We start from the raw sequence: 72,089 nt of genomic DNA, 5'->3' as shown, positions 1-72,089 counted from the left end.
GAAATATAGTTACTGAGGGAATGATAACCTTGTATTATCCTGACTTATTTCAGCATGCCAAGTCCCACAGGATTGCTAGTGCACAGGCTTTCCTATATATAGTGACAAGGAATGTGCCCTGTTGCTTTTTATTGGCCAAGCCTTACGCTTAGATTCATCTTGTGGGACAGCAAAAGAAGCCAGAAGATTCAGTTTCGGGAATTCAGATTGCAAGCACTCCATAAAATATTTCTACTTTAGATTTGGACATATCATGGTTGTTTTACAAGATTGGTTTTAAATATCAACGTTCTCAATACATTTTGACTGGTCAATACAACTAAAGAACAGATTCTTGCTGTCAGATGTACCAAACCTCTCATAGTAGATGCTGAAGGACAGAAATTAGTTCAATTCTCCTTGCTCAGCTGGAGAAAAGCTAGTAATAATTACAATAATAACTGTTATTATCAGACTGTGTGGTCTCCTACTGTTTAAGCTGCCTTGCTAACTGCAATTGCTTCAGCAAACAGGTTCTGGCCTCCAGGTCAGGTGGAGCAGATGTGTCCTTCAGAGCAGGCAGCACTGTCCACATGGGTATCATTTACCTCTTGATAAAGACCATGCAACTCCTCTGGGCCCCTTTGATACCCTTGTATCTCTAAGGCACAATTATTGTTTTGGTTCTAGAGTTCTCTACCAGTTGAAGCATCTGTAAGAATATGAGGGCTGTGCTGACACTTACCAAAGGGGAGAATTTTACAGTATGAAACTAAGGCTAGCTATTGCTTCTGTGAGAATTTTACTGGGATAGCCTTGAGGCAGGAGAAAAAAACAGGGAGTCAATTCTAGCACACATTTCCAGCACAAATTTTTCTGTGCTGACTTGTAGGAGATGTCTCTAGGGAAATGTATCCTCAGCAGAGCTCATTCAATTTTGAATGGGACTAATTGGAGTGAGAAATTGAGGTGAGCAAGCAGTTGGACAGTGTGGCATGTCAACGGAGGAGGTGCGAGAGGTGGATGATGATGTTACTGGTGCCTGTAGCCAAGGCTAAAAAGGGCCTGTGCTTGGTGTCAGAGAAGGAAGCTGTTCCTTCTACTTATGCCTTCTCCTCATGAATCCCAGGGGCCACCCTGATGGAAAGCATTTTGGCAGAAAAAGCATTTGTGTGTTCTAGTGTACTGCTCAAAAACTTCCCTGGAAGAATTTAATAATAACAATAAATATACATATATATATACATATATATCCTTAATTTTTTTTTTTTACATGCTGTACAGCAACCTGTATGTATCTGTATGAATAAACTGTATGAATCCAGTGCTGACTGTTCAATGGTAACTCAACTGCCTAACAATGGATGAATAATGCAGTGAAGAAGAGGTTTCTTTCATCTACCTTTCCTCTGTGTGCTAGAAAAGCTCTCATGTCTACTGGTTATTAACTGGCATATTCTTGCTAAAATCTCCTGTGCCTCACAGTATACCAAAAAATAGATTTGCCGCCCCAAAACAAAATAATCCCTTCCCTGTACTAACCATCCAAAGCCAAAATACTGTGGAAAATAGGTCTCTGCTCTTTCAGACAAGTGAATGTACAAGATCCTGTGACTTCCAGACAAAACCAGAAACTGGAATTTAAAGTAGCTTTCCCTAGCTTTTGTTTTTCTCTCTTATTTCACACACAATTGTTTAACTTGTAATGCATTAGCTTCAATTAATTTGGACTTTTTCTTCACTTTGTAGGCATGAACATAAGCAGCTCTGACACATCCTTGGTAAAGGTATAGTTTCACAGAAGTGAAATCATCTAATCAAGTCACTATTAGAGTGGCTTCGGTTTTTACTTGAAATGGCTGCAAAATTATTTGAATGAAAGCCTTACAGAAAACAATGACTTTTTTTTGATTGTTTTCTCAAGAAATACCACAGAATTGTCTTGCCCCATAATGTCGCCTTTTCTAGTGTAGCATGGAGAGGAAAGGCAGTCATTTGGGCTCATGGACTCCAGAAGCAGCTGCTGCCCTGTGCTGCACTGTTCCCTGCAGCGGGTGCAAGAGCAGCCTGGCTTTCCATGGCTAACATAAATATGCGTTCTTGGGAAAAGCTTGAAAAGGTGAGCACCTCATAGGGGACGGTGCTTGTGCTGTGCCACAATGGCACAGCAAGTGGAACAGAAAATGCCACTAGGCAGCATCGTTGGCTGACACAAATTGCCTTAATGTCAGGAACACCAGCCTTTATTTTAGACTGTCAAAAATCATCCATCAGAGCAATACAAAACAAACCATGGAAAAACAAGCCCATACACAGTCTGTGGGAAGCAAGAAAAACTTCTTTGTCGCAGAATTAGTCTTTGCATATGGATTTCTCATTTTTATGGGTAAAATACTTTCCCCTCATAGATATAACAGTCATAGTTACCAGCCAGGATATTTGCTTACTGGTGGAAGAATCAATATTGCCTGATGTATTTAAAATTCCCCTCCAAATATAAGTAAATGTAAGAAAAAGTGATAAGAATTTGAACACTCGAACCTTTAAAGAACTAAAATCAAGTTGTGCCTGACAAACTGATGTTACTTATTACAATTCTTCCATTCTTCCAAAACTTCAGTGTTCCTAAATGTAGCTGTTGTATAGCTTAGTTATGAAGTAAGAATAACAAGCTAGTAGCTTGTTTTACCCTGGATTTCATATGCTAGCTTCAATCATGATACAGTATCTTACTGAGTAAAAGCAAACCTACCACCAAGTCGAAACCTTTGTTTCCTTTGTTGTTCTCATCATTCAGATATTCTGGTTTTGATTTGCCAAAACATTTCTGAACCAAAGCTTTGAAACGCAGTGCAACATGAAACTTGGAAAACATTTTTTCTTCCAATCTCTAAAAATCTTTGCTGACAGTTGAGTCAAAAATCTCTATCCAAAGATCTGCAAATGCTGGGAGGTATTACCTGTAATCCTCACATTTTGGACCCGTCTCTAGTTGTACTAAAAATAGGAGAGCTGGGTGGCTTGACATACAGTGTCAGACTATGTAAACTACTCTGAAATTGCTTGGGATGATTCATTCTCCTACTCTTATCTCACTTCTCAAAACCAGGATTTATGAAATTTTATTTAAAGTCAAACCCATGCCATTTTTCATCAAGAGGCACTTGCCCTACATTATTTCCAATCACCTTGTGTCCAGTACAGTCCACTAATACTGAGAAGGTCCTTTGTGTGTTGTTGCTGTTCTCTTCCAGAATTTGCTTCCGCTTTGCCCTGATTTTCTACAACTATTGAAAAACTTCAGTCAGTACAGGATGAAAAGCTCTCAGTTTGCAAGATGATTTATTTTTTCTTGAGCAGGCCAAGAAGCAAGGAGCAGACATGAGTACTAGTCTCTGTTTCTCTCTGTTTCTCTGTCCCAGAGAATTGGCTTCCAGTTGGAAACATGCCTTTGTAAGGGCATCATGTCTGGGGAAAAAAATAGTTTGGAGGATCTGGAGGGTTAATCTCTAATTGCATGAAGCCATGAGTCCAGTACTCCTATCCTGACTCTTGTGAAGGGCATCCTGCTGGACCTGAGACACCCTGCAGGGCATAGGACGGGACAGGATGGAGGCACTTACTGGCATTTACTTAGATGGAACAAAAAATCCCACTATCAGGACAGCAATGATTTTAGCAAGGCAATATTATGAAGCAAGGCCACAACCTTGTGGCTGCAGACAAAAGACAAAGCTGTACCCTAACCTCTATAGGTCCTTTGAGAATCATATGCTGGCCCTGCATACAATGCATTCTTACCTCAAGTCCTCTCAGCCAACCTTTGTCTCATCCCTGGTGTCTTGGTTTGAAAGACAGGTAACTGCTAGGAAGGGGCAGGACCTCCCTAGAGATGGAGAATTCAAATCCCCTCCCTCCAAATTATTCTAGTTTAGAAAATTAAAGGGGCTTTCAGGCAGAGGTATGGGGATAGGAATAACAGTTCTTTACTAGTATATATGACAAAACGACAAACAAACAACAACTACAGCATCAATAATAAACAGAACCAAGAACCTTGAGGGCTTTCACAGAAAGCCGGAGGCAGTTTGATCTCGGCGCCCCTGCAGGACTCCAAGAGGCTGAACTGGAAGGAAGGAAAGTCCCGGGCTGGTGGATGAGATGAGGAGCTCTGCGCTGGCAGCTGGAGCAGCAGGGGTGTCCTGGCAGGGCTGGGCAGTGCAGGGCTACAGAGTAGCAGGGGAACCTCAAAGCTCCGAAGAAGCAGCGGCGGTGGGGGGAGGCTGGAGAAAGCGAGCTCAGGATTCCTGGGTACACAGCAGATGAGGGTAGATTTCCCAGGACGAGGCAGAGTGATGGCTGTGAACTCTTCCTGCAGCAAGGGGCAGCTTGACTGTCTTCTTCGATGCTGAGAGCAAGAGAGAGTAACTGCCCCCTCAGCTCTTTTACCTTTCCCAAAGCTCGTTATCTCTCTCCTCTGAGGGAAACTCCCAGAGACTCAAAAACAATAGGTGTAGCCTTGTGCTGCCATGTCTTTCAACTACTCCCTTTGTCCTGGCTAAGTACTGTCGTTAAAGTTTCTTAGCAACTTATGGGAAAAAATTCTGTAAGTGAAAAAGAGGCAAATCTAACCCCCAACACCTGGTTATTTCTTTGTGCCAGCTGAGACTGGGGCTGAGCCTTGGGACTCATGGGTAGTCTCTGGGCTGAGAGTGCAAAATGGGTACAGGAAGCAGGGAGGAAAGGGAAAGCAGTTTAATCAACCTGGCAAACCAAACAGTTTCTCCCTTTGACCAGCCCAGTTAGGAGCTGGGTTGTTTGCCTGTTCAAGGAAGGTAATCTAATTTTCTCTTTACTTATGCTGTCCTGAATCGGGGTTACCAACACTGGGGTGCATGAGGGGGATGTAACAAGTCCTAAGGGAGGAGAATTGAAATTCCATCTTCTCTTTGTTTAAAACAAGTGAAAGCTGTTAGCATAGAATAAATAATAACAATGTATAACTATTAAAACAATGCTATTTAAAGCAGCTTTGGACAAGTCATGACATTATCCTTGCTCTCTGCTTTTGACATCTCATTTTGCATGCAAGTCACTTAAACAGGATGGGGGGCACCAACTGTAGACAGCTTCAAAGATTTTGAGAAAACAAGGAAATTTATTGGGAAGTTTTTACCACTGCAAGTGTGTCGCAAATCACCTTACAAAATACAAAGGAACAAGCCTGCATGAAAACTGCCCCAGGCTCTATGAATGTAGAGCATCTTGCAGAGTAGGTCCTGCTCTGGTGAGACTCTGCTCCATGGCAATCCAAGATGCCCTTGCATGGCTTGAATTAAATAGGTGGACAAAGAGGACGATTAAAATCTGATGGTTTGTATCAGAGGTCAGAAAATTCAAATTCAGGAGTGGCCCTTAAATGTTGAGGATCTTGTTTGTTTGTTGTTGGGTTTCGGTGGTTTCTTTTATAATCACTGAAGAAATGCTAAAGATTTAACTGTAGAGAAAAAAATATTTGTATTGATGTCTGTGCCTCTGCAGTATTCCTCCTTCTGAAAAGAAAGATAATGGTTTAGAGCAGAGGAAGAACAAACAACTGAGTACAAGGAAATTTCCATAGTACATTTTTAGCAATATTGCCAACTGGCTTTGAAGATTTAGACCCTATCGCTTATCCATTTTTTGGAAATAACTTCTGAGAAGGCCAAAGACAAATTTCAGCTCATTACAGTAATTGCAGCTATAGTCAGTCCAAGCAATCCTCAAACGTTTATCTGTCAGCACCATCCACTTAGTCCCTGACACAGTGGCCGGCTGGAAAACTACTGCAGCTGAACAACATACTATATGCAGATCACTTTGATTTCTTCAAATACCTTGCTGCAATGCAGAGGCAGTTTCTCTACAGTTCCTACAGTTTTTTTGTGTACTCATGAGAACAATCACTATGGAGTCCCAAGCAAAACCATTCCCAGGGACGAACAGCCTCCTGTGCTGGCTTAGAGAGGGAAAGGTTTGCTTTTATTCTTTTATTGCTTTTTTAGATTTATTTGTACCTGAGTGGAAGCCTGACTTGCTAGGCAGAATCAGGGGGCTGCCAGAACAGAGGTGATCGATGCTATTAAAAAGTAACATAATATAATGAGCCTGAGCCTACACCTTTAAATTAGTGGCGATTTTGCCTGTGACTTCCAAGAAAAGAGTGGCCAATTTACTCAGTATTTATAAGCCCAGGAGAGTGTTGAGAATGAGGTCCAGCACAGTAAGAGGCACAGTCTGCAATAAACCAAGTGCTGCATCCATGGCAACTCACAACACAGTTAATAATTTTTCAACATAAAAAGAAAGATATTTATCAGGGCCACCAAAGGAGAAGCAATTTACAAAATTGACTGAAGTGAAGGCATTTCACATCTGCTGTGTTTTTCATGGCTTTGGTCTTTTGTTGGAACCTCACTTGATCACTGGGATGCTCAGGGAGTGAGGATAGCCCCCGGCAAGGATTTTGCCATCGCTGGGCAGCTGGTGGAGTGAAGTAACCTATAAGAGATCACTCCCCTTCTCTTCTCTACAGACAGACATCCCTCTGCTGGGGTGCAGTTGTGTTGGGCACTCCTCGAATACACAGTGATTCTTTTGTGGACCAGTGCACATTGGGCTTTGAAAATCCTGCCCACTTCAAAAGATAGAGCAGAACAAATAATTAGGGTCTGAATTTTATAGATATGAAACTAAATCTGGCAGATACTAAATGCTTTCCCCACGGTGCTGGGCAGAGTTAGGAAAAGCTCTTGACATACCTCAAGTGTCAAGCCAAAGCCCTCAGACCTAAATACCATCTTTCCTTCAAAAAATCAATTGTAATAGTTGTATTTAACACAGCATTTCCCATACCAGGGGGATAAAATATCCCTGGCTGCTATGTTGGTCGTGCTGTTCCATACTGTGTGCAAAACACTCCACGTTTTATGTACTAGTGTCCATAGTTTCCCAGTACCATTCAGCTTTCCTCACTCTGCTGGTGAATGGCAGCAAAATTGCTCTCATCCCTGAAAGTAGGCTGTCTCCATAGTGTTCCTACTGAGCAGTTGTACTGTAGCTTCTTTCCAAGCTGGGGTGGTTTATTTCTCTTCCAAATTGCTACTGTTGGATTGTGTCACCAGTGGAACTCGAATGAAAACATCAAGTCCCTACCATATGCTGTTGTATTTGTTATTTTATGAAACCTTGCTGGATCTGGATAAGCCAATCAAGGTTAAACATCCTTTTATTAAGAAGTTCTGTTAAAGACATTGGCACATCTCTTTCTCTTCACACTGTTGACTTTTGTGGGCTGTGTTGGTTGGCTCTAAAACTGAGGTACCACCACAGCAACTCCTTTGAAGCAAAAACAATCACCTTAATTCCATCCCTGATGTTGGACAAATCACAATACTAAAGGCTACAATGAACTATACAAAGAAAGCCCCTTTTGTTTCCCTCAAGAATCATATATAGAAAGAGAACTGAGAGTGTTCAATTTCTGCTGGAGAGATGGTTATGTACAACCTGGCTGTCTCCTTGCAAATGAACTGCTTTCCACAGAAACACAATAATCTGGTAGTAGCCTTGCACTGGTATGTCTCTGTGGGCATTAATTCTGCAGTGTGAGTGCAAAGAGCCATGAGCAATGCCCAGCAGACCTGCATTGGAAAAATACCCATAGGCTCTGATGCCTCAAGGTTTGGACACAAACCTAGATGGAATGGCCCAAGGGAGGTGAAAATATTAACCAAATCTAGGTAAGGTATTTCCAGAATATGAGAAGTTCAGGAAAGAGGTTCAATAAAATAACATGCTGCACAGTGCTGGCAATATTTTCTTCACTAGAACCATCACAAAAATCAGAAAGCTGTACCTTCATTTCTTTGCAGCTTGAAGTGTTTTCCACAGACAGAAAAACACCACTGCAGTCAGACTGCCTAGAGGCAAGGATAGGTGAAGCCATATCTTCTTCTTGCTAAAGTTAATATATGTATATAAGACAGAGAAATATGCCCACTAGGGATCCACACCTGAAGGCCAACATAACTAGTGGAGTTTTAGCAAAAAAATATGCTCTTCAGAGTGCTTCTCAAGTTATTTAGCATGAAAAGAGTCTTATTCAAGGAGTTTCACTCAAATGAAGAGGCATCTAATTAAAAAAAATCTATAACACATAAACACTCAAAGCCATATTTATTAGCAGATAACAGCTTTACCTTATCACCACAATTTCTCTGAACGTGGGAGTTTGAAAACAGAAGAGTGAATTGACATGAAAATGGTCTTTGGTGACAAGAAAGAGGCAGTAATGTGACACAAAGAACATCCTTAGGACCAATTTGCTTCCCTGTATATCATGATTTAGGGGAATGAATAGGCGTTAATGTGAATAATTTTTCTGACAAGGCAAAATGTGGAGTTGCCAGTCCAGCCTAAATGATGTTCAGAATCATGCAGCTATATTAAGAGGGAAGGCAAATGAATGGTTTATGCATATAAATTCAGTGTAAGGAAATCTAAGGTAATGAGGCTAGGCAGAATAAAAAAGGAGACAGGAGAGAAGGGAAAAGGAAATGTGCTCTCTCTGGCCATATGCTTAGGGCACTGAGCAGGGAGACAACCAGATGGTGTGGCTCAGACTTTAAAGTATAGTTCTCTGATTTTTAACCGATACATTAATGCACACTGGATATATAAGACATTTTAGAAGACATTGGGAACTTTTTTCCATGACAAGGACAGAAATTATTTTATCTTTATCTTTTTCTGAATCTGCATGTTTCTCGCTTGCTAAAGGTTGTCCATCTATGGATATGTTATGAACCTCAATCCAGAGACAGATTTTTGCCTTATCAAGGCCTCTTTTAAAAGATTAAACTATTACTCCTTCTGATCTTTGGAAAAAGGAGGGGGAAAAAAATACCCAAAACACTGAAGCGGGAATTGTCTGTTCTGGTACTTATTCAGAAAGCCCTTTGATATGGAAATCACTGGCATTAACTCCTGTAGCCTGTAGCTGGTAACTCAGATAATGTGTGCAAATGCCCGGACCTGTTGCCCACTGCCATCAAGGACTAAGAGGCTTCTTGTTCCTCTTCAGATCCCTCCTCTCCCTCTTCTCTCTGGCAGTAGCTGAGCCTGCCCACCTGCACAAGGACTGCACCTGTACAGGACCCGGTGAAGCGCTGCTGCCCGTTCTCCTAGGAAGGACTCCTGTGCAGGCACCTCTACAGAGAGCAGGTGGATGCCTAACCCATAGGCCGTCAGCATATCTGCTTAGACACCCCACAATAAATAGAAATGCCACATTACCAGCAGGTGACCTGCCAGCAGGCTCATTTGCTGACTAATCTGCTGTCCCCAGGGACACCTTGGTTTGTCTGCCATCACTAATGCTCCAAGATGGAGCAAAAGGAGCTGTGGCAAGCCTGCCACTGCTTACATAGGTACCTGGGAAAGGGCTTCCCAAAGCCCTCTTGGGGTTGACAAGCAGCACCTCCCAGCAAGGTTGAGCACAATGTCCTACTGCTGCATCATTGCAGTGGTTGCAGGCCCTGCTCTGGACCTTTGTTTGTTCTGAGTATTTATTTTTTCTTCCAGAGGATGGCTTGTACACTCCTGTTTGGTGTTCCATCCCTTGTGACTGATCTTGTTACGTAAAGCCACAGTCAGATCCTATTCTTCCCTTTCAGACCAGTGGGGCTAGGCAGACCCAAACTACTTTGGTTTTGAGTATTAGGCCTTCATTTTTCTTGTTTTGTCTTACTGCCCCCATACCACATATACACTCTATTTATTTTTTCTCTGGGACCTGAATATTTTGGGGTCAAGGAGAAATGTGTTTGATTTATTAGGACAAGGTTGATAAATATGTCTAACATGAAGAATGTATAAAAAAATGGTGTCCACCATCCAGGGAAAACTAAGAAAAGGACAAAGATATATATGGCACATCCCTCGAGTGCTATCCTCACCTTCACCTATTTTCAACTTAGAGGATTTCCTGAGCCTAATGCAGTTTGCCTATTTGGTCACCTTCAAGAGATTTATCTTCCAACTACTTATTCAGGCTTTCAGATATGCGTCCACCTGAACTTTTTTGCATCCACATCACTCAGTCCTTTGTGGGATGCAGAATATCAAGGCTGTTATTTGGTTAGGCAGTGTTGTGCTGGGGAACAGGTTATGCAAGCATATGAGCTACGCATTAACTTGCCTCGGGTGATGACTTTCAATGCATTGGAAGATTTTTAAACCAGTCCAGAGCAACAGCAACTGCCTCAGAGTCAGAGTCTGCAACAGTGAAGAAAGGGTCTCCAAGAGAATGTAAATGCTCAGATGTACCTCTGCATGCAGGAAAGGTTGCCCTGTTTTGCAGTGTGCCCAGTTATTGCTGTACCTTTTCTTCACCTCCTCCAGGCACTTGCTGGATGGACTGTGAGTATTCAACACTATTGTGTTTCAAAGTTATAAACCCCCACACCCCTTAAATAGCTTTTCCTGGTTCAGAGAGAAAGAGCTACAGAAATTATGAAGGATTTCTCAAGCAAGTCAGTCTAAACCAAAATGACCACATAGTTCCTCAAGATACTGCGGTCAGATTTCAGCAACCATCTTTTCTCCACATGAGCAGGGAAGAAATGGAGAGGAGACAAAACCTTTAGAGTGGAAATAAAAACATCAGTGATGCCAAACCCCCAGAGCATGCTGGACACACAGGTGATGCTGCAGAGCCCTCCAAACAAAGCTGCTTCTGACACCAGAGGAAGCAGGCTTATACCAGAGGGAGCTCACCTGAAAATCCCGTCTGGCATTAAAGTGATAATATAAAAAATGACAGCTCTCCATGCTGCAGTCAACTAAGCATTCCTGGAAGATCCAGTAAATTAAGACAGATGCAAGAAAACTTGGATTAACTGCAACAAGACCGCTCTAAGCCACCAACTTGATGGGTCTGATGGAGGAATCTACTGTCCTGTTCTGAGGTTTCCCCTCTGCTCTGTAGAGGATGAGGAGGGACATGTGGCTCAGCTGCATCGAAAACAGTGCCTTTCATCACCTCAAAGTATGAAAAGCTGCATGAGAATACTATTGCATACAATCAAAACTTGGACACTTTTCTCCTGCAATTAGGGGGGAGAGGAGTGAAGAGCTGACATGGAAGTTAATTAACTTCCTTTTCAAATGTAATGATTTAATCTAGTTCCACCAGAGGCAAGGATAATGGCCAGATAAACCCAGCTGGGGGAAACCATAGACAGAAATCTGTAGCAAACCCAGCATAACAATTCCACAATCAAACTTCACTGAACACAGTATGCCTGGGGCATATAAACTGAGTAGCAACTAAAAAAGCAAAATTTAGGATGTGCAAAGGAAGCAAGCAGATAAGCAGTGATATTGACTCCCTTTTTAAGTTTTGCACAGTCTGTGTTTGGTAATGGTTGTGTGCTGGGGTTTGTCAGACTGGAGGCTGCTCCCAGCAGCACCTTTGCCATCACTTCCACTGCAGCTCCCTGCAAGACCTCCCTCTTGCACATCACCAGGGGGCTGAAAGCAGCCTTCCTCCTGCCTAGAGTGAGGGGGGAAGAGGAAGGAGCCGACAAGACAGGGAAATTGCTTTGGCCTTATGCAGATAACAGGTACTGCTCTCTCCATAACACCTCCTGTAGCCCCACATGCCCTCCCTACAGCAGCTCCCCACCCACTTCACCAGACACAGTTGTAAACTGTGCTGTCCAATCAGGTTTTTTTGTTTTGCACCACCCTCAAGTGGTGCACTACTTTATCCTGTGTTTTGAACTCTGTGGTCAAGATGGCCACAAAAATTTGCATTCACAGAGCTGAACAACAGTATTAAAATAACTCCTGACCACACTTTTTTCTGCTAAAAAGGCTCCTGTCACAATGATCACAACTTGTATGTCACAGTAATTACAAGGAATAATGGAGATGGCTTAGGATTTTTTTTTTTTCCTTTTTTTTTTCTTTTTATGAAGACAGAGCAGTAGGAAGAGATGTTCAGCTTGGAGTACAATTCCTAATTTTCCCCCGAGCTACACAAGCCCAGCCTCACAAGCAGTATGGGGAGTTGGATGTGGAGTGCCAGTGTTGCAAGCATGACCTGAGCTGGATGCAGGAAAGCAGGCAGCAGCTGGATCTGTACCATGTAACATCTCACATCAGTTAGATGATACTTGCGCAGGTTTTCACACTTGTTTGTAATATGCCAAGGCTTTTTTCTATGCATACCTACAAATGTTCTGTCTCATAAGGAGGGCATCCTTCAACTGTATCATCCCCTCTTCGTAGTTTTAGTGAATTTTCTTTTTCTAATTTGAAAACCCCATTTTCTATATAGAAACAGGACATTTTGCTACAGTGCTTTGATCTCAGCACACTTTCATTCAGTCATAGGTGTTTCACGTGGGTTTGCTTTTCCAACTTTGACTGTTTGGGCTCATTTCTCCATCAGGTGATGCATTCATGGATTGCCTTTTCCTTCTCCATGAAAAGCAATTGGGCATATGACAGACTTGTGAGATACTGTGTCATAAGAAAGTGGTTTTCATGCACCTCCTAGTCTTTGAAAAAGAGCAAAAATATCCGGAGCAGAAGCTAACATGAGAAGGAAGTTAAAACAATTTTCTGGGTTATTTTGCTTTTCTACAACTCTAATTCATTGCTGCATGATCAGCAAAAAACAGGCAGGGCCAATGGGCAGTGAATTTGGAAGACCCAGGAAAAGAACAAGATGTCTGCAAGACTTAGAAGTGCAGATAACAGATTATACTCAGCGAAGCACTGAGACACATTTTTTAAGCTCAGAAGTAGACATGGACTCTGCATGGAAACCATCCTTGTCTTTCAGAGGTAAGGCACAGAAATTTGCAACTAGGGCAAGCAATCTGTGTGTCCTTTAACAGTTGGGTATGACATTGCGAGGTTTTCCATCATGATCACAGACAGTCTACTTCCAAAAATTATTCAGGACGGAGGGAGCACAGTGCCCTTCTGGAAGGTTAAAAATGAGCACATGGAGGGTTCTCAAGACAGCCAAGCCCAGAAGGCAGGTTGCACTGAAGCTTTCTCAGGCATCTACAAAGAGCTGTTCTGTGGGGTCTGTGAGAGCTCAATCAAGGTTTCTTGTATGCTTAGGTGAGTGGGGAGGGCTTGACTGCTCAGTAAAGTGCACTGAAGACATATTGATGATCTCTGCCTGTGCAGGATGTCTGAAATCTACACCATGTCAGACTAGTGGTCTGCGCATTACAGGTTCCTCCAAGGTAAACTTGAGCTTGACACAGCCTGCAGGTAATCCCTGTGTTGTGATCAAAAGGGGAAACCCCATATTCTCCATGAGGGGCTAGCTATGGGTGTGCAAAAATTATCACTGTGTGCACAAGAGAGGCCATTTGCAGGACTTCTTGTCATTAGGCAGCAAGGTGCCTGACTGACATGCAGATCCACAGAGCTGACTGGGCCTGAGTGGGCCACCAGGCATTTTTTAGGACAAAGTTTCAGCTCCTATCAGCTATCACTGCCCTACTGATAATGGGGTCATTTCCATTTGCATTAACAGAAGATCCTATTTAGATTTAATTACAGATCTGCTACACTCGTGCCTGTGGTGATGGGGACAGGACATTCAGGGATTTGGGGAGTAGATCAGAATGTGGATGTTGAAGCAATTTTTGCATCTCAGACCCACCTCTTACAGCAACCAACTAAATGCTCTTGAGCATGCTCACTCTTGCTGAGATACACAGGCTTGAGTTTCTTCCTCTGAGGAGTTAATTAATTTCTCACAGAAAAGACAGGCATTATCATGTGCTTTTAGCATTTGTGGATGCTTTATTTCAAAGTGCTGGTCTTTCCAGGAGCAATTACGGCAACCACACAGAAATCCAGCCTGGAGCCTTTAAAATATTCTAGGCTCAGTATGTCCACGTCTGATGGCAGATACGGACTGGTATGTCCAGCTGATATACCCAGGTAGGATCAGGTAGGTGTTTATAAACCAAGAGAAGCGTTAAGCACAAGCAGACACAGTAGAGTAGGTACCAGACAAACAGCCACAGAGAGTTCCTGCAACAAGGGAGAAAGACAAATGCATATAAATAAAATTACAGACATTGTAAGAAATCTCTATTAATATTAAAAAGTATCAGAGCATATAATCTTGTAATTTCTTGCCCAGTCAAAGCGGAATCCTTCCTTCCTGTTGCTGGCAATATTGAGTCCATCCTTGACAAGAGTTTAACATTTAACAATGGCTCTTGCCACCAAAGGTTTTGTGGTGTAAACACATAAGGACACAGAGAAGAGAAAAATAATACTATCATCACTCTACAGGTGGCCAACTGAAGCCTGAAGCAAAGAAAGTTGCCTGAGGTCATTGTTAGTCCTGTCAGTGCTCTTGGTCCACACCACTTCTCCATTGTTCTGTTCTGACAAACCCTGCAATGCTTTTATGTGCTCCTTTTGGAATACTATTCCCACAGGTGAATGCTCCATTTTGGCAGGAACATCTTCCTGATGTGAAAATGCTTGAATTAAAATGGAAATGAAGCTTCACAAATTGAAAAACGCCATAAGCACTTGCTAATTGTACTTGGCTGTGCAACAGTGAAAAAAAAGCTTATCTCTCCTCAGGAAGAAAAATTCAATTGATCCATTTTCTGGACAACTGTCTGCAGGATCCATCTTACAGCTTCCTTCCATACAAAGGCAAACTGAAGGTTGCTTTCCTTTTACAAAGGCAGTACAAGACTATTGTAGAAAGGACAACATCTGGGGAGACAATCCTCCAGTGCTAGTGGAAAGGGGCAAAGAAAATGAGCAACAATTGGTGACTCTCACACCATCAGCCTTCACCAGATAATCTATAAATAACTTCAGAAACATCCGTTCCCTCACTACAAAGTGACTAACTGAAGAATTTGTTCATAAATATCTTCTTTTCCTCAAACTTTCAGCCAAAACTAGGGAACTAGAGAAATGTCATCACTTGTGCTGAGGCTCAGGGAGTCCACATTACTTTGGTCCAGGCAGGTGAAAGTCCACCAGCAACTCCTCAGTATCCATCTGGTGAGGAGTGTATGGTAAAGAAGTGGTTTGATGAAGGGCTGATAGTGGAGCACCCAGGGAGAGCAAAACAGGTGGTTAAACTTTCAGCCTTCCTCCCTTTCTTCTTCAGGAGGAGGGAAGAAGGAGACATTTGCCAGCATGCACATAATTGCTGCTTTCTCAGAGGTGACAGGTGAGCAGATTCATAAGAAAATGTACCCAAGGCCAAACAGTGTTTGCACCCAGATCACTTCAACCTGCTGATGCACTAACTTTGCATACACACCACTCTACACTTGCAGCACATTTCTGGTTTTGGCTTACACTGTTTCTCCCATGCTGTTCCAGCACTAGTCAGAATGGCCTTACCTCCATGGTGCTCCAGGTGTAACTACCTAAGTGTGCATGCAAAGACAACATTCTACCTACCCAAGAGAGAAGCAGAATTTTTTTAGGTAGCTGGATTTCTGGGTCTAGAAAGGGGAAAAAAAGACACGAATCACTTTGAAAGTCAGTTTTCTGACTTCTAGGACAACAAACATTGAACAATTTATAAGGGTTTGCACCACTAATGAAACAGAGCAAGAAGTGCGGACCCTGATACAGAGGAACTGAGTGGTACAAGGAACCACTGGGGCTGAAAAACTCAAAAATTAATCTAATGAAACAAGGAGATCTCTAGCTTGAGACAAGAGATGAAGTGTGCCCTGCAAGTGCAGGTGTAAAAAGAGCAATGCAGTTCTCTTTTACCCGTTTTACCATAGCTGTCTTCTGGGTGGGAGAGCTGGGGCACTTGTAGACCTCTCTTCCTTGGCTGTGGAGAAAAAGAAAGACCAACAGAGACTGCATCTAAGTCAGCTCATTGTGGATGCTCATTAATGAAAATTATAAAGCTACAGCATGAGGAGGAGCTGCAACCTAACAGATGCCTTGGCTGTGGAGAAGAGTTTCTTACTGTTTCCCATTACAAAGGCAATTGCATTAAAAGGTATCTCACAGTAGCTGCATAAAAGGTAAAGACTAGATTGATGGCAAAGCCAAGCAGTGCTTTTGAGAACTTATTAAGAAATATTTAATTTCTCTTTCCCTCCCAATTAACTTAATCTTAAATCTGATATTACTAGACTGAACGTGGTTTGGTTTGTTCTCTCTAAAAATACATGTTTGAACCTCTCTTTGCTTTGACTGAGCAGGAGCAAAGACCTCAAGAGGATGGTGTCTGGGGACAGCTTTTAAAAAGCATCTGTCTCCAGCAGCTCTCTAGGCACTGGAGAACAAAGAAGGATTCCCAAAATGCAGGCAGCTTCAGGAGCAACAGCAATGACAAGGAGTGGTGCACACTGAATTTTGTGGCCAAGTACTGATAGCACTTAACAAGATCTGGATTTTGTTTCTTGTCAGCTTTTACTGCCAGGCTGCTCAAACTCCCTCTTCCACCAAAGCACATGCCTTTTATCTTGTGCATGCTTTTTCATCTTCTCCTCCCTTTACCTGCTTCCTGCTCCCAAGGCTTCTGTTGGAATCTACAATTCCTCTGAGTTTTTTGTGTTAGCAAAATGAAAGAGAATTATTTCCATCATGATCATTTTAGGGCTGCTATGATGTACATCCCTCTGCTGCATGTTACCCAACCATCTCCAGAGAGCCTCAAACTTCTTGTGGTGGGATATTGTACCTTCTCAAGTGTTTGTAAGCACCTCATTTGGGAACCCTTTTTACTTGGTCCACTTTCATAGGAATTACTGCATGGAACAACTGAACTCATGGGTTCATCCAGTCTTGGATAACAGGCAAAACTAAGCATTCCTGAAATTGCCACAGAGTGGTAAGAGAACACATCAACAGCATAGATCTAGCACTCTTTAGATGGTTTTATTGCAGGAAAGTGTTAGTATTCCTGGGTTTCCCCCATCAAATGTGCTACCATGGTGGCAAGGTAAGACCAGGTATTGTCTTCTCTGATGACTTTGCCTGGTAGAAGCACCACAGTAATTAGAATAGATCTGCTGTGCCCCTAAGGTGTGGGGGTAGCTGTACTATTGCAAGCAGTAGATTTACTTCAAAATGCTTGTTGTTTTAAACTCTGTATTATAATTCAGACTCTGTTCTTACAGTTAATGCAGTGAATACATAACATCATTGCACAGCTCTTCTCTGCAGAACACAGAAAAAAAATTGAATCACAAACCACTTTAGAGAACTGAAAGAGGAGTTTTTGAACTGGGCTCATAGTTCCTGCTGGCATATTGTACTTGGAGCTGAATTTGGGAGTGATTGCTAGAAGGAATACTTACCCCCTCGTGTTTTTTGGAGTTGCCGGATTTCTGCATTGCAGTGCAGTTGGAAAGGGAGAGTCACAGCCAGAAGCCCAGTGCCAGGCTCTGTACTTAGATGTGGTGTTTTGAAATTCAGAAATCCTCTGTAACCTTGTTACTTGAAGGAAACTACAGTCTAGTAGTGAGGTAAAAGGGGAGCATGGTTTATGTGGCACTTGAACTCTGACCATGAAGAGAGAGCACTTGCTCTGAAAATAAGCATGTAGCTGCAGGCTTTGCTGCTGCTATTCAGGCTACTGCTTTTGCTTCTTACTCTGCAAAATAATGCTATGAACCTCTTACAGGTTATTAGGAAAGAGAATTGAAATTAATATCCAGGGTATGCCCTACAACTTTGGTGCATGAGTAAAACATAATTTTGCTCCTAGAATCTGCTAAAAAATGAGATGGGACTTTCCAAATCTAATTGTAATTTACATTTCTGTGGTTGGGTGATAATGTGACAGAAAAAGCAGCTGTTTTACATAAATATGAGGTGCTTGTTTGACGCTGCATAAACTATATTAACTTACAATCAATAGCATGTGCTTCATGTATAGCAGATGAGGAAACATTCTGGATACTAAAAAAAAGAAACACAGTAGAGGACATGGCTGATACTTACAACCCAATTAATTCAAGGTGCTTGAGCTGCTCACGCAGGTGGTTTATTTTTATCTGCATGTCCTTAGAAGTTCAAAGGAAAAGCAAAGAGTATTAGTCCATTGGTCTGATGTGCAATAAAAGTCAAGTCAGAGCTTATTGGCATGAGATCAGCATCTGTGCTGCCCTTGCACATATTATATCCTGCGCTCCCAAACTGGGTCTGATAGAAATCTGCAGGAATCTGCCCTCCTGCCATTAGTTTTGTATTGCAGTAACTTTCTGGATGACTTATGTTCCCAATAACACATGGTTAGTTGTTTTAAAAACACTCTTGCTGGTTTGCAGACTTTGGTCTGAAAAGCTTCTAACCTGAAACTTCTCAGTGTTGCATTATTTTTGTATCCTAGAGACTAATGGCAGGCCTACTCCCCACACCCTTACCTGTGCTAGATCTGATTCTATTGCATCTCTATTTGATGCTTTTGTAATTACTTCTGTAAAAAATATTCTAGAATAGTGATGGTCTAAACAAAGAAAGAGCACATACTGTTATATGCAATAAGATGTCATACCTTTAAGATTTTTTCCTGTTGTATGACTAATTCTCTTCCTTCCAATATTCTGATTTTTTCCTAAAAACCAATAAAAATATATAACTTGTTGAGGGAAAAGTTTTAATATTAAAACTATTATTGGTTACATTTTCAATGTAAGGACACTACTAAAAAGCTACAAACCAGCACTTTATCCATCAAACATTTATCAGAAGTGAGGATTATGTGATCACACTGTGTGTTTGACAGTCTGTCTAGCCCCAGAAATTGTAGTTGGTCTCAGCAGTGAAGGAAAGTCTTACAGAAATAAAATTCCTGTCTGTTTCGTAAAAATAGGCAGCAGGATAGGAGACAGAAGCTGAAGCTGGTATCCATGCTGAGATAAATGCTCTGAGGGTGGCTATAACTTTTATCAGACCCAGGGGACCTACAGAGGCAAGCTCCTTATGCCCACTGGGAAGGCATTTTGTCATGATCAGCAGGATCTCACGCCCTACAGTGCCTGTGTTACGTGTCACACTGGTATGCCCGGCAGCTCACTGGGGACCAGGGGTGCTGCAGACTCACCTGCAGCCCTGCTCAGCCACGCTTGTGAGAGATAATGCTGAGGGGATGGTGGCAGTGGGGACAACTGCCTGTGCAGTCATGGGCCTGGACAAGATGCCACCCATCAACCACGCTCCTGGCTCTTCTGTTACCGCAAACACCATGCGGAGCTCAGTAATTTGTGCGGTGCAGAACACCCTGAGCAGAAACACATCCTCAGGAGTTGGGGAGTGCAGGAAAGGCCTGGAGGTTGGTGGGACAGGAGCTGAGTGTGAGCCCCTAGGGTGCCCTGGCAGTGAGGAGGAGCAGAATCTCCCACTCCTGCGGGCAGAAGCACAGCCCAAGGGAAGAGGTTCTCTTGGTACTTTTTAGACCGTATGTGGATGTCACATTCCCCATGTACCTGATGGATGTCAATGAACTCTGGTAAGGCCACGGAGTGGCCAGGAGGATGGAAAAGCTCTGTCCCTGCGGATTTTGCAGCCCAGCTGGATGCAGCCTTGAACTCTGTTCTCTGAGCTTTGTGTGGGAGGTCAGACCAAACACAGTCCCCACCCCCAATCCCTTCCCACCTGAAATTTTCTATGATCTATTTAATGACTGCTGACTCGTAAATCAAGATGGCTTGGTTTATGGAGGCCTTTCCTTTACAAAAGTGTTGCTTCTCTGTAGCATTGCATGAAATCACAGACATATGCACCATTTCAAAGCTGCTGTTTTTGTTTTGTTACAACAAGTGCTTGCATTTAATTGTTTTGTTGGGAAAAAGATCAACTGTTCCTACTGCACAAAAAGAAACGATCAGCCAGTCAAATGGAGGGGGGAGGCAGGAAAATTAATTTGTAAGTCAAAACACTCTGTTTTGTTTAGCAATGCGCTTTTGCAAAATCTTATGATGGTTGAAAGAATGTGGAAGATTTTAGTTCTAGAAGTCTAATTTAAATCCCAGCTGAGTGTTTAGAAACCCAAGGCACCTTCCACTGGAGGGAGAAATCAGTGTGCCAGCAACCCTCATGCTTTTATTTGTTCCTGTTGTGAAATATGAGAAGAAAGCCTCTTGTTGTTAGGAAGTCATGGTTGTGTCAACAAATAGGAGATTAGGAAAATGTACATTTGAAAACTGTTCTGTTACAACTGATATTTGTGAAAGAAAGGTGGACTGTGTAAATCTTTGTGTGGCTAACTGAGTGCCTTGGGACGAAACAAATTGGGATCCACCTTGATCAGTATTAGAAGAATCCCCAAAGACTCAGTAAGCCACAAACTCGAATCTGCAGTGACTCATCCAAAAGTCTGTTCTCAAGACATCCTTTCACTCAGAGACAGCACTGATGGGGGAGTTTTGTCATGCCAGTATTGCCAGCAAAATCTTTGCTGTGCCGTTGTCTGGACAGAGTTACTCATCACAGAGCTGCCCTGACATGATCTTCATTGCTCCAGGGCAAGTCCAAACTTACAATGTATTTTTAGTAATTCTATGGTTGACCCTCACACTTGTTCATCACATACCTATTTCTTTCATCACAAGACCATTTTCGTACCTTTATGAGTTTCTCTTTCTTTTCTTCCAATCTTCTCAATGGCTCCTGCAAACACACCTGTGAACAAAAAGGGTTAGCAGTGAAGGTGGGACAGAATGAAACACAAGGTAGTCACAGGGTTAGTGAGATGAGAGACCAAACACAAGTTTTGATGGAAGTTTTGCATGTCTTTATTCCTAACTATAGATAATGTTAATTATGTTATTTTGGTTTTTTCCTTTCAAAAAACAAATAAAATAAAATAAAATCCCTCCTATGCCAGTTATTTGGGATTTTTTACAAATAAGAAGATGGAGGAAATGTGTGTGTGTATGTGTGTGTGTTCATGAATGTAGCCTTACTGCAGTTATACATAGAAACCAGTGGAAGAGCCAGCTGAACAAGAAAAAATATCCCCTGCTTGTTTTCACCAATGGCAGCAACTCTAGTCTCTGCTGTTCTTGTGCTTGTGTCTAAACTGAAAAGCTTACAAATGAGGAACTGAATTTTTCCTCGTGTGTGTGAAACACCTGGTGAGGACCCTGCATACCACAGGTTAGTTCTGGTTTTATTTCCAGCCAGTGTGTCTTCCACTCACATTCTTCACCAGAAAAAAGAGCTCTTACTCAAGTTAACCAATCCTTGAGAAAAAGAGATGTCAGGATATTTCTGGGAACCAAGTGAAAATGTGCAAAATGTTTGTGTACAGAATTTTTCAAGTCATTAATATCAGGATAAGTTATAATTTGACCACTTGCCTGCAATTCTTTTGTCCTCTGAACACAGAATATGTTGTTGTTTGAGAAATTAATATTCAGGGTATACAGCTGTCTAAAAAGTTGAAATCAGATATATGTAATGAAAAATTTTAAAAAATATACATTATTAAGAACCAAATAATGCAGTGAAGTTTAGAGCTTTCCCTCCATTGTCTTCGTACAAGGATTCTTGATTCTTCAGACCTGTGCATTTTTTTTCAGAAGAATGACAGAAAGTTCCTTTGTGAAGCCTAGTCATGAAATCAACTTGCACAAAAATGTAAAAATTTCTAATTTTCTTTGCAGGAACAGCCATTTTATTTATGCTTTCCATCAAGGACAGGATTTTCAAAACATGCCTGAAACATTAAAATAACAATAGGTGTCACTTAAGAACACTGGAAAGATGAAGGCTATTCTCAGGGTAAGTCCTTAAATACTTTAAAACATATTTGGCATTATTTTCCAGTTTTTAATTGTCAGGAAGTTCACAGTATTTGGAAAGTACACAATGTACATACATTCCTTTTTTACAATTATCTAAAGTAGAATATTGCCTGGCCTCACAAGTTTTCTTTTGACTTGTTGCTGTCCATAAATCTGTTTGTGTGTGATTGCATGCATGCTCTGCCCCCTTCTCTGCCCAGAAGCAGAGGGTGAAACGTGAAACAGAGGGTGAAAGGTATTTCAGATCACCTGGAAGAATTCTGCCAACTGCAGTGAGACCAAGGCACTATAAATTAATTGCTCACATGTTCACCATGAATCAGCTGCAGGTATTATAAGATGGTTTGGGGCCCTTGGCCAATAACCCATTGGAAGTCTCCATCCTACCTCCTTTGTCTGCCTATCCAATTCTTTCTTGCCCACTGGAGAAGTGGAGCCTGCATCATCTTTCTGTCCCATCTTGGTCCTTGGGGAGGCAGGTGATGTCTGAAAACTACAGAATTAGATGATCAGATGAAGGGTTAAAGCTTGGTCCACCGTTCTGGTTGGACAAAAACAGACAAGGCAGGAGCAAGAGCATTAAAACAGAAATCCAAATTTCACCATAAATTTTGCATTTCATTCCTGGTCCCAAGTACTTTTTGTAGTTACATGAGATGATGATAAAATAACTGAATCAAGCCCTCTAATAAAACACCACCTTAATCCTTTTTTTGACCAATGAACGGTTTGGTTTCCAAAACATTTTATTGCATTCACATTTTTCTGCACTTTTTCATTGTTTGACTAGGACAAGGAATGGGTGCAACAAATATATAAGGAGCAACATCATCTGACATTTATTTTAGCTGAACAAGAAGAAGGAAGCTGACAAAAGCACAGAATGAAATTGTTTTCTTGGTGAGATTTGAGTGGTCTGGGAAGTGCTTGTATTTCTGTTTAGGCCTACCTTACACACAAAAACATCTGCCTCACAACCCTATTATGCTAAGTACACTGAAGTTGTTTCATAGGATGTTAGAATCACAGAATCATAGAAAATGTTGAGTTGGAAGAGACTCATTGGGACCACTGAATCCAGCCCCTGACCCTGAGCAGGTCACCCCAAGAGTGACATCATCTGCCTGAGAGCACTGTCCAAATGCTTCTTAATCTCTGTCAGGCTGGTGCTGTGATCATTCCCTGGGAGGCCTGTTCCAGTGCCCAGCCACCCTCTGGGTGAAGAACCAGGTTCAGGCCATTCCCTCAGGTTGTGTCACTGGTCACTGGTACCTGTGCCTCCTCTTCCACTCATGAGGAAGTTGTAGACTGCAGTGAGGTCTCTCTCCTCTCCTCTCCTCTCCTCTCCTCTCCTCTCCTCTCCTCTCCTCTCCTCTCCTCTCCTCTCCTCTCCTCTCCTCTCCTCTCCTCTCCTCTCCTCTCCTCTCCTCTCCTCTCCTCTCCTCTCCTCTCCTCTCCTCTCCTCTCCTCTCCTCTCCTCTCCTCTCCTCTCCTCTCCTCTCCTCTCCTCTCCTCTCCTCTCCTCTCCTCTCCTCTCCTCTCCTCTCCTCTCCTCTCCTCTCCTCTCCTCTCCTCTCCTCTCCTCTCCTCTCCTCTCCTCTCCTCTCCTCTCCTCTCCTCTCCTCTCCTCTCCTCTCCGGACCTCTCCAAACCTCTCCTCTCTTCTCACCAAGTGACCTCAGCCACTCTTCACATGTTTCCCTTCCAGACCCTTGGCCACTCTTGTGGACCTCTTTTGGGCAGCTTAATGCCTTTTTTATATTGTGGTGCCCAAACCTGCTCCCAGCACTCGAGGTGAGGCCAGCTCAGCTCTGAGCAGAGTGGGACAATCCCATCCCTTGCCTGTCTGGTGATGTTGTCGCTAATGTCCCCCAGGTTGGCCCTCCTCGCTGCCAGGGCACTGATGGCTCATATGGAACTTGTCATCCACCAGGACATCAGGGTCTTTCCCACAGCTCTGCTCTCCAGCCTCTCACTCCCCAGTCTGTGCACACCACCAGGGTTGCCCCATCCCAGGCGCAGAATCCAGAACTCATCCTTTGTTGAACTTCATATGGTTGGTGATTGCCCATCTCTCTAATTTGTTGAGGTCTCCCTGCAGGACCTGTCTGCCCTCAAGGGAGTCGACAGATCTTCCCAGTTTTGTGTTATTTGCTTTCTGCCTGCCCTAGAAGACAGAACAATGAGGGAATTTTTTCAGGTTGCACTCACCATTTGAAATGTTGGCTTTCACTGAGAGGCTGCTTGTTTTCATTGGGAAGTTTGGAACCCATCTTGCTGAGATCTGTCTTTGCACTCTGTGGATGAGGTCACATCTGAAAGCAGTATCTTCCTGCAGAAACATTGCACAGAAAAATCTGTTGTTTCACACAAAACACTATGTCATGTCCTGTCTCCTGCAGAGCTGGAATGAGATGCTCAGGTGGACTATATAATTTGCTCTCCCAAATTTTTCATGTCTGACAGACTTCACAGTGGGTTGTCTCATATATTTGTAATACCAGATTTTTTCAGATGTTGAGACAGGCTGGTACAAAACCAATCTCATACCAAGCTCTAATAGAGCAATACAATTTATTTCATAGCACTGACTGCCATAAAACTAGAAAATGTAAACACAAAACCCCTTGGCTCTTTTTCTTGTTTTTAAGCCACAGCAAGTCTAGTTTTCATTTTGGTACTGTAACTGTTGAATTTATCCCTATTTCCCTTTTTTGACAGGACATTCAGACATAAATAGGCTTGAGGCCATTCTATAGAATATAGGGCACTCTGCCAGAAGGAACAATCCCCATTCAGGCTTTGCCTAGGAGGCTGCCACAGGCACAGGACTACATCCCAGGCCACAGGGGTTACTGCAAGGGAGGAGGCTGCAGCAGCTCACTCAACCCCTGCTCAGCAGAAGGAAGTACTATGTGAGGCTGTGAAACTTTTTTTTTTTTTACCCTTGATCTCAAGCACAAAAAGTTCTGCTGAAATACTGCACAGTCTTTCAAGGACAAAGCATTCTGAAGGAAAGGAGCTTTTGGAGGTATTTCCCATGGATAGCTCACTCACCCTATTTATACAGCAAACAAATTGAGCTCTTCCTCTGGCATTCACAGCAAGGATGACAGATACAAACTGCAGGAGAGATTTGGGAGAGCTGCCCCTTCTGAGTGCTGCAACTGCACGGCTGCTGCTGTGGATGCAGCCTGCAGTCCTGTAAGGGTTTATGGGCAGGACCAGGGGCTGTGCAGCTGGGCATTGAACCAAAATCCCCCCTCCACTCGCTCCAAACAAGCAAATGTATTTACGGGGTGAGAGGCAAAAAATGGGGTGTACACAGGTGGCAGAGGAAATGTGAGTGCCTCAGTCCAACCGTGTGAAACCCCTAGCACAAACAGTTTTTACTGAACATGAGAACAAGATGAGAACAAAGATTAAGGAGGTTTCACACAGCACCTCTAAAATGCTGGATAATCCCACCTAATCTAGACACTCACACTAATCCTAGGAAGGATGACATTCCACACCTTCTCTCTCTAAAAATTACTTGATTTAAGATGCTTTATGAACTTTGAATCTTCCCAATTTGGTCATCCAGGCAGAGAAACAACCTTAGATTTTTACACGTTTGTTTTCTGTATTACCCAGTAAATATTTTCACTGTGGAAGGGAGGGAGTGAAGGTCCAGAGGGTCTTGAGACATGCTTGTACCCTACATCACCTTTCACGAAAATTCACTCCCATGAGACAAGCAAGGAGAGGGACAAATGTAGCAAAAACACACACACAAAAAAATTTCCAGAAGCCTTTTTTACACTTTCACACCATTCTGTCAGCCAGACTTGATTACACATCTCCTCAAAAGCTGAACTCGGCACCCAAACCAGAAAAAAACCCATAGCAAATTAAGAATTAGGAAAAACATGGAGTAAAAAGTAACATCTAGAACTAGAGGCCAGTCAGCCTTACTGATGATGAGTTATTTTCCAAGCGTGGTTCCAGTTATGTTAGGCATGATATCCGACCCCCCAGGCCTTTGGGTACAGTTGGGTGCAAAATAATAGTTCCTTAATCAACAGACACTACTCAGCATCTTGCCTTTGTATCTCTCCAAGAAAAATCAGTTTTGCTCGCAGCTGAAAAATCCCTGCCACCACCTCTGCAGTGATAGAGCCCCAGGTGTGGCTTTTGCACTTGTGGGTTCGGTGCAAGTAGGTTAAATTTCCAGTGCCTTAACGGAGGGGTATTTCCCCCATGGAGGTGGCAGAAAGGGGAGTGCTGTGCAGTGTGGGTTGAGCAGGGCAGGCAGGGCTGCTCCTCACACTGCCCCTCAATCCCTCCACAGCTCCCAGCCCCACTGCCTCACCTGCAGGTTTTTACTCTTAGGGGTCTCATCCTTTGGCAGCTCACAGATCCCAAACCCTCCATGCACCCCAGAAGGTGTAAAACTTGTTGATTTTGGTTGTTATTTTTCAGCTTTGCTTTGAAATTTCTTTCTCCTGATGGTCATTCTCCCAGGTACCTGTCCCATCATTGGTACTATTAATTCTTGGTGTGAAAGGTGTATATAATTTCCCTCTTTGGTTTTGTCAGCCAAGCATCTAGGCTGCTGGAGCAGAGATTGCTGGAGCAAAATCAATTTTGTAACACAGGACTGCTTCATATTCAGGACTCAGTTCAAGAAAGCACTTAGGCAAAGGAATAATTACCAGCTTGAATGGGAATAATAACACTTAAAGTTAATTGTGTGCTTTTAAAATTGGGCCTTATATCATGCCAATCAAATAATTAATCTACTCAATTACAAGCTCCTGCTACCAAATACATGCCCTGGACCTCCTTTACTCAAAAGGGGAAACATGCAGCTAGGGTCTTGAAAAAGCTATCAACATTCACTAGCAACACAGCAGAGACTTAAAATAATGTTGGCTAAATCCTTGCTAACTTTTACCAAGCAGAGAATTCATTGTTCCAGTACTTCAGTTACAGTCAGTCAAGTACTTTTATGAGCAAATGGACTATATAGTAAAAGCTAAAGAGGATGTTTTTCTCCTCCCTTGAGACAGTCTCAGTGAAAACTGAAAACTAAGTACTTTTTGACATCACGAGTCCTCAGATTTCTAGTATGCATCAGAGTAGGTCCACCGAAAAGCACTCAGAGTGACAGAAGGATTAACTGTGCAGGGAGCAGTGGGAAAGACAGGATGATAGCTGCACATAAAGCTGAAGAAAGTGATTAGAAGTGATGCATCCTTGTGAAGCCAGATATATTTTTACATGGGCACAGTCTACAAGCAGGATCATGCAACAAACCACCTCAGAGCTCTTGCTGGCCAGCAGATGATGCTGTACAACTCAAACTAAGCACAGAGACATCCTAAACTAAATAAACAATTAAACCATGGTTAATTAAACCATGTGCTTCTACAAGAGACAAATACTATGTCAAAACTTCCAACTTTTTCAATAAAACCTGTGTGATGGACAAAACCTGTGATCCATCTGCCTTTGAAGTGGTTGATACAGCAAGCTGCTGGCTCATGAGAGCTTCATTTGCCATGCTGTTGCTGAGGTCTGTTTGAGCAGCCCAGCTAGGCTGTCACTCTTCAGAGACAGTCTCTGAGGAGCTACAGATGCTGAAGTTAGATGCGGTGCTACATGCTAATGTATGAGATTCAATAACCTGGATCAAATTATTGCTGCAATCCATGTCTGACCAGCTGGAGCTGGCGCTATTTCCACTAGTCCCCAAATTAATCTCTCCCTTTAATTTTAAATGGAAGAATAATTTTGCTGTTGCTACTGATGCTGTTTTAGATTCATTCTGAGTTTGTTTTGGTGCCTGTTTACATTTTAGAGACATTCTGAGTCTCTGCAGCAGCTCCTAGGGATGGGTTAGTGTGGTGCACTGAAGACTTCTTTTGAAGCCCACTGCCGTGACTGCAAAATGGGAACCAGAGAGCTGGCTCTCATGGCAATTTGCTCTCAGTTTTTGTAGGTATGTGATGTGTTAGCAGGGAGCTGTTATTTTTAGTTCAGGCATCTAAAACCTGTATTCAACAATGTTCAGCTATGGACTATGAAGCAACTCTATCAAAAAGAGGATCTAGCTGTGTTTGTACATGAATACATGCATGTAAAAGACTAGGGAGACAATAAAATACAGTTGCCCAGGATAAGATACTTACGGCTTTGCATGCACTTCTAAGAAGCCCTAGAGATGGAATGGCATCCAGCCTTTCAGGAAGAAGCCATATTTTAACTAGAGAGGTAGTGGGAGTGAAGCCTTAAGGCTTTATTCCCATAATATGGGTGGTCCAGAGGGGCAATGACTGAAGCAGTAACGGTGTAGGAGGTGAGACAAGAGGCCTAGGTAATTAGGAGGTCATTTGCTTGGCTCAGTTTAAAACAGCAACAGATATTTCCTTGAAGAGGCATTGTCTTAATTGCCACCTTAGACTGCCAGATCTGTCAGGCAGTGATCAACTCAGCAATGCACGAAACACCATCAGCGCTATGAGGCTCTCCTACTGAACCCCAGCCCTCAAGCACGTCCACAACAACTGCAGTTTTAGCAGCTGTAGCTCAGGTGAAATATGTTTAGGTTTGGTGCTCAGCTGACTCAATGGAAAGTATCAGCCTGACCACCCCATTCACTGGCTTTCCTAAAGATACCACCAAAATAGAGTGACTAATGCAAATAAGAGAGGCAGAGCCTTCAGGCAGGGCATCCCAGACAGATATGGCTAACCCTATCAGCTTGCTGGCAGCTGTGGTGCCAGCACTCCCCCTCTCTGTCCGTTCTCCCAGCATTTAGAAAATTGGGAATGCTCTCTCCCAAATGGAAGAACATGGCACTAAGAAAAAACTAAACAAGAGAAATTTGGCTTTGCACTGCTCAAATTTCCCCGTTCCCTGAATTTGTGTGCCTGATTTTGTAGCCTCAGTGGTGTCATATTCATGACTTCATGCCTTTACTTCTAATTCTTTTTTCTGCTTGTGCTTCTTTACTCGTTATGGCTGTCTTCCTTCTTTGAGACATCTCTGTCTCTTTACAGACCACATACTTCACTCTGTGAAAGTACTGAGCTGTCACTTGCAATCCCACACAGGACAGCCCTCCAGTCCTCTGGAGGAAGGTGAAATCTTGTGGTTACCACATGCAGAGGGCCTCACTTGAAAGGAAAAAGGGTTTCAACTGTTCTGTGGTACAGATGTCTGTTCCATTTATGCAGCTGAATGGTCATTTAAATTTCATTTATACACAGTTTTCTCATTTATATGGGTAAAAAAACCTCCAAATCTGAGTTTGTCACTGCTCTACATCCATCATAACCCCTCAAAATTCAATTTCATTGTTTATCCAATGGTATTTTTTAAAAATTCTGTGCTATATCCAAATCTGCTCACAAAAGGATGTCTGCCATGAATACTCAGAAATGGGAATGCCTGCATTTTGTTTTTAGTAGACACAGTGCTTAAAGTACCTCTGCTTCTCTTCCATGTTGTTGGAAAGACTTGATTTTCCTTTGGGGTTTGTTTGTTTGTTTGTTGGATTTTTTTAGGCTGGATTTAGCAACCCATGAAAGCCATATGCTAACAGCTGAACTGGAATAAAAAGAGGGATATTTTTATGTCTTTCTTGGATTATCGTTTCACTCAAAGAGTTCCCAGGTGTGTGTTCCAATGCTTAAGACTGATAACCCTCCCACCAGAACAAGACTTCTGTGCTTGTTCCAGGAGAGGAAACAGACAAAGGATTACTCTAACACATACAGCTTTGGAGTTCCTTGCATTTACAGTTTTCTTTGCAAAATTAAGTCCATACTTCTGCAGGAAGGGAGCTGACATGCCGTAAAATTTCAGAATATATCTCTTGTTTTCAGTGGTTTCACAGTTTCTAGTATCTACTCTGCCTTTCTTGTGTCTAAGCTGCTTCCCTTTTCTCACTGACGAAAGACTTTGACTAGGTTTCACTGATTAGCAGCACTGGAAAACCCACATAGCAGAATTAGATTGCTGTTGCCTCAAAACTGACTCTCCGCCCATAGAAAAACTTGCTCCCAAATCTGGCTACTGCAATAGCAGAAGTAAAGTTTGCTTTCTATTGCACTCCCAGCACCGCAAACAAACTTTGTCCTTCAGATGTTGGAGCAAAACACGTGCCATCTTGTCCTATGGGAAGGTCCCTTCCTGATATTTAAGGTCCCCTCCAACCCAAATCTTTCTACAATTTCTATGAAAAACCCTCCAGAGAATTCATTGCCACAATGGACAACTCAAGGCTTGAGCAGCTGTTCTTAACCACTGCATGTTGCTCTTCTGTCTTGTGGAAGAAATGCAAGAAATATTTTTAAAACAAATCCATGCCTCCTCTGGCTAGTAAAGGTCAGCAAAAATCAACAGTGCTCTATTCCAACAGGAATCAATAACCTTTTTTCCTCTAAGCAGGCAATTCATTGGCTTTTCTGTAGAAGCTCAATAGTCTTTTCAGTGTTCAAATAATCTGCACACAACCCACTAAATTTTGATTCCAAGGGAAAAAAAAAAATCAAGAAAATAGTAAAAAGACAATGCAAACAAACATGACTGTACTGAACTAGTCTGGTAAGTCTATGAACAGGAGAAAATTCATACAAATTACTGAAGACATCTCTCTTGTAAATTGACATCTTGATACTGCAACTTTTCAGTCTCCTTGTGGCCTTCCGCAATCTAGACTGTTCTGTGTTTCTCATTCACAAAATGTTCCTGGATTGATAAAAGTCACAAATGGTCATGGCTGCTTCTGTCCTTTAAAGTCTTACTGACTGTCCTCTTCATTCTTCAAATAGATTCTCAGGTCTCATGATCTGCCCTCAGCACAACACCATGGATATATAAACATGTATCATACAACTCCCATGCAGGCATAGTCCACACAGAGAAGTGTTTCTGCACAGAGTAGGAAACAGCACCCAGCTGAAACAATTTGGTGCTGCTTGCGCTCTTCACAATGAGACAAACATTAATTACAGGTGATTGAAAGGGGTTTGCAAGCTCTGGCACAGCACATGGAACAGATAGTGGGTTGAACTTCTGGTCTGTTAATGTGCAATTTCTGGGTGCTAGAGAAAGGCCATGATGACTCAACTGGAAAATTCCAAGCTCTGATTTTGTCCTGATTATAAAAACTTTCTATAACCAACTAGGAGTTAGGAGAATGCCTTATCATGTTCATATGCTTTTGACCCTTTAAGTGCTGCTGCTGTTCAGCAGAAGAATCAAATGTTTCTCATCTGAAAGAACAAGATTGGGAAAGAACAAGAAAAAGAAGGAAAGACTGATAGTTCAGGAGTTGCAGGTCTGTTCTTCTGGTGACAATGACTTTGTCTTCACACCTGAGCCCATAGTCCTTTTCTGTCCCTAATCTAATCCTCACTCTGCTGTGTTGTAAGGCTCTATTTGAACACCAAATAAAAGAGCTGGATACCAAATAGAAATGCCACAAAAGTTAAATGTTATCGTGGCTGCATATTTGCTCAAACTTTTTTCTTTCTCTTCATGGATCTGTAGTTAATGGGAAACTTCATACAATTCTGCTGCATTTCTCTGGAAGTGACAGCATGAATCAGGCAGGTTTCCTTGTAAAGGAAACTTAAAACTGCCTCCTTGTAAAGACTGAGGAGGCAGTTGAAAGCTGGTTTCTAGTGTGACCTATTGGCATGTGACTGTGGCATGGTGAAAAATTACTCCCAAAATCACACAGCTGTTGACTTAAGTGCTGTACCTTCTACTGCCTACCTGAGGGATGTTTTACTCTGGAAGAAGTATGGACATGTCTGTGCCTACAGGTATGCAGCCTTGGGAGATGTTGCAGCAGGGCTGCCAGCTTTTGTGATGTAAAGAGTGGACTTGGCAGTGAGGTTCCATGCCCAACAACAGCCTTCTCTACACACTCACCAGAGCCCATCTGGCAGCCAGGAATCACAGAACCATAGAATCACAGAATCACAGAATCACAGAATCACAGAATCGTGACCATAGAGTGGCCTGGATTGAAGAGTGACCTTAAGGATCATCCAGTTCCAGCCCCCCTGACAGGGACATGTTTCACTAGACCAGTTTTCTCAGGGCTCTATCCAAAATGGCCTTAAACACTTCCAGGGATGGGACATTCATAACTTCCCTGGCAAACCTGTTCCAGTGCCTCATCATTCTCACAGTAATCAATTTGTTCCTAATATATAATCCACACCTTCCCTCTCTCCATTAAAAGCCATTGACCTCCTGTCACGACTTGCTCTTGTAAAAGTCCCTCTTCATCTTTCTTGTAGGCTCCCATTAAGTGCTGAAAGTCTGCAATTAGGTCACTCTGAAGTCTTCTCTTTTCCAGGCTTAACAATTCAAATTCTCTCAGCTTTTCCCCATGGGAGAGGTGCTATATCTCTTTGGATTCATTCTAACAGTTCCATGTCCTTCCTGTGCTGGCACCCCAGAGCTGGATGCAGCACTGCAGGTGGGATCTCACCCGAGCAGAGCAGAGGGACAGAATCCCCTCCCTTGCCCTGCTGCCCACACTGCTTTGGATGCAGCCCAGGACACGTTTGGCTTTCTGGGCTGGGAGTGCCCATGGCTGGGTCATGTCCAGCCTCTCATCCATGAGTACCCTGAAGTTCTTCTCCCCAGAGCTGTTCTGTATCAAGTTCATCCCCCAGGCTGTGCTGATACCAGGGGTTGCCCTAACTCAGGTGCAGCACCTTGCTCTTGGTTTTGTTAAACCTTATGAGATTCTCATGGGCCCACTTCTCCAGCCTGTCCATGTAGCTCAGGATGACATCCCATCCTTCAGGTGTGTCATCCATACCACTCAGGTTGGTGCTGAATTTTTTGAACATACACTGGATCCCTCTGTGTCAAAAATGGACAAAAAAAACCCAAAAAAAAACCAAACAAAAAAAAAGGCCAACCACATCCTGGGCTGCAGTACCAAAAGCACAGGCAGATCTTATCTCTCCACACCTACTTCATGACAGGCAGCAGAAAAGTAAGGACATGTATGGTTCTCAGAGGTGACTAGATATGGGACAAGATGCAATGGATATAAGATGCAGCATGGGAAAGTCCAGTTAGATGTTAGGGAAAAAACTACAGTATGAGAGCAGTCAAACTTTGGGACTAGAGCCTGCAGATGATGTAACCTCCATTTTTTGAGCTATTCAAACTCCTCTGGTCCAGGCACTGAGCAACCTGACATAAGCCAGCATTGCTTCGAGTGCCTGGTTGACACAGATGACCTCCAGAAATCCATATCCTATATCCTAAGACCATGAAAATAGATCAGTCTTGAAAAAAAAACCGATAAAGCTACATTCCCATTGAAAGTGCAAACTTTGCTTCTCAAAAAATCAAATTTTTATGAATATTTAATGCTCCATATAACTGCTGAGGATGAGCAGCTTCTTAAAAACCCATAGCTGCTTTTTGCTTGAGACAAGAGTTGCTGGGTTTCACAAGTCAATGTGAGAATTTTTTTCTGGAAACCTTCCTTCCAGTTATTGAAAGGCAAATATAGCCTATACGTTAAAGCATGAGAAAAATTAGGTGAAAAGCAGTCTAATTCTGACTCAGTAGCAGACTTGTTCAGTAACTTTGAAGGAAATGTCTGAAGTTTTTCACGTCTTTCATAGCATGTAGTATAGGACTAGCAGGCTATTACACAGACGAGACAAATTCAACACTTTTTAATTTTTGCATTTGAGTGTCATAGAAAACATGGCTGTACTTTTTATTTGAAGAAAGATATTACTATATCTTTTTAACATTGAATTGGCTGTAATTTTTAACTCACTAAGAATATTTTAAAGCTTACCTGGTTATTGAAAAAACAAATTCTTTATTAAACCTTGAAAAGAGCAGTGAGACATTGTTAGGGAAAGTATTATATTTTTTACAACTATCGCTTTTTATCTTGTGGAATCTTAACATGGGGATAGGACAGAACATTTAATGAGCTTTTGGATTTAAAAGTCCCCAAGCATATGCCCTTAATTTGGAAGAAAGAGAACATCCTTATTCTGAACACTTTTATTATTCATACTGAGCTCCTGGGAATGCAACATCAAGATTTTGAAATATGAGTTCGTCCTACCCTGTTACTTGTTGCATGGCCAGGTTTTGTAGCTGTTCTGCTATACCACTGATAGAGAATGACTTCTTGAAATTAAACAGGGTCAAGGAATAATTGCAACTTTGCAGGTACCTGAGTGGCTCTGACAGATTCCTGGTAGCAGATGTATGAAATGGATACAATTAAGAGTAGAGCCAACAATGTATCATAAATATGATCATGATATCTGATAGCAAATTCACCCCACATCTGCTTTTCACATGTTTTATTCTCTTCATTTATAAAAAGTTTGAGTCAGTGCTTTTCAATTACAAAACAGCTGCAGTATACAAAAAGCATATGCAGATTGGATGCTTACATTTCTCTGGAAGACTACTGCTTGATAAAGAGATAGAAGCATTTCAGGAGTACCAGAACATTTTCAGCCTTTCACAATGCCCAGCTTCAGGGTTCCTACAGATATTTTATCACTGTATCCTAAGGAAACTTGTCAGATTTCCTCTTGGTATTATCTGAGTAACTGAGAAAATCCTGTTGAGGGGCTGAGTGGCCTTCATACCACAGGAGAGAGGTACTTACGTCTATATAACCACAACCACATGTTCCCATGTGTTACATTCACTTTCATTACAATTAGCCCTCTTCCTTTCACCTGCAGCCACCTACAACAAAATGCATTTTACAATAGCTGAAAATATTGAACAGAACAAAACACGCCTTTGTCAATGAACTTGATATGTGAGATGATAACAATGGGTGCAGTCCTGTCTGTTGGCTGTTTGTGGTTGATGAGCAACGGGTGGCTCTTGAGGAAGCAGACAGAGCTGGGCTGCAGCAGCAGTTCCTCCCAGAGCTTCTCTGCAAAGTCCAGGTATCACACGGAGAGAGGAGAGTCTCCTGCTATGCTGCTGGAGAGTGGCTGGGTAAGTGCTGCAAAGGTCCTCACAGAGGTACTGGAGACAGAGCAGCAGGGGGGAAATAGTATTAAACTCAAATGAGAAGGCTGCAGATCTGCATGGAGCTTAATGGTTCCTGGTGAGAGGTAAGATTACAGCAGAGCTGGGGGGAAACATGACAGGAGGGAAGTTAAAAGTGCTTGGGGTTCTTAGTCCACCGCAGCAGTTGTGAATGTCTTATTTTATGAAATCAGTGGAAGTAAAGTGGTAGTTAAAAGCGTATTTTGGGAATATTATTGCAGAAAGGGCTGCTGGTCTCCTTTTACAATAGCATCCACACTTTCATAATCCTTTCTGAAATTTATTAAAAGAAAAGAAGAAGGTGTCATTGGTTTTGCCAATTAATATTTGAACAAAGAATAAGCAGGAAATTTCCATAATTATTCTACCGGTTCCTCATTGGCTCCAATGCTTTTCATGATGAGTAAATTTTTCACAATCAGCTCAGATGCTGATCATCTCAAGTCACCCTCATAAAAGGCTGCCAGATCTGCCTTCACTTTGGCACTTTTAGACACCGTCCCTTATGCTCTCAGGCACTCGCACAGCTCAGCAATGAAATGAAAATTCATCATGGGCTGCAGCAGCAAGAGCCCAGCCAGCAGGTCAAGGATTACAGCTGGCAAGTCAAGAGTGTGATTATTGCTCTCCATTTACTACCTGTTAGGCCACACCTGGGATGTGGTGTCCAGATTCTGTCCTCCTTGTCCAAGACAAACACTGAAAAATTCAGAGTAGCATAATTACCCCTTCTGGAAATATTCAAAGCTCAGTTTGATGGGACCCTGGACACCTCAGTCTATAGCCCTGCTTTCAACAGGACATTTGATAGTAAAATCTCTCGAGGTGCCTGCCAGCCGGGAGGTTTTTAAGATTCAACAGTCACAATCCACAAAGACTGAGATATGCCTGTTACTTTCTGCAAAGTCATGCAGAGGTACCAAAACTGGGTCTGGAGGCACTAAATGAAGTGCTGAAGCCTCTAAACTTGAAAAACAGGGATACATTTGATGAGGGAGTGTCACTCCAACACAGACTTATCACCAACTACCTATTTAAAGCTAGCTTAGATATTTCTACACAGCATTGTGTTCTGCTTTGCAGACATACATCAGGCATATCTTCTATATCCAATGCTGTACAGAAAGACTCTGTGAATTCTACCCTTTTACCCCTAAAATCCCATGTGCAGGATGCTTCTAAATCTGAAACAAAAAAAGTCCAGGGAAAAAATACTTCAAAAAAAGTATAATATAATGCTAGAACCTGTCACTAATTCAATGAACTTCTTTCTAGCCTAGAACTGATCTCTGTTGCACAGCTGAAATTAAGGGCATGTGAGGATAATCTTAGGTGTGGGCATGGAATAAGGTTAGACACCCGCTAACATGGATGGGGAAAAAATCTGAAAATTAAGTGGAGATAGCTTTTGATACAGAATTCATTATCTTACTGTTATCTCACTGAACAGAGTGAAATCTTTCCTCTTAAGTTACAATGAGGAAAAGAGTTGTAGCAAAATAAGAGACATAAGGAAAATCTGGAGTGGATACAAACCAGTCATTGCTTTATCTGCATTTACTGTGCTAGAGGTACTTAGTAGTAAGTGGTGAGCTCTGTCTCCATGAGGGCTGTAGAAATCATTGAATCATTTTCATTGATGATCCTGATTTGATGGTGCAGAGAGAAGAAGGCAGCAATGAAAATTTCTACTCAGTGAGCTGATACTTCTCATTTTCATCTCAGTTGCACAATTAAACACATTAACTGCCTGCTTTATTTTCTCAAACTCTCCAAATTCTTACCATCACCGATATCAAAAGGAAAGCTATTTTGGGGAAATCTTTTCTGTGAAGATGTACTTGAATTAGTGGTTAATGTGCTAACTTGAGAACCAGAAGCAATGGGGCTAAAGAGGCAAGTTACTGTGGCCAATCTAACCTGTTGAGAAGATAAAGGTCAGGTTAGGTCACCTACGGCTGTTTTGCTTTGGGACCAGAGCTCATATCTTCACAGTTGCCCACTGTGCCAGGCACCCACCAAAGCCTCTCTATCACTCTATCACTCCCCTCTGCAAATGAACAGAGGAGAGAAAATATGAAAAAGGGTTCATGGGTTGAGATAAGGACCAGGAGAGATGACTCACCAAATTTAGTTACGAGCAGAACAGACTCAGCTTGGGGATAATAACTGAATTTATTACTAACAAAATCAGCAGGATAATGAGAAGTAAAAACAGACCTAAAAAACACCCTCCTTCTCAGCTCTACTTCCTCCTGCAGTCCAGTGGCAGAGGGAGACAGGACATTTTTTCTTTTCCTGCTCCAGTGTGGGGTCTCTCCCCTGGGAGATAATACTCCATGAATTTCTCCAGTGTGATTCCATCCTATAGACAACAGTTCTTCACAAACTACTGAAATGTAGATCATCCTTCCCTGGGGTGCAGTCCTTCACAGACAGCCTGCTCCAGTGTGGGTTCCCCATGCAGTCACAAGTCCTAGCAAGAAACCTGCTCTGTTGTGGGCTTCTCTCTCCAAAGATCTGCAGGTCCCTGAGAGGTGCCTGTTCCAGCACACGCCTCTCACAGGTTCATAGCCTCTTTTGGGCATTGACCTGCTCCAGCATGAGTCTCCTCCACAGGCTGCAGATGGATCTCTCCATCCCTGTGATCCTCCATGGGTTTTAGGGGCAAAGCAGCTTCACAATGGACTTCACCATGGGCTGCAGAGGGATCTCAACTCCAGTGCCTGGAGCACCTCCTTCCCCTCCTTCTCCGCTGACCTTGGTGACTGCAGAGCTGCTCTTCTTTCATGTTCCCACCCCACTCTTTCCTGGCTGCAAGTACAACTGCCATAACAACTCTTTTCCCCCCTTCTTCTTCTCCTTCTTCTTCAATATGTTATCACAGAGACATTATCATCATTTCCAACTGCCTCAGCCTTGGCTAGTGGCACATCCATCCTGGAGCTGGCTGGCATTGGCTCTGGGAGTCTTAGAGGAAGCTTCTGGCAACTTCTCACAGAAGACACCCCTGTAGCCTTCCTCACTGCCAAAACCTGGCCATGCAAATCCAATATATCAGGGTTTGTACACATCTTACACAATTCATTTTGTACCAGCTTACACCAGTTAGTGCCGATTGGGTCTTCTCCCCACCATGCTTCACTGACTAGATGTGGAGTAGTTTTATTTTACCTTTTCATCTGTCATGTAGGGCTCATAGTATCATAAAAGAACATCCTGTCAGTCTGCCTTTTTAGCTACTGCTTCATTAGAGCTACAGTGAATAATGATATAAAATATTGGGCTCTTATGCTTTCCAGTAGTAAAGAAGATGTACAGAACATTAAATAGCCTGGATGAAATGAAAAGGAGGAAGTTGGAAAGGGAAGCTATTTCATAACTTTTTGTTTTCCGATCTGTTTTTCTGCAGAGAAGTCTGGGGATCAGCCAAGTGCAGGGACCCAGTGCAACAGCACAGCACAGGGCATTCAAAACTGAATAAGAATGTTTGGACTGGCAAAACACTATTAAGGCCACAAGCAGCATGGCCCCAGATTTTCTGTGGACTCCTGTGTCAATGGAATGGGGAGAAACTAGGAGAAAACATATTAGGAGAACAATGAGACAAAGGGCAGGTGTGGGTATTCTTCCACAGCCCAGAACAGCAGCACTTACCAGAAGTGTTTCTACACCTATGGCTGGGCTGTTTTGATGCCTTCTTAAATATTTCAACTGAACTTCAAATGGGCAAAAGCTTTAAAAAATGCATCAGTAATGAGCTTATTGACAGCACAATTGGCTTCACACTTCGGCATATGCACTGAAGATCTTACTTTAATGCAGTTAGAGTTATCATTTATATCATAAAGTTATCATTCCTTATCATTTGTTCAGAATGGAAACCTCCAGATTTAACAGCAAACTGAACCATTTCAGCCCAATCGATTTGATGTGACAGAGCACTTGCATGCACAAAGCACCTCACTCTAATGTGCAGTGTGGAAAGGATCAAGGAAAGGCTCTTGCAAACCAGCCTGCTTTGGGAATGTAGTGTGGAAAAAATTCCTTGCAGTAAATTCCTCCTTTGTGAAATGACAGGAGGAACCTGAATTCCTCTCTAACCCAACTGTAACAGAAACATCATACACTTAATTGTGTTTGTGCTAAGGTAGGAAATCATCTTCATTATCAATCAGTGTTGGCAGCAAGCTTTGCTTTCTGTACTGCTCCTAGGCAGCAGGAGCTTAGACTAATGCAGGGAGGTTTGCTCCTCAGACAACACATTTTAACAAATTAAGTTTCATGAATATCTGTATGTGTATATTCAGCATGAAAGTGATCTTTGGTAAAATTATTTTTCCATGCACCCGATGACAGAGTTTGCATTACCTCTGCAGTCAGAAATTAGATGAAATAAGCAATCTGGGAATAAAACAGTCTTAGTAGTTGCAGAACACATTTTGAGCATGAGTAGCAACAGACTTGCGCGGAAATCCTTTTAAAAAAATATATTCTTCCTTACAGCATGCTGCCTAACCCAGCAGGCAATTAGTGAGGTTAGTACCAAGATCAAAAATATTTTAGGATGAGCACTCTCTTTTCAAGATGAAGGGAAGGATTTTTTCTTCTCAGATAGACATATATGCTTATAGAATCAGCATGGTGCTGCATATAGAATTTCTTTCTCTGCAGTCTAATGTCATCTATAGGGTAGGAGTAATACATCTCCTTGTCAATCAGCTCCTCCTTCCACCCTGGTGAGAACAAACTCCCATAATGAGTGAATTGCTGTGCTGGATACCTGATGAAAGGCACATCCCCTGAAAAACTTACTGGCTTGCAAGAGATATGAACTAGTAAAATCCTTCCAAAACAAGGTAATAATAAAGGTGGTGATAGACTGTTAGAAGTGTGCAGTTGTTAAATATAAGTAAGACACCGTCTCAAAAAGTCAATTTAAGCTGGAGACAGAGCAGATACTTTTTGTCTTCAGTTCTGATTCCTCCTCCTGCAGTGGTGACAAGCACTGAGGCCAAAGCAGAGTCCAATAGAAAAGAGAAGGTATGGCAAAAGTTGGGCTAATTGCTAGTGTTACTAGTATAAAACAGTTGGTTTCTAGATCTGGGTTCCCTACCACACTGTCAAAGAAAAAATACTGCCGATTTTGATGTGAACTTAAGTTTTGGGTTGTTTTCAGTACTTTTCTGAAAGATCTGAATTCTGGTAAGACCTGAACAGAAATTTGAGCAGCTTTTATTGATATGTTATACTTCAACATGGTGCAATTTTGGCATTTCTGTAGGAGGAAAAGGTAATGAGATAGGCTGAAGGGGAAACAGACTTTGTCCATACCACTTTTCCTCAGGTACGTTTAAGCAAATTTGAGTCATAATGCCCAGGGATAATAACTTGCAAAGTGGGTATTTTCCCCCCTAAATCAGGTACAAATCTAGGAAGAGGCCACCAGATGCATTTCCACTTTTCAGAGGAGCTTAAATATATGGCTCTGCTATGCAACAGTGTGGGAAACAGGGAATTTCAAGTCACATTTTACTCCCTGTACTTTTCCAAAATGTTCTTTTGGATGTGTCACAGGCAGTATTTCTCATTCATAGGACACCTTGCACTGCCTGGGTGACAGCCACAAATCACAACTGATCCAGAACCCAGAGAGAGACATTTTAAGCAACCTATTATCTATAAAACGGTTTTGGCTGATACTGATACTGAATGTTTTTCCTTTTGTAGGTGATTAATATCCTTCTGTTCAGGTGCTTAAAATAGTAAAGCACACTAGAAATATGAGTCAAAAATAGTATTTTGTTGGTAATAGTTACAAACCATTTGTTTTTCAGTTCTCCATATTAGCAGCTGATCTTTTACTTAATGATAAACTGCAAATAATCTGACACAATTGCAACTTAATGACTGATCAGCCAGTCTTACATAGTAGCCCCAGGCCCACAGCTGGCACTAGGAGGGACTCTGAGCAGATCAAAAAGCAGGCTTTTTGTAAGGAGTACGAATTATTGGGAATGATGTCCTCCCTGATTCTATGTAAGCCACATCAGTTCAGTGTTGTCAGGACTATCACTCAAGCTTTACCTTCTTTACCTGGCTCAGAGCCAGGTTACCTGCAGTCAGTTTAAGGTGTCTGAGTGGGCCTTATTTTTTGCTTTCTGCCACTTAAATAAGTGAAGGAGAAGAATATTTTTCTAGAAGATGCAACCACCATGCTTTCATAGCTCCTGCCACCCTGTGTAGTCCACTTCTGAATTAGCACACCAAATCCTTGGGTCCTGGCAAAATAAATGTAGACAAACAAAACACCTGTGTTGCCATGGTTATTCTGTGTACAACTTTAAGTTTGGAACAGCTGAAAAATCACTAACAGCATGTCTGAGCATAAAGGACATACTTCTCTTCCCCCAAGAGATCCAGAGTAGAGGTACATTGATGCTAATCAGTCTCAGGACAAGCAGTCCTTGAAATCTGGTCCAGACTCTCATCTCTTATTAAACAACCTTTGTTGAGGTGTGTGACTCTCTCCAGTCCCAGGGCACACAGCGGCCAGGGGTGCGACACCTTCCCCCTGGGGAGCTCTCACTTCCCCACCCAGGGACTCCGATGTTCTCGGCAGTGCCTATTTCGGAAGCAGAGATGGAGTGGAGGCGAGACGGGTCTTGGGGTGAACTGAAGAGGTTTATTAAGGAGATGAGCAACTAAAAGACAACACCCCAAGAAGCCCCGAGCAGGGCTCGGGCAGTAGGTTTTATACAACAGGCTTAGGAGAGGGGTAAAGGGAGCGGTAAATTTAAAGCAACCAATTAGGGTCTGTATCTAGGGTGTTGCATAAGTGGGTAAAACTAACAGAAACCAGTCCAGGATGTGTGGGATGGGTTTACATAAGGCGGGAAAGATAATAGAAAGATAACTGAAAGTCACATAACATAACAGGTGCACACATAACTTCAAGCAACTAAAGGAGACAAAGGAATACTAATGAGGGGGGAAGGGATACACAGAACTGAATTGAGGGCACATAAAGAAGGAAAATGGGGTACACAAAACTGAGTTATTACAACAAATATGAAATCATAATAAACCTAAAATAATGCACCGCCACAACCTTGGCCCTTGGAACTGTTGCTGTAATGCAAACTCAAACTAGGTGATGTCTGAATCCACGTGATACAAGAGTACTATGAAAACACTCTACCACACTTCTAGATTTTTAGGGTATTGCTAAAACTACTAGGAATTACTCAAAACTTGTAAAATACGTGCATTTCTAGTATCTGTGTTTAAAACGGGTGATGTAAAATAATTACATTCTGCCACCAGCTCAGCACATTACAACTGAAAATCTAAACATACCAGTCTGGAATCCACTATGCATGCTGTTGGTAAATCCTAGGCAAAACTGCATTTATTTAGCAGGGAAAATTAGTTGCAATTATGTATATTAAGCATTCTATACCTATCTAGATCTTGATGCTAACTACAGATTAGAGACCAACAAAAGCAATGAGGATGTCTGTTCCAGATCATACTCTGGTATTTCACTATTTGGTTAAATCCTGGATTAAAGGATTGAAGGTTTGGCAACTACAAAGTTGTGAAAGAATCAACCTGAAAAACTCCTTTACTTTTTTTAAGTGTTTGAGAAAACAACATTGTTATTTATCAACAAAATTATAGAACTTGTATGTTATGTAATTATTATATTGCATCAAAAATATGTACCAATATAGAGCATTAAAACATTACTTATGTTTTCACTTATGTTTAACTATATGTTAAACTTATTTTTGTATCAAAAATATAATATAATTTAAAAACTCACATACAGATGCTACCCAAAGGTTTTAAATGTACCTTAGCTTTCTTTCAACTGGGGTGTATTTATTCTAAAATAAGACCTAGAAGAAGCCAAAACAAAATTACTAATTTGAGAAGGCACAAGACTTCATTCAAGGATATCTTAGCTTTAGTTCTGGCTTTGCCATAGAGTTTTCAGATTTTTATCTGTAATTTTATTTGACTTTCAGCAGAACTTTGAGACCAGCTTGCAGAAAAGTACTGGAGAAGAGCTAAGCATTAGTGTTATAATCACCTTTTAATATTATATAAACAGTTATTTAGCTGTTAGCCACTGTTAAAATTTCAAAATTCAAAAAGACAATTTCCATCACATACCAGTCTGTTGTGAAGTAGCACAGAGCAGGACTTCCCTTGTGCTTTTTTAACCAAATGTGAAGCAACAGGATGCAGTCAGTTAAAACTCATATTCCCATGTGAGATTACATTTAAAGGTTGTATGTCTAGACTGTTACTTCCAAAACTTGTATACTCAAATATAACCATGTGTTCTGACAGAAACATGTTAAGCCAGCAGGAGGGCAAAAACTGACCTTGCACAGGCTTCTTACAGAGACTCAGTCCTGCAGTAAGACATGTCTTACCACACATACACCTCCCATCAGCCATGATTGCTCAACGAGCCTTTGACACTGGCATGACTAATCACTTTTTAATTAAATCTCCTAGTTTCCCTCTGCTAGCACTGTGCAGCTGTAGTGACAGCATCATGTCCCAAGATCTAGACACTGAGCTAAACTCGAGGCAGAGAGCAGAGCTGAGAAATGGTGCCAGGCTGTAGAGTGAGCTTTATTTCACCCCTTACACTTAAGTGTCTCTGACCACATCCAAACCCACACTTAGTCACTTACAATCTAGATCATATTTTGCTCTTGTCCTGCCCTGTTTTCTCAAAACATACTTTCAAATCATCCCCTCCAGTCTGGGGAACAACTCTTCCAAACATGTGAACTGTGAGGCTCACTTCTTTGTGTATAGTTCACCATTTTAGGCAGTAGTATAAAGCACTGTTCAGAAATGCGAGGCTTTGAAGACCTCTAATGGCTAAGAAGCAGCTGCAAGGTAAGGGATAATGTGATGCAACTAAAAATCTTCCCAAGGTTGTCTGTCCATGGGCAGCCCTACCCTCACACAGCGCAGCCTCAAGGTTATGGTTTTGTCATAAGCTCAAAGAAGGAAGTAAGGCAATGACTCTTTAAAGTAATCAGGTATTCTGCTTTTTGTTCTTAGAGCTTACATAGAATGAAGATCCAAACAAACAACACTTGAAGAGTGAAGAGAAACTCTAATCTGTAAGTATACATAGAATGAAAAAAAAAAGCCTTGGTTTGGAAAGTTTTTTAAAGAATGTTTGCAAGTTTAGGGAGGGAAAAGCGTTCAGTGGTCTATTTGTTTTATTTTAAACCCATTTTCTGCAAAAAATACTTTCTCATTGTGTTTGGTAATTTCCTAGCAAGACACAGCATTGCTTCATTCTTTTCCATATTGCTACCCTGTAGTTTTACACTGTCTTCTAAAACTGGGAGGCAGGGCATTTTGTTTTCATGCATCTTTTTGTGTGTGTTTGATATCACCCAGTCTCTGTAAGGACAAGAAGGGTTTATTCTCTCTGTTAAGATACAGCTAAGGAGGTAAATAATCCTTTTTAGGAACACTTCACAGTTTCCACTTTTTTGTGTAAAAATAGTGAAAAATAGTAAAATAGTAAAAATTCTTTTGTGTAAAAATTTTGTGTAAAAATTTCAAATGAAAGCGGACTAACTCAACATGCTTTTCTGTCCCATTTGTTTTTCAATGGACTGAATTGAAGCCACAAAACATCACTATAATGTTGACACTGCCTGCAAGACATGAGCTATTGAGCTACTGAGCGAGTTAGGGGAATCATGAAAAGTTGTTTGAAAAAAAGTCGATGTCTAAATGTAAAAATGTGCTTGATTTTTATTATTATTTTATTTTTATTGTTTTCCATTAAGTAGGTTTTTGTACTTCAAATTCCAGGTGTGTGTGGTTACTTTCAAATTAAAGGAATTCTGCAATTATTCCAGAGGCATAGCCTACCTTACCATAACACAGCCTGGAATTAGAACAAAATGAAATGCCACTACAATGCCCTCCCTCAACAAAAAAACCATCTTTGAGACTAAATGAGGATTCTGAGAAACAGATGCAGATTTTAACCAGACTTTTGTTAAAAATTATTTGTATTTTGCACTTCTTCCAACCTAGTCTATTTCAGTGCAGGAATGTCAGTTCTGACAAACACTCGTTTTTCAAATTATTAAGCCTGTCGAAAATAGAAATCATTCATTTGAGCTGAAGGTTTTTCTCCTCCAAATTCAAATGAAACTTCTCAGTTGGGTGCATGCAGACAGCAAATGCTTCTTCTACAGAACCCAACTGTCAGAACACATCAAAATCTGTGTGAAGCCTGCCAGTCTCTCAGCAGACGTGTATGGGGGGATAAATTTTGCAAACACTTGTTATACAGAGTAGAGCTCACTGTTTGACAGAGACTGTAACAGTGTCATCATTTCTGACAAATGAGGTGTTTTTTAATAAGTTGATATAATGTTGATGTAACATAATGGTGACTCATGGACTTGGTTGGGAAAATAGCATGCAAAGAAGGGAACAAGCCAGTGACAGGCTGATCTGGACTGCTAAATCAGGCACAAACTAGAATAAGCATTTTACCCCTGCCAAATGTGAAGTTGTTCATCTAAGAACCAAGTATAGGTGTAATGGCAGTTCACTGAGGAGCCACAGGTATGGCTGGGATCAAGGGAGAATAAGCCTCTTCTGTCTCATATCAGGTATCTACAGGGGAAGTCAAAATTTGACAAAAGGTTTTTAAATGTGAAGACAGAGGCAGAAACACATAAAATGCCTGTAAGCTGAGGTTGTACAAATTCTGTCCAGAAGTACAGTCAATCTTTTTTTTCTTTATCACTTTTTTCTTTTTTTTTTTTGGTAGTAAGATAGATAACAGTAAGATAAAAGAGAAACAAGATCCTGAAGGTTGGGATGAACGTTTCTTAACTGGAAAATTTTGACAGAGATCAAGTTTTTTCATAAATCATAGAATCGCACAATGATTTGGGATGAAGGAGGCCTTCAAGATCATCTAGCATCAACAGCCCTGCCATAGGAAGGGACACGTTCCACTAGACCAGGTTGCTCAAATGCCCATCCAGCCTGGCCTTGAACACAGACAGGGACTGAGCATTATGACCTTTTCTGTCCTGAAGAGAGCAGTCCAGGGAAGTCTCACAGACTGTGCTGCACAGACAGTCACATGAAATGAGTGTGATGGCATTATCCGCACTGACAACTGACAAATCCTGAATACACAAGAATCTTTTTGCTGATCATGCTTCTGAAAGAAACTGGCCTCTGGCCTGTTGGCAACCCACCTCCTTTGTCAGATTAAACCAGCTATTTTTGCAATTGTACCCCAGCCCTTGGCACCAGCAGCTGCTGTGGCATCCAAATGAAGTAGTGCCTACCCTTGCCTTGTGGCTGCTCAAGGCTCATGTCCAGCAGAAGTTCAGCCAATTCAAGAGGGGCTTAACGCAGAGGAAGACCAAACCTGGCTCCAAGACCTGAGCAGTATCACTGGACTGGCAGTTGCCAGAGGTGGTGGGAAGGCACAGAAACAAAAACAGCTGTGTCTTGTGAGGTCCGCATTAATTCTTTTTCCACATGCCTCGTGCTAAATTCTGGAAAAAGGACTTGTAAGTTGCATTTCAGGTCAGTAGGTTATAGCTTTGTGAATGTCAGTACAATAGGAAACATCATTTCGCCAGAAAGCAGCATTTCCTCTGTGAAACGTGCCCTGTGTTCTGTTTACACTCTGTATTCATCACGCAATGGTATTTCAGTGGGGTGCCTGTACTACTGGGGAGCTGATAATCTCCTATCACAGCTGCTAGTAGCTTTTTTTTTGGAAGATTAATGAAAATTACATATCCTGCAGAATCTTACTATGCAGGGATTTAGCGATATCTGCAGAACTCTGCAGAAACCTGCATTTCAGTGACTCAGTTGCATATTTGCAGACAGAAATAGGTCTCTTGCTGCCCCCTTCACTGGAATGTCTGAGGAAAATATCAGTTATCTGGCTTCTGCCTATCTGTTCTTACTGCCTTCAGTTCGAGTTTCACTGTTGGCCTCCAAAGGGTGACAAGAGGTTCCTCCTCTCCAAGTGCAACCTTGCTGCTGGGTCTGCTCACACCAAACCACATTTCCAGTGTGTTGCCTGGAACACCCTGTTCCCCCTGTGGCACTTTTAAAAGTTTTAAACTTTAAACATGCATTTTAAATCAAAACCATATGATAATGCCTCTTTTTAGAGACATCTTTTCAAACAGAAGTTTAAAAACTTGGAGAAACTGACGAAGGCTTCTCACTAACCCCTTCTGCCTTGCATGGTTCTGAGGATGAAACGAAGTGTCTCAGAAACAAGAACAGAACTGGGAGGAACTTGCACTATTTCTGATGCAAGAGCTGCAGTGTGACAATCTGCAGTGACTTTGACAAAAAGCTTCTTCATTGCAACCCAATTTAATTCTCTTAATGTACTGGAATTAATTGTCCACATAAGTCTGAAATGCGAGATCAAACACAAAAGGTCAGTAAGGCCAGCAACCAACACATTAGTTTGAGATGTGGCACTTATATTTATACTGATTATAATAAGGTATCTGCAGTCTTAGATGCATTGGGACAGCTACAGAATAACCTTTCAATGTATGAAGAGAGCTTGATTACTGTGAGGGTAAGTGCTTAGAAGTATTGCTAAGAAACAACACAGAACACCTGAGGTGCATAGCAGATATTTATTCTCCACTATGAGCAAAACCAGCTTATAAAACTGTCGTAGGTATTTCCTCTTTTCCATAAAATGAGTGGACTGCTAAAAAACTTCTTCCCCTCCTAACTTCTGGCAGTTCATGCTACCTAAAAAATGAAAATAAAGCTGAAACATCACTCATACAAAGAGACTGAGGAACTACTTCCTGAAGTGAAAAGCATTTGAGTATTAAAAAAATCACAAAAACTTGGAAGAAAACTCCTTCTTGTGTTGTGGGATTCACTGGTAGAATGGATGACATACCAAAGTCAGTTTTAAATTACAGTTCAGGTAGCAGTAGCAGTATAGCTGTGATAGTACAGAGCCCAACACTGTTCAGTTTTCCCTGCTTCTTTTCTGTAACTAATGTGAACATCCACTGGATTTTTACAGATCCAAATATGCCTCAGGATAACACCCTACCTGAACTTCTCCCCTCCTGTATGATCTTGTAGAACTTATAATCCTAACAGGAGCTGCATTTAGATTTATAAGAATTATTTTAATCTCCCTTTTAGACAGTAATATATTAAAAAATGTATAGCATGCTTTTTAAACTTGCTATTGGCTTGCATCTAGCTTCTACTTGGATCAGACAGGATGGTTTACATACCCAGGATGTCCTTTCCTAAAGTTTTCTAGCAGCCCATTTCAGAACACCCAGTTACTGCACGTAAGATATGAAATGGCCCAGAGAACCAGGACAGTACTGCCCACGCTTCTTGGCCTGGCAGGATCTAAGCAGCAATTCCATGGAGTCTGGGTATCCATGGTGTTTAATCCCTTGCTCAGAGAAACTGTCCATGGAGAAATTGACTGTAATGTGTTCAAAACTCAGATCTCAGCAACAAACAAAATTTGTATCTCAGACAGAACAACATATGGTTGTTATCTGGCCCTGGGAAGGACTGATTTGTGTTGCAAATAAACAAACTGATGAATGAGTAGCAGGATTAAAACATCTCTGATCTTCACTGTAAAAGCATGCAGATGCTCAGAAGAGAGGAGAAAAAATAACACAGCACAAAACCACCACAATGATGTAATTTCTCTAAGGATCATTTCTCCCCATATATTATTGTTTCAAGCTTATTTTTAGGAGAATGGCTGGAAGTGCCTTAAAGACTAGAGCAGCTCTCTGCCCAACCTTCTCATCCACTTTCCCCTAGGCTGGAGGATGTTTGGATGAAAGTACAAGTTACAGCAATTAATGCTTTCTGTGAGATTTCTGGATTATTCCTTGAAGAAGAGACAGGTGGGAAGCCCTTCTGGTTTTTTAGGCAGGCCCTCTCATTCCTACCTTATCTTAGTCTTTCTGTACTCTTTCATTTCCAGAAAATGTTCCAGGAAGACTTCAGGAACATGACTGAAGGGACCAGGAACAGCAGTGACTCCTCTTCTGCCTTCGTTCACACCAGCACCATGAGTGCCATACTGGTGACTGTCTACTCGGTTGCCTTTGCTGGAGGTGGAATTGGGTCCATCACGATGTCCTTTGTGCTGCTCAAGATGAACACTCTGTCTGTGACCACGACTGCCATCGTTAACCTGGTCGTTGTGCACGGCCTCCTCCTCTTCACGGTGCCCTTCCGCCTCCACTATTACGTCAAAAAGAAGTGGGTATTCGGCATGCCGTTTTGCAAAATGGTGAGCGCCATGGTGCACATCCACATGTACCTGACCTTCGTATTTTATGTGGTCACGCTGGTGATCCGGTGGCTCATCTTCTTCCAGTGGAAGGACAAGGTGGAGTTTTACAGAAAGCTGCATGCCATTGCGGCAAGCGCTGCCGTCTGGGTCTTCGTCACGGTCTTTGGGGTGCCGCTCTTCTACATCGAGTACGGACGCTCAGGCTTATACAATAATACAGCATGCTTCAAGTTCCACAAAGAGCTACAGCAAGAGAGTGTGAAAGCCCTGAACTACACCGTCATTGTAGCTGTTGTCCTCATTTCTTGTGTCCTCTTAGGCTTGCAGATTTTTATCCTGGTAAAAGTGGCAAGAAAATTTTCCAACTCCCTCTGTTCACACCAAGAATTCTGGGCCCAGGTGAAAAACTTGATTTTCATCTGGGTCATCATAATTTGGTTCCTTCCCTATCACCTGTTCAGGGTCTACTACATACAGCATGTGAGTGATTTTGAGCAGTTAGAAAGCTACAATGAGGTTTTTTTGAGCCTGACTGCCCTGAGCTGTCTGGACCTGCTGTCACTCATGCTGAGTGGAAGCAGCTTCTTCAAGCAAAATGTGGGGATGCTGAACAGGAGGTTTGCTTGCTGCTAGCATCAGTCTGCAGCATGTACAGGACCTGGGATAGGATAGTGATGAAAAGAGACAGCAAACTCCCTTCTCAGCAAGTGAGGATGTGCTCTGGAAACAGTACAACACATTGACACAGGGCTTTGCACATCAGCTTCCTGAAGGAATGGAGCAAACTGCCTCAGCTGGTAAACAGGAAGGTGACCTCAAAAATTTCCTCATGATGCTACCCAGTGAGTTGTGGATGGACTTAGAGAAGAAGCAATAAAGGTCATGGGCCCTACTGTCTCACTGTTTTTTACATCAAGATTTGGGGGTCAAAGGCCCCCAGAGGAGGGGGAGACTTAAGAATTGCAATGTAGAAACACAAATAAAGAAGCAAGTTTTTATGGACTAAGGTACAGATTTTTGAAACTCAAAGATATATATCATTTTTCCATACATTTCTTATTTATTTCACTCAAGCTGTAATAAAATATCAGAGAAAATACTGTTCTTCCTGAGTAGGTCTGTTTCTTTACTGTGAAGAGAAGCATAACTTTCTAAGTAAACAAAGAATTAAACCAGCTATTTAAACCAGTGAAAGACAGTTATTTATTTAAATATTTTCTCAAAATCACCTTTTGAGATGGTATCACTGAAGCAGAAAATAATTTTGTTGTCTTTCTCACATTATGAAAATACATCTAAAAAAATTATACACTGTTACTGAAATGGACATTGCAAGTTCAAACAAAAGCCTGTATTATTATTCACAAAATTGTTCAATTAAAAATAATATTTTATTGTCAGGGCAATTTTTTTAGATCATTCAGACAGCATTTGTCTTCTCTTCAAAAGACAAACATTTTAGGTATCCAAGGTAGCAATTTTTTTAATCTTATATTGATTTTGTGCATTTATGAAGTTTATAAGTAGTTACAGTATCTTTAGTTTGAAAGCAATTCTACAAATTTTGTACCCTGCACTGGTAGAAGGAATGAAAATGTTGCTGCTTGGATTGGAGGGATGGAAAAAGCTAATAGACCTATTGTGGCTAAAAATCATATTATAGCTCAGTGAGGCATTGTCAGTTGCTATCTCTGAAGACAGAAATAAATTCTACAAAAAAGGTGAAAAATTTGATAAAATATTTCTGTGAAAGCCATTGAGGCTTTCGTAGCTCAGCTGCTTTAAACCTATCCCTAAAAAAGTATAAATCTCCAACTCCTCTAAGCCAAGACATCAATGGCTAATATATCTTTCTTTTTCTTGCCATCTGCATAAGGTGATATTTTTTCATCTAGAGTTAGTAGGATAATCATTTAATCATTTAACTAATTAGAGGTTATCAGCTGATCAATTTCTATGAGAGTATCTCCTCCTGATGCTGTTGAAATCCACCTTTTCACACTTGTGAATCTTTCCATTCCTTTCTCCTTAATCTTTAACATCTCTTGCACATCAGACAGTAATAAAACAACAACTGGTTGATCCTGTTGTACCTCTGCAATCTCATTGCTATGCTCATTGTTTTTGGTCCCACCAAAATGGTTACTTTATGGGATCCCATCTCTTCTCCAATCTTTCTACCTTGTCTTTCTTCCTTCTTGCTTCAAGGTCCTTCATACCCATCAGGATGTCTGATCATAAGAAGGTATTTTCAGGTCAGAGTGTGAGTTGTGCTATACAACACCAAAAGATGGAAATCACCGACTCTCAGGATTGCTGTTTCCTGGGAGTCTCCTCGGGGTTGCTGTTCCCCAAGGTAATAAGTTTTTTCATTTTCTGTAGCCTTAAGTGTTTCATGCCGGAGCCAGTGACGACAAGCTGAGTCCACCAGTGCATGTTTCCAAGGTTGTTTATTCTTCATTATCTCTCAGTTCTTTCTCAGCTCTGCCAGGCCTCCCTGGCAGGGTACCTTATCTTAGTTCTTTCTCAGTTCTGCAAGGCATCTCCAGCAGAGCAGGACAGGCGGCGGACTGGGGCGGATCAGAGAGTCCCGGGCCTTTTGTACCATTTCTCTGACCCAACCACCATCCACAACGTACTTTTTATTTACAGAATTTTACCAATACTTACTACCTATGTTAACATGTCATTTCTACTCTAAACCAATCCTTGTAATACAACTCAGCAGAAAATGGGGGAAAAGAACAAGAACAAGGAGGACAGGACCACTCCTCAATTCCTCCATCTTGCCTCTTCAAACCCATATACTAAAAATCCTAGAGTCTACATTTACATTCTATGATAAACTACTACTTATTTTGAACTCCCTCAGCTTGTGATTCTTCATACAATGTGGGCATTCACTACCATGAACAGGGGTCAGAGGCAGTGTCCTCCTGGGCTCTGTGCGAGGCTGGCTGACCCCCTTGTACAGATCCCAGACTCCCCTGTCTGGTCTCCAAACCCTCCAGGGTAGCCAGAGGGATGTTCTGGACTCTGACAACTGACCTTCATTACACAGGTGAGGTTTTGGGCAGCCCTTATGGCTCACCCCTGGCAAACAGCCTCGACCACAGCTGTTAAGAAAGAAATGTGAGAGCTTGCAGTGTGAGTGTATCTGAGAAAAATCCGTCCAAGAAGGTGTTTGTTCCCAAAGGATCACTGTAAAAAGGATGACAGCTACCAGCCAGATTCAACAGTAGTTGGGGAACTGCAGAGACCTTCCAAACATGGAAGGAGTCAACTTGAATGTGTAGTTCACTACTAGTGAACTGTGTGTCCTTAAGAAAGCAATAAACTGCTATGATACAGATTTGTTTTAAAGCTACACAAACAAATCATATTCTCCTTCTGGCAGAAGAGGATGGAAATTGGCATAACATGTCTGTTTCCTGCTGCAACAACACGGTTGTTTAAAGAAAATGCCTTGCATGCATTCGTAGGTGATGCATATCTTTGTAACATTATATTATAACCCTTCTCCTATAATAAAGTTATTAACAAACAAAATGACTATGTGCTGAAAAAGTAAAGTCCCTCCTACAAAAATGCACATAAATTAAAAGGATTTTATATCTGAATTTGGAATGAAACATAAAACATGATCTTAAAAATAGTACCTATACAGCCCAACTAATCTTGTTCATCTATGTGTTAAAATCACAAGTAATTTCATTCTTGTAAAAATGCACACCTTCATAGTAGCCTGCACCACAGCATCACAAAAAATAGTAGTGGCTTTTTTTCCCCTGAATAAAAATTGATGCTAATGATGTTAACAATAACTCAGCATGATAATGAGCAAATTAAAGGGTCCAATAATTCCATGATTTAAGTTGGTGATGTTAGCCAGCACCAAGTCATGCTTTTTACATGTCTATGCAAACTTTATGTCTACCAGTTGTCTTGCTTTGTGAGAGTCAGTGTCTGGCAGGGAAAGCCTTCCCCTGCCCTGAGAAGATGAACTCTCTTAGCTCTGCCAGGAATTGACCACTGTACAAGGGGGATTTCCAGTTACCACATCTGCTTGGTCTGAGGCACCACAATCCTGAAGGATACCCTTTTTTTGGTGACTGGATGACAGAGGACAGTACTAGGCTAGCAAAAAATGATGAACACAAACACACTATTACAGAAGGACATAAAGGAGATAGGATCTGGAGAATAGGACTGGGGATGAGGAGAAGAGAGCAGAATATCAGCATACTTCTGCCACACAGCAAAAAGGCCAGGTGGCTGTGTCTCTGGCCTTCATGTCAGATTATTTATTTAATGCTTAAAGTTGCTAAGAAGTGGCTCTCTCACTGAGTGTCAAACTTGCCCTCAGCCACTTCTTCTTCCCACTCCTGCATCCCTCTTTCCATATGGCTGGAATTTGCCTGCTGAACGTCTTTCAGCTGCATCAGTTCCCTCTAGCTCACCAGGGAATCCTGGAGGATCAAGTCAAGGCAAAGACAAATATAGAAAGACTGCATTTTGCAGCAATCCTGATTTGAGTCTTTTATCAGACTGTAATCCTACTTGTCTAATTCCCCTTAGGATACAGATCTTTTCTTTCCAGGCAGTTTTCCACAGTCTATGTCACTTGACTTTTCCATTTCCATGTATTCCAAATAACCAGGGTGCCTTAGACTAAAAGTACCGGTTAAGGAAGAAGCTACTTCAACAGCTGCAGGCCAAGAAAGGGGTTTTGGGGGTTTCAGGCACTTGATGCTTTCTCCAGGGATAGAGAGAGATGGGTATGAAAAACCCTGAAGGTAGCAGAGGCAGCAGTTCCTGAATAATAGCCTCAACTGAGTTGCAGAATTGGACATTTCTGACCCATAAAGTCACCCATTTCTGCTGTTCTCAGAGAAATGGGACTTGGCATGCATTTTCCCTGTAAGTATCCCCTATGGCTAGGACTTGATTGGAAGCAAGGGCTGGTTTCAAAAGTCAAGGGGTCATTAATAAAACACTAGCTTGACTTTCCAGTCAAAATTTTCAGAAAATCAAACTAAACTTTCTGACACTCAGTGAAGTAATTTTCCTCACTTGCAAACAGCTGCTTAATAAACCAAATTTTTTGCTGAATAGAAAAAACCAATAAAGATAATATATAGTGTCCATTCCCCGGAGACTAACTATGAGTAATATAAAGTCCTCTTTTCTCTGGTGAGGCAGCAGACATGCCAGCTGGCTGCTTTCCCCCTCAACCAATAACGTCTCTCTTTCCCAGTAATGCCTGCAGTTTGGGAATGTCAGGCTGGTTTTGCTCAGCAGCTCTTACATGTGTGCCTTCAAGGATTTGTGTGTCATTCACATGTGACTAGGCCTCAAAATCACAAAATCAAAGTCTGGGTGAGGTAGGAAATAGGTGGGATGACCCACCACAGTGGGTCATCTGATCCAACCTCCCTGCTTGAGCAGAGTCATCCTAGAGGACATAACACAGGATTGAATCCAGATGGTTCTTGATGTCTCCAGTACGACAGACTCTACAACCTCTCTGGGTAATCTGTTCCAGTGCACAGTGACAGCACAGTAACAAAGTTCCTCTTCATATTCACCTGGAATTTCCTGTGCACTTTTTTCTGCCCATTGCCTCATGTCCTAGTGCTTGGCACCACTGAGAAGAGTGTGGCTCCACCATCCTGTTGGCACCCTCCCTTCAGATACTGATATTGATAAGGGCCCCTTTCAGACATAACTTTTTGGGGTGAACAGGCCCAGCTCTCTCAGCCTGGCCTCAGAAGGGAGAGGCTTCAGCAGAACTGTGGAGGTGCTTGTCTTCATAGCCCTTCACCGGACCTGCTCCAGGAACTCCATGTCTCCCTTGTCCCAAAGAACCCAGGACTGGACACAGCACTCTGGGTGTGGCCTAGTCAGGGCTGAGTATAGGGGCAGGATCGGCTCCCTCGACCTGGTGGCAAAGCTCATCCCAATGCACCCCAGGATACCACTGTCCATCTTGGCCACAAGGGCACTGCAGCCTCACGGACACCCAGCACCTCCAGGTCCTTTTCTGCAGAGCTGCTTTCCATCAGGCTGACCCCCAGCCTGTGCTGGTGCAGGGGGTTATCTTTCCCCAGGTGCAGGACCCTGTGTTTGCCTTTGTTGAGCTTCAGACAAGTCGGCTCACATGACTCAGGGTAATGCACAACTGTGGAATTGCATTTTATTGAAATGGTATGCTCTGGCTCACCCCTCGAAGTGTATGGTTTATCCCAAGTCTGTAACCTCCCCTGCAGTGTCGTGTATCTCTAAATCCATTGGCCTGAGAATCTATCTGGGCCCATTTCGAAACTCCCTGATAAAGGTGCAAACAGAGAGGGCTCTCTCTCTTTGCCCTGGAGGCCTCCGGAGGCTCTGCTCCTCTCCCCTTCCCTCTCCCCTTCCCCCTCTCCCCCTCTCCCTTAGTAACCATGCTGCCTTCCTGGGGTCGAACTCCAAATAAATCCTCATCTCATCAGCACCTCACCAGCCGTCTAGGGTCTCCTTGCCTGCCTGCATGCAAATACCAACGAACCTAAGGCCCGGGGGGCTCCCGGGGAACCCTCCCCGGGGACCCCCGAAATCTAAACTACAACACACAACCAGCTGGGGGCTGTTACCAAATCCAGAGGCAACCCCACCTGTAGCAGGGTCACAGTCAGGAAGGGGCACATGCCCAATGCTGATGAACAGAGGCAAGAGACACTGTGGCAGAGAAATTTGGTAGCATCCTCAAATGCTTTATCTAAACCTGTAGGAAGCAAGACCCTGACTTGTGCTCAACAGGGAACACATGCCAAGGGAAGGACTCATGGAGAAGAGCTCACAGTCCCTGATTTAGAGATCTGCATAATGGAGAAACACAGCAACCAGCCAATGGTTGAGGGGGGAGTCATACCCTAATGGAGTGGTGGCACCATGATCTCTAATGTAAGAATTGCACATAGGACATTGCAACATATAAGAATTGCACATAGGACTTTGTCTTCCCAATACTTTTCCTCAGTGGAGCAAGACCACACAGAGACTTCGCTAATAAAATAACTACGAAAATGTGAGAGAAGATAAGAAAAGGCAGACTGTGTCTGCATTGATGGGAAAATGTGATGGGCAACCTGCAATCATATCTTTAGAGAGGAGAGTCTCACCTGTTTGAAGGCTGCATGCAGAGAAACACAAATGGATGCAAATTCCACATACATGAAGACAGACCACAGTCCCTGTCCTCTGCTAAAGAAGGAGCAGCTGAATGAATCCTCTCAAGACATTAAATGTGTCTGTACACTAGAAATAAAGTCACAAAGTTTCACATAGGGAAAAGCAATATATAAATTCAGCTTGCAAGAATAAAACTGTCTTTACAGTGAACTGGCCTTCAGAAGTTTAAACTTGAATAGCAGATAATCTGTATATAATATCATGAATCTGTGAAAGTGGCTACTGAAAAAAAAAAGGATTGGCAATTTGTTGTCTTTTCATGAAAGGATGGTTCATCTACATAATATGACTGGGTTTAGGTATTTCAGAAAATAATGGTCATTTTATTACACCCCTGGAGCACATCCTTTTCTTGGTCATCACCTGAAATACCTAATGGTTTCCAGCACTTCACAAAATGTCACCTATTACCACTGCTGTTCTAGTAGGGATGGTCAGGTCCAAATATCCACCCAATTGAAAAAAAAAATTAACAACAACTGTACATTTTACAAACTTGACCTCAGAAGAGTCTTTATTTTAGAAGATGTAATATATAGTGTGCTCTGAAATATACTGGGAGGTATTAAACAATCTAGGAAACAAAATGAAAAGAGCTCTTTCTGTTATCTTTTAAACCAACAAGTTCAAAAGCTAGAGGTGGGATATTTTGCATAATATATGCCTACTATTTTCTGTCATTTTGCAAAATAACTGGAAGTCATTCTGAGAAATGATTGAAAATTTTATTCATTTTGCAAAATGTTTGGTTTCACAATATGGCTGTAATGTATGTCAGAAATTGGTGCAAGAGCAGTTGTACATAAACAGAGGGAGTTGAAGCAGGTTTCTCTCTAATTGCTGAATAATCATTCCTGAAGTTGCCCCAGGACTTTCAACTTAAATTTAGAGAAAAACTGTACAAAAAGAATAAGAAATGCTCTATGTACATGATCCCAAAGAGAGAGTATTGTTCAACTATTGCTGGAATAAAGACAAAAAAGAATCCCAAATCAAAGTTGAGCCATGAACAATATCTGCTTAAAAGTAAATATGGAGAACACATTTTTCTCTGTTTTTTTAAGTCTAAGTGTATATATCAGTTTCCCCATTTATATACACAGATTTATTTCTAATAAACTGCCTAATATTTTCTCCTTTTTGAGATATGAAATTCTACATGTGGACACACTGAGAGGTTGATTGAGAACAGGAAAGCAGAAGAGGAGTGTCCTTAATATGAGCATTGAGGATACACACAATTTAATCATAAAAGCACATATGGCCACGGCAGCCATGACTGTGCCACAAAACACTTGTTGTCTAAGTTTGCAAACATCACCAAAGATGTTGTTGAGCACGTCAAATCCTTCTGTGTAGTGTACCAAGAAAAGAGAAGGCAGTACTTGAAATGGAATGGTTTCCTGACTGGTCTGTCCTGAACGAGGAGAACCTAGCATGGGGTAAATTGACTGTCAACATGCAGTCCATGTGTCTGGGCAGCTTGAACTGGTCAATGACGCATGAGGAGTGCATCACCAAATTTTGTGTTTTCCATTCACTTACAGCAAAAAGAAGCAGCTGAGGTGGTTCTACAGCTCCTTGACACCTCTCTCACTTTTGAAGACCCTTTTATATTGCAGGATCATGATGGAACATAATTCGTTACTCAGGTAAGGCAAGAACTAAAGTGTTTGTGGTCTCAGCTCAGCTTTGAGCATAGAAAACTAGGATACTGTGGAGGGAAAGAACTAGCAGAGCATCCAAACAGCATATTAAGGAGATGCTCAATGAGTGTCAGGCAGATGATAATTTGTAGGACCAGTCAGTGGGAATAGGCTTTGTGAAGTTTGCTAAGAATTCAGCTCACCACTTGGGAAGAAAATTTAAGCTTACAATTTGAGCTTATGTTGCTCTTAATGAATTTACATGGGCAGACTTATGTATCAAGGTTTTTTTCAAAAATTAACTTAAAAACTGAGAAATGATAGTTCACTGATTTACCAGTCTGCATGTGTGTAGGAAGGGAAGGGATGAGGTAAGGAAGCTATTGGGGTTTTTTGTGGAAACAGGAGCAAGCTCAGCCTACCAACAATGCTTACTGTCCCATGCCAATATAAAACCACAATACTGTTTATATCACCCTGCCATAATGCAGGAGTTAGAAACTGATATACTTTGGGCTTGTATTGACTTTATTGTAATAGTCTTTTACAGCATGAATTTAATTTCATTAGGGAGCAGAGTTAATTAGTGGAGCTGTTTCTCATTACTAATGTAACCCATGTATATGCAGGGTCTCATTAGCTCTGCTGTTATCTCCTCTGTATGATCTCTTATATAAATAAAGATGCAATTTACTGTTGCACTGCTCTGATATTCAAGAATATGCTCTTTTCAGGGCTGCTGAATGGATGTTGCACACTTTTGTGCACTTTACTTTGCTTCAACAGTAATCAGACTGGAAACTCAGTCACAAATAACAAAATGAAAAATAACCACACTTGGAAACGGAGTTCTCATTCTGTCTGCCACTGACAGGAGACTGTAAATCTGAGCTGATACCTGTTTCACTGAGCAGTATTAATGTTCAGTCAACTAAGCAGTTTGAAAGGCTGAGCCTTCTCTGATTCTTTTGAAGAGTTAGAGCTTTTTGTAATGCAGCAGTGGACAATAAACACAGATGGCAACCACCACCACCACCACCAAAGTTAACACCCCAATGAATGTGAAGCACAGGAAGCTGCAAAATTAGAAGAACAAATGAAACACATGACAAGGCACTTAATTCACAGAGAAATAAGAAAAGCCAAGTTGTGTCAAAATAGAATCTGCAAAAAATATCTCAGCTGTTTCTTGACTAAATACCCCAAAGTGGTCACTCATGAGCATATTTAACACACAGGGGACACAATTGAGTGGTAGCAGAGACATATGAAGAAATACAGCATGTGAAATGTATCACCATAACAACACCTTTTACAGAAATGTGTAGGAGTGTGAAACCACTGCAGTACTTGGGAAGTAAAAATGACAAAAGTAGTAATTATGTTGGACCAAGGTAGGTTTCATGAAGTTTAATGTCAAAGGGTATTTTTGCTAGAACAGAAAAATCCTGAGATGATAAAATAATAGCAAGGACAAAATCTTTTTCTGGAGGTCAGGATGTGTGTAGGAGCAAACGATAACTAAAATTTATGTTACAAAATGTTCCACTTTAGTAATTGCTGCCAGTTAGTAACTACATTTAGCAACCAAATTTAGTAACTTGAACCTTCACAAACTTGTGAACACAAAGTAAAGATGTGGAAGGAAGATTCACCTCTGTAGTGTTGAGATGAGTTTAAATCATAGCCAAAAATGGATCTCTCGAGATCATACAGTCCTATCCTCTGCTCAAACTAAACTCAATGTTAAATGATGGCTAAACTCAAAGTTAGATGAGCCTGTCCCAGACTGAGTTGTGTTGTGTTTCAACAATCTTTAAGGTTGGAGAATCCAAACACCTTCTCTGGGCCTCCTGACCCACAGCTACACCATTCTCAGTTTGTTATGAATACCACAGAATCACAGATTCAATAGAATATGCTGAGTTGGAAGCGACCCTCAAGAATCATCAAGTCCAACTCCTGTCTCTACAGTGGACACTTGAAGAATCACACCATGTGCCTGGGAGTGTTGTACAAATGTTTTTTTAACTCTGTCAGGCTTGGGGCTCTGACCACTTCCCGATGGATCATGTTCCAGTGCCCAACCACCACCCTCTGATGAAGAACCTTTTCTAATATGCAACTTAAACCTCCCCTACCACAACTCCAGGACAAATCACAGAATACCCTGAACTGGAAAGGACCCACAGAGTACAAAGTTCAACCCCTGGCCCTGCACAGGACAACCCCAAGGATCACACCATGTGCCTGTGAGCATTGTCCAAATGTTTCCTGAGCTCTGGCAAGTTCAGGAATGGCCATTTCCTGGGAAGTCTGTTCCAGTGCTGAACCACTCTTGGTGTGAAGAATCTTCCCCTAACATCCAGCTTGAACCTCCTCTGACAGCTTGAAGCTACTGCCTTTGGCTCTATCGCTGGGCACCAGAGAGAAGAGACTGGTACTGCCCTTCTGCTTCCCCTAAGTGCTCATAATCCAAGCTTTACTTGTTGAATAAAGTGATCTGACAAACAACACACATGGCGTTCCATAATCTTATCTTTCTTCTTATTTACAAAGCATATTTTACCAATAACCACAGAGCTGGCTACCCCAAGACACAATTAACTAAATTACACCAGGGGAGAGACTGACCACCATTCCCCCAGCCTGCTGAGGTCCCTCTGAACAGCAGGCCCAGCTTCCAGCAAGTTACTGCTTCCTCTCACTCAAAGCTATCCACAAAGCTCTGTCCTGTTACACAGCTTGTGGTGAGGATCTGGAGGTTTCCAGATCCAGCACTGAGGAGCTTTGCTTTCATCTGACTGCCAGCTTCTCCTGGCAGACTTCTTTGGAAGTCTCTCAGTGCCAGGTTTAACCCTCACACCCTTGCTCACCTGATATGCCCCATCATCCAGTGACCAAACCCTTTTTAACATACCCCACTCTGCCCCTGTTGTCTTCTACCAAGTGAGAGTTTTGCTACCAGAGAGAAATTTTTTTGCTTTTGGGAAAATATTGAGTTAGTACTGTCCATATTACTGGTTCATTCAAAGGAAGGTTTAACCCAGAAAGAATTTTTCCTGGATTAATCCATATTCCAGACAAGCTTTGTAACTTACTTTTAATTTTTTTTTTCCAAACAAAAGCTTTCTTTTTGAAATTATTAATATTTTGTTACACATCCAGACTATATAAACAGTTTTCTTCACAACTGTATTTTTCTTTTCCTGTACTAGCTCTGGCTGGGATGGAGCAATTTTTCTCCATAGCTGCCCATGTAGTGATGGGTTTTAGATGAATGGCAAAACAGTGTTGATAACACACCAGTGGTGTAGCCCTTGCTGAGCCAGGCTTTCATGGCACCAACACCTTCTCTCTTTTATGACTTTGCTCCTCTAGTCCATAGGTTGAGGGTGGGCTGGAGGCAGGGAGGGGATGCAGCTGGGATAGCTGATCTGAACTCTCCAAAACAGTCTTCCACACCACACAACAACACAGTCAGCAGTAAAACTGGGGAGTTTTGCCAAAGTAGCTGTTGCTCAGAGACTGATTGGGCATCATTTTCTGGTGGTGAGTGATGACTGCTTTTGCATTGCTTCATTTATGTTTCCCTTTATCCCTCTCCACTTATTAAACTGCCTTTATCTTGACCCAAAAGTTTTCTTCTCTCTTTTGCCCTTCCAGTACTCATCCCCATCCCCCTGGGGAAATGAGTGAGGACTTAGCTTAGCTACCAGACAGAATTTAAGCCACATTTTTAAAGAAGGAGTTAAAAGACTGTAAAATTCCTTAAACTTGTGGTTTGAGTTGTACCAAAGAGCTTTAGTTTTGAAAATAAAATTGGATTTTAATACAATCTTATTTTTATTCAAATTGTTAAAATTGAACATGTAAAGCAAAAGAATTCCTAAGGCTCAAATAGGAAAAGCCTGTTATTTATTCATTTTTTAATCAGCAGGATTTTGAAATATCAAGAGGATCTAGAAAACAACTTTTAAATTAATTAATCTTTATCCTCTCATAGGTAGCAACTGGTTTATGCTGGCTAACAATGTTTAGACAGTCTTGCTTAAAGGCATGCTTAGTGAAAAAAAAAGTAAGAAGAAAATTAATTGGCCTTTTCAGTGTCCTCCTTTGAACTGAGAACATAATCCCTGGATTTATTTTTGAGAGTTTACATTTTCTCATGTAAAGGAATCAAATTTTGATTTTTTTTAAAATTTTTTATTATTATTTAGGCCTTTAGGTTTATAGCTAAATATAAAGTGTGTAAAGACGCTTATTTCTACTACAATTATTTCTGCAATTTTGTACATTGAAAATGTACAATTGAAGAACATAGGTCTCTGAAATCTGAAATGTGTAGGTAAACTTCCTCCCTGATTTTCTTCTACACTTTCTATCAAATTATTATTAATCATACCTAAGGCAATTTTTTCTCTCTTTCAGTCTTGAGTTAAATAACTAACTACCTAACTAAATAAATGGCTTCTGCCATCCTTTTTTTCTAGGAACTACTGGTAGTTGAATAAAAAGCAATTAAGTTAATCACTCCATTTTGAACATTCCCCTCCATTCTATTCTTTTGTTCTACAATCTATTTTTGTTTTAATGGAAAGATAAGTTCAACAGGCCTCTGATAAACAGTTCAGTAGGAACCTATCACACATTCCATTTTCACAGAGGTAAAATATGTTAATTAACTGCATGGCCCATCTATGGTCTAGGGTAGAAATATTCTTAAAATTACAGTAATTGCTCAAATCCTTGAACTGAGGAAACAAAGAAATGGTGAAAGCTATTGAATGAATCTATGTAGACAGTTTAATGGCACTTAGGATCATGATCATTTTATCATTTTATTATATTTATTTTTGTTGATTGTATATATTCTCTTTGCCTGTGAGTGCAAAGAGACTATGGTTATAAACAGACGTACACGTGGCATTCATTGCATTTCATTCCTGTAAAGAGTGTGCATAATGAAAGCAGAGAGATTTCCCAACTAGCAAAAAAAGGCAGCAGAAATTACATTGTTCTGCTGGAACCAGGGATGATGGATTTGCCAGCACAGAGGTTCACTCCTGGCTGCTACTGGCATCATTGAAAGAGTCAAGAGAATCTTTTCCAAGGCAGGGATCAGGAGGAAGTACACTTTAAATAGATGGTGAGCATCTCTTTTTAAATCTTTTAAGATTATTCCTGTCTGCACAATGCTTTAAGCCACTTCTGTTGCTGAGTGCTGCAGACCTGCTTTTTTCTCTGCTGTATTTTCTTCTGCAAATGGCAATCATCCTATGAGCAAGGCTCTCTGAAGGTGAGAGCATCAGTTTTTGGAAATACAGGGTTCTTTCCAGCGTCAAATGGCCTCAGCTTTGGAGTTTCCTCTGTTTGTGGGACTAACCCTGTCTTTTCTTCCAGGGGCTTGAAGGAAGCAATTTCTGTGGTGGCACCCTCTAGCCAAAATGTTCAATTTTCAAACTCACTTTTGCTTCTTTAGGCATCTTTGGATATCTCACAGGAAATTAAATCAGAAAAGTCTAATAGCTTGCAGCATGGTCTTTATATTCAGTTGTCTTTTTAGTGATAGGAACTAAAAAACCTTATCCTTTCACAACCAGTTCATTTTATACCACTGAGAACAGAATGAAACATTATCACTATTTTTTGGAGGTGCTGTAGGTGTTCTGTTTTGTACTCATATTTAATATATTTATTTCCTTTTGTATCTTAGAATTCATGCTACTGATATTCATTCCCACTGCCTACCACCCAACACTCACAAGGATAAATGCTAATTCTTTTTTTCTGATTTCCTCACAGGTTTCATTCCTATGGAGCTGATATTGGATGCTTTGAATTCTCAATACTTCAAAATCCTCTTTTTTTCTTATTTTTTCATTAGCTGACTTTTATGGATATGTGTTTTGATGAAATTGGGATGACAGGCCTCTAGATACCAGACTTATCTAAATTATAAACCAATTTACTGACAAATTCAATCATTTTTAGTATGTAGAGTCCTCATCCCTGTCTTTTAGTGCTCTCTCTGCAACTCCATTCAGAACATAAGCACTTGCTTTTCTTCCAGAAAAATGAGAAACTTGTCTCAGTAAAGATAAGGCTCATTTTTTGTCAAATGCAGTCACAAACATACAATTGTGAGATCTTGGAGAGTTTAAGATCAATGTGAATTTGTGAAAATACCCCAAACTCAAAACCCGATCATATAATCATAGAGCGCCTTGGTGTGGAAGGGACCTCACATATCACCAAGTTCCAGCATCCCTGCTGTGAGCAGGAACACATTCCACTAGGCTACGTTACTCAGAGGCTCATCCACCAAAGTCTGGAACACCTCCAGGAATGGGCCATCCACAACTTCTCTGTGCAACCTCAGAGTAAAGGGTGTTGTTCCTCCTGTCTAATCTAAATCTCCCCTCTTTCACTTCAAAGCCGTTACTCTTATCCTGCCCCTACATGTCCTTGTGGAAAGTCCATCTCCATCTTTCCTGTAGGTCCCTTTTATGTACTGGACAGTGCTCTAAGGATCGCAGAGCATTCTCTTCTCTGAGATGAACAACCCTAATTCTCTCAGCCTGTTTTCGTAGGAGACGTGCTCCACCCCTCTCATCTTTTTGTGGCCTCCTCCGAACTTGCTCCAGCATCTTCACATCCTTCTTTTATGTATGTATACATGTGGATGCAGTATTGCAGCTGGGTTCTCACCACACAGGAGTAGATGGAGGAAAAAATCCCCAAACCAGCCTCTCCACCCCACCTTGAAAGCACCACCTTTGTGTTTTCGGCACCCTCCATGCTTTCTGTAATACACTGAAAACTGCTATCTTGCTTTCCTGCATGAGTTAATTGGTTTATGTGCTTTCTTTCTAATTGCTTTTTAATTTAATAAACATTAAGCCTTGCTCAGCTCTGTGTCAAGCAAAAATTAGTTTCAAGGATCTAATTCCTGAAGAGGCTTGTTGATTCTGTGTATAAATAACAGGAAAGAATTCAGACTCTGTGGCTGTTACCTTATTTATCGAGCAGAACATGAGAAACCAGGTATAGTAGCATTGTGCAGGGCTACTCCTTGAAACACAGGCTTCTGAGAAAGGCTGTGAGACTGAAATAATGGGAAGTTTGAAAAGGACAGTGAGAAGTAGCATGGTCAAGCAGAAAGGAAAACTTTTGGGATAAGGGAAAATTTATGCTGTTGGTGCCAGATCCTTGACTTACATGCAGTTTTCTGCAGCAAGTGAAACAGCTTTATAGCCAGTAATATCAATTTTCTGGAGTAAATTAAAGAAACAACAACTTTAATTGCCACTACAGATGTTGGAGGGCAATTAGACCAAATAGTGGGACAAAACTATTTCATAAATCTTCTAACTTACTTCTAAACTGATATGCACCAGGACAGGAGAATAATGACAAGTTCCTTAATTTATAATAATAAATCTCTTCCCTTTGCACCAAACCAAATAAATAACAGATTTGTTTTAAAAGGTAAGTCATAGCCTGCCTGTGATATGTTCTGCCAAAGTCCTCCACAGAAATCCATTCTATATTACTTCTATTTATATAAAGCATAATGCCTACTTTTGAGGCATACTAAATAGGTATGACTAAGACAACTATATATTATGACTTCTAGTAAACAGAGAAGCCAGAGAGCCTGTTCCATTCTGACAATGCCTGAGAAATCTCTCAGTAAATCTGCAATCAAGTAATTAGAAGAATGGTCTAAGAATCTGAAAAGTTCTGCTAAACTTGTTGACCATTTACTGGCTGACGTTAGTAAATTATTCATGATGCATGAGTGGGTGGGCTTGGAAAATTAAAGGGATTATCCTGTACGTTCCCTAACTATGGAGTATGATTTTCTTACTATCCAGTACCTGTGACTCGTGTCTGACAAGGTGGGAGGGAGTCAGCAAGAACTGTGATTTCACCTGCAATCCCAGAAAAAGCAGTATGTTAAAGCATAACACAGGTATTCCCTATGTTACCATTCTTTATGACCTATGTGTAGCTCAGTTCTTGTGAGCAGCTACCAATAGAGGATTAATATTAATAAATCATTAAAATTATCAGCAGTTATCACCCCAGTTTGGAAATAGCTAAAACTGAAAATCCATCCAATCACAAAAGACAGGACAGTTTTATGGCTGTTCAAAGACAGGAAGCAGCTCTTGAAACCAAATGTGAAACCTCGGTTCCTGTTATACTGACCAGAAAAGACAGTGTTTTTGTAGACTGATGTGGGAAGCCGAGGAAATCATGCAGACATGAAATGGAGAAGTTAGAGTTTTACTGTGGACCTAGTCCCTGCTTAGAGGAAGTCTGCTACACTCATGCATGGGCACCAGCAGTGACACTTCCACTGAGATTCATCCCATCTCCATACAACAGGCCTTGTTTCTCTTCTCTCAACTGCTGCTTCTTCTGTTTCATTTTTCCATCTCAGTATTGAACCATTCACTCTTTTTCTTTGTCCTCTGTTTACCCCAGTGTTGAACCAGATATGCTCAGTCTCTTCCCTCCTTAAATTTTATTTGGAATTCCAGTCTTGACCTGGATCTCTGCTGTGTATAGATGCATTTCTCTTTCAATCTTTATCCTCACCACTGGTCAAGGCAAGCTATGTGCTGACTCAATTTCCTCTTGTACTTAAATAACAAACTAACCTAAAAACTAAACCTAGATTACAGGTCTGAGTTGGGTGATTTTATTTTTTTTTTTTAATTTAACAGAAGATCACAAAGATAAAAGATTAGCACACTGAGCAGCACTAACATACAAGTTTCAAGGAATGTTTCAAGGAAAAAGAGACTGAGAAGTACGAAAACATCAGCGTAAATTTCAGTTTCTGACCTTCAGCAGTTTTGGTGACACCAACAGCACTGTCCCCAGGGTAACAAGCAAATTATCTATGCAACATCTTTGCTGGGATTTGGCCTGATTTACATCCAAAGAGCTTGGACTAGAGTCAAGAAGGTAACAGAGTGCACCAAGCTCTTGATCTCAGAGTCTGATTCAGCTCTGTCTGGAGTGCTGCCTGTCACAAAACAGCTACTTGAGGAATGCAATTTCTTCATGTCTCTTCTGATTTTATTATGTGATGGTTCAAGGTTTATGGATTCGTTCAAATTCTGTGGGCAAGGCAGCAGCCATTTCCCTGCTTCACCCAGAGGCTGTGGCTGTAGTTTCATGATCATTCTAACCCATGGAAACCATCCATATCTGACATCCATGCTGTTCACTACCTTCCTGTGCATTTCTGCAGACCCAGCTGATCGTTTTGCCATCCAACCACCATCACTACAGTGCCAGGCAGCAGCCTGTCCTTATGTGGGATTAGGTGGTGCTGGAACTACAGCTGGTGAGTACCATTACCCGGGTAGCTGCTCTTTATCAGTGCTCTGACAGAAAAATTACACATTTCTTTTACCACAAGCCCATAAATATCTGAATCCTGGTCTAGATGAAATGGCAACTGCTCTCTCAAAGCTTTCAGGGTTTATCCTGAGAATGTCTCACAGACTGCTGTTCTCACATTCTTGGTCACACTCACAGACTTTCCTGTTTCTCTTTACGTCTTTTTATTTTTTGAGGTTTTGTATTTATATAGTTCTGATAGCTCTCTTTCATATCTTGTTCTTCCTAACCCTCTTCTTAATAGGAGACACGCCTCTCAAGGGGAACCATCCTCTCATCCCACAGCAGAAGGTAGCTGATTGATGGCAGGAGCAATGCTAGTTCAACCCTGCTGCAATATTGGTTTTATGTTATTGTTTGCTCACAAAACCTTATGTGTTGTCTATCATGTTTGAATAGGGATGACTGACTGAAGTCTAGAACTGTAGCTGAAAAATAAACAGGACTGACATTTTTCTGTTTAATTTATGGTCAAGAAACTGCTTTTTAATGTCTCTACAAGAGACATGACTCAAAGTCTTCCTCTTTTTAGTGGCCTTCCATGTATCAATGATATGTTTTTGGGTCTGCATTCATATCTTTGGTTCAGGAATAATTTTCATGGCCCACTGGCTTCTCTATGTCTTTTTTTTAACAGCAGGAACTCTTAAGTTGTTTTTCATATATGTCTACGTCTTGTTTTACATGTAATATTTAAACAGTGAGAAATCTCTGAATACTTGACGATCCAATAACATGTTAGAGTGAAATCCCCTCTTAACTCTGGTAAACACTTTGTTATTCTGGAACATTTATCTTAATTATTAAACATAAGGCAGGTTCAGGGTGAAGGAGGATGTACAAGGAGAAAATCCTTTGCTCAGGTGCACACTTCTTTACTTGACCAGTAGCATGTCTCACTCGTTTAGAAGCAAAACCTGGTGCCTTGTAGTAGCTGTATGGCTCAGGGAATCATTGCCCACCTGAGCTTTAAGACTGAACAAACTGTGGTCACGGGCGGTCCTGACTTGATCTGTCCTACGTGTCCCAGCACAATGATGGTCTCTGACCGCTCAGCAACTTTCTGTGGTTCTCTCTGCCTGATGAAAAGAGCATCAGACGTCTCACATATGAGATTGCTATCGTGGTGAAGCAAAAGGGAGGCTTGTTCCTTCCTGTGTGTGGGCTGAGGAAACCTTCAGTCCTTCTTGGTCAAACAGGTCAAAGGCTGTTTTTCTCACTCTGCTTATGTATGCCATGTGCTACAGCTGCATGAAATGACACATTTCAGGGTGAAGTCACAAATAGAAGAGACTGTAAGGTAAAATTTGAATATTTTATTGCTATAAATAGCAAAAAATCATAATCAATTTCAGAGTGATATAAAATGTTGCCATTAAACTGTCGTTATGCTGTCTAGAACAATTAAAACTTGTACTTTTTCAAAGCCAATTTGAAATATTAACAATATATGTTGGAAAATGGTTTGTAAAACTTTTGGTGTAGCAAAGTTTCTGGGAAATTTCTTGTTCTTGTCTTGGGAATATTAGGGAGGTAAACAATTTTAAACATTTAAATGCTTTAAGGTCATGATTTTTAAAAGGAGGTGAATGGAAATGTTTATACCGATCTTGGCTTTCTAAAGATGTTTTGCGTGATGCTTCATAAATAAGAAGTTTCTCTGAAAATGTTTTGCAGTTGCAGTCGATCACTTTACAGATGAGTGGAAAGAATTAAGAACTGCTGATTAAAACAAGTTTACTGATTTCAAAGTTCAAAGGAACCATTAAGGGAAGACGCTACTTTTTAGAGAGATAATTTCTCAGCTCTTACTTTGCTCTTTCAAAATTCTAAGGTAAGGATAAATTTCATTAGTAAAGTATCTATCCACCCTGTGAGCTATCCCTGTATATATGTACAGAAATCTGTATACAAATCTGCATTTTGAGTTAAGTCTAAATAAGAATGCAGCTTTATGTGGCTGTGTTCAACAAGCGCTGAAAGAATTCTATCTTTCAGAAGATCATTTCTAAATTAATTTTTATGTTTTCATCTCTTTTCATCGTAGAGTAGCTCAGGTGAAATTCTGTAGCAAAAATACTTGCAGATGAAGCAAAAATAAATTGAATTTTCATCTGCAGACCTTTATTTTCAATTTGCTCCATGTATCTAGAAACAAACTGTTGCTACCTTACACATATTTTGTATCCATCCAGCAAGATGCTTAAAAGATGGAGCAGGTGTCATCATAGAGTATCCACACAATAGGTACAACATCTTCATATTTCAGTATTTTCCCACCTTCAGTTTTAGCTTTGTGAGTGCAGATAGAACTTGCACAATTTAGAAACAAACAGTGTCTTCATTATTACAAATGGCTGAATCTAGAGGAAAATAGTTGAAAAAAAAGCTAGAATGCAGTTTAGTAAATCAAAATCTCATTCATAATCATGTAAAATGTAGTTTTAACCCTGAGAGGTATGGTTTATTGCTGTCATATGCAGGATCACAACAGTTAGAAGCCTGTAAACTATGTGGGATAACATAATTTCAGATGCAATTCAGTACTGTCTCTTTAGGAGTCTGTGATACTCCAATTAACGATAAACAAGATAACAAAAAAAATGTTTCACTCCTATTTTCCTTCTCAGTAAGGAAAGAGAGGAGCTTTTGAGGATGCTTAACAGTTGCATAACCCAACAGAACCATTCCTCCAATGGCACAGTGCCAGACTCCTCAGAGAAGCTCCACGCTGTTCTGATAATCCTGTACATCATCAACCTGGCTGGTGGCACCCTCGGGGTCATCATGATGTCCCAACAGCTGTTCCAGAGGAGATCACAGTCTGTGATGACCATGATCATCACCAGCCTCCTGGTGCTGCACAGCTTCATGCTCCTCAGCATCCCCTTCCGCCTCAGCTACTACATTTTGGGGGAGTGGAAATTCGGGAGGTTTGCATGCCGGCTGGCGAGCGCCATCATCTACCTGCACATGTACGCCACCTTCGCCTTCTACGTGGCCATCGTCACAGCCCGCCTGCTCCGCCTGGAGCTCCGGAGGTGCTGCACCGCGGCCTGGGTGGGGGCTGTCTGGCTGCTGGGAGCGCTGGTGATCACCCCTGTTCTCCTCTCCTACTACGGCACCTCCAAGATGTACCGCCCCTCCGAGTGCTTCCAGTTCCACAGGGAGCTGCGGGAGGCTCACATGGTGATCGCCAACTACTGCCTGGCTGGGATCTTGGTGGCAGTGTGTGCCGTGCTCACCGGAATCCAGCTGGCTGTGATCTACAGAGCAGCTCTGAAATACTGGCCTGACATTAACTCTCGCGTGGAATTCAGGGCTCAGGCAAAGAGTTTCTTCTTCATCCTGGTAACATTAGTCTGCTTTATGCCTCATCATGTATTCAGAGTGTATTATATCCAAAACTACAACCTCGATAAAGACCATAAGCTACTCCTATACAATGAGGTTTTTTTAGCTTTAGCAACAATGTGCTGCCTGGATATGTTGTGCTTCATAGCAGGAATAGCCCACAGAACTGTGAACCAGGAAGTCCAGCTGCAGTGTGTCAATACTGGCTTTTGAGAGAAATAAAACTGTTGGGATTTTCCTGAGCTAGGAAGACTGGTGAGTTTATGGATGTCTCTATAGGTCTACAGCATTGTTTGGCTTTTGCAGGCCAGTAAGATTCCTCTTTCACAAGCTACTCTTTTTTATTTTATCTCTACAAGGCAGACCCACTTGAGTCTTACTCAAATCTTGACCTAAGTGCCATGCCCTGAAGCTTCATTGAGATTGTCCTCAGCTGTCCTTCTCTAGAAATTACAGCACAAGTTTGCATTACTTTGTATTTTTTTCCTCAAAGTGTCTCAGTAACCACAACCCATTGTGGCCAATAAGTTGTCTTCCCTGAAGGTCTAACTTCTCCTGGCAATTGTGATACTGAAGGGAAGAGATGGAAGGAAGAAATTCCTTTACAGAATATTTGACTAGTGATTTTAGACAGAAAGGGCATAAATTCTATTCGGATGAGAAGTATTCACAGAATCACAGAATGGGTCAGATTGGAAGAGGCCACAGTGGGTCATCTGGCCCAACCTCCCTTTATATAATTTATAAAAATATATATTAAACTAAACTATGTGAAAAGTAATCATTATCAAAACTTCATCTTTACTTGTGTCATTCCAAATTCACAAGGAGCTCTGAATGGTGATAATTATGTATTTAGTGTGAATGAGAGTGGAACAGGATTCCAGACTTCTGCCTTATGTTACTCTCCCATCAGGACTGGATCTGTGGTTGTTATCTCTTAGATCCATTGCAGCTAAAAAAGTTGCTGTGCTTCCATAACTGGATCTGGAATTCAGTTAAGGGGAAGGATCAGACCCTCTCCAGGACAGGGAAATACTTTATTAGCCTTCAAAAACCTTTGATGTCTGGTCACTTTCAGTTGTCTGTGATTTATTATCAGATGCCATATTTTTTCCATTTACGCAAATAACAAAACAGAACAAGAATAAACTTACTGAACAGTGCTTAATCGGT

At 41.5% G+C, this 72,089-nt stretch overlaps 2 protein-coding genes across 2 annotated transcripts; both read left to right on the top strand.

Annotated features, from left to right (window-relative positions):
- Window positions 1-34,695: 34,695 nt before the first annotated feature.
- Window positions 34,696-50,225, top strand: LOC134562819 (probable G-protein coupled receptor 141). The gene is made up of 3 exons (XM_063420364.1): window positions 34,696-34,838; window positions 43,986-44,047; window positions 48,946-50,225. Exon 3 carries the CDS (start codon window positions 48,949-48,951, stop codon window positions 49,891-49,893), a length of 945 nt encoding a protein of 314 aa, XP_063276434.1. The 5' UTR covers window positions 34,696-34,838; window positions 43,986-44,047; window positions 48,946-48,948; the 3' UTR covers window positions 49,894-50,225.
- Window positions 50,226-70,212: 19,987 nt separating this feature from the next.
- On the top strand, window positions 70,213-71,363 carry LOC134562815 (probable G-protein coupled receptor 141). Its single transcript, XM_063420350.1, has one exon. It carries the CDS (start codon window positions 70,215-70,217, stop codon window positions 71,124-71,126), a length of 912 nt encoding a protein of 303 aa, XP_063276420.1. The 5' UTR covers window positions 70,213-70,214; the 3' UTR covers window positions 71,127-71,363.
- The last annotated feature ends 726 nt before the right edge of the window (window positions 71,364-72,089 follow it).

This window comes from Prinia subflava, chromosome 1, assembly GCF_021018805.1.
Source record: "Prinia subflava isolate CZ2003 ecotype Zambia chromosome 1, Cam_Psub_1.2, whole genome shotgun sequence".
Taxonomy (NCBI): domain Eukaryota; kingdom Metazoa; phylum Chordata; class Aves; order Passeriformes; family Cisticolidae; genus Prinia; species Prinia subflava.
Note: the sequence above shows the minus strand (reverse complement) of the source record. Positions and strands in the feature narration are given on the sequence as shown.

Coding starts and splice junctions, on each gene's coding strand:
- LOC134562819 (XM_063420364.1), top strand. CDS start 48,949: ATGTTCCAGGAAGACTTCAGGAACATGACTGAAGGGACCAGGAACAGC.
- LOC134562815 (XM_063420350.1), top strand. CDS start 70,215: ATGCTTAACAGTTGCATAACCCAACAGAACCATTCCTCCAATGGCACA.